This window comes from Cavia porcellus, unplaced genomic scaffold (genome assembly GCF_034190915.1).
Source record: "Cavia porcellus strain 051 isolate PalLab524CR breed Dunkin Hartley unplaced genomic scaffold, mCavPor4.1 scaffold_24, whole genome shotgun sequence".
In the NCBI taxonomy this organism is placed as follows: domain Eukaryota; kingdom Metazoa; phylum Chordata; class Mammalia; order Rodentia; family Caviidae; genus Cavia; species Cavia porcellus.
Window position 1 is genome coordinate 13924930 of NW_026947507.1, and position 72089 is coordinate 13997018.

The following is a 72089-nucleotide window of genomic DNA, read 5'->3' on the forward strand; positions in this document are numbered from 1 at the left end:
TATTTCATTTATGAGTATGGGCTCAAGTTGCATCTATTTACCTATAAAAGTCTCCAGTTTATCTTTCTGTATGGCCAAGTAGTACTCCATTGTATCTTTAAAAAAAATCTTTCTTTTATCCATTCCATGGTTGATAGGCATTTGGGTTGTTTCCAAGATATAGCTAGTACAAATTGTGCTGCTATAAACATCGGTGCATGCATAATGGTACGATGCTTTCAGTTCTTCTGGAAAGATACCCAGCAAGGGGAATAGCTGGGTCAAATGGGATCTCTAACCCTAGTTTTGAAAGGAATCTCCACACTGATTTCCACAGTGGTTGCACCAGTCTACACTCTCACCAACAATGGAGAAGAGTTCCTTTTTCCTCACACCCCCACCAGCATGTGTTCAGTTGATTTTTTTTTTTTTTTTTTTTTGTCTTTTTCTTTTTTTATCGGTCCCGGGGATCGAACTCATGACCACACACTTACAAGGCAGGTGCTTATGATGCTGAGCTAAATCCCCAGCCCCATTCAGTTGATTTTGTGATGACCATTCTTTCTGGGGTGAGATGGAATCTCAATGTTGTTTTAATTTGCATCTCTCTAATGACACTTAATATTAAGCATTTTTTCATGTATTTATTTGCCATTTGTATTTCTTTACCTGAGAAGTGTATATTTATTTGCCATTTGTATTTCTTTACCTGAAAAGTGTATATTTATCTCAGCTGCCTATTTTTGGATTGGGTCTTTGAATTGGGGAGATGTTCTGATTTTTTTTTCAATTTTTTCTATGTTCTAGATAGAAGTCCTTTGAGGGACAACTGGCAATAATTTTTTCCCACTCCATGGGTTGTCTTTCCACTCTGTTGGTGATAAAAAGGCTTTGTTGTGCAAAGCCTTAATTGTGCATGGTGATAGACATGTGTCTAGTTTTAGTCTTTGGCATGTGGAAAGCGTTTTTCCAGCACCATTTACTAAAGAGACTCTCTTTCTTCCGGTGAACGTATTTGGCTTCTTTGTCAAAGATAAGGTGGCTGGGTGTGTTTGGGGCTGCATTCATTCTTCTGTTCTACTGATCCTCAGGCCTTTTTTTTTTTTTTTTTTCCCAATACTGCGTTGATTTTTATCGCAGTAGCTTTGTAGTGTAGTTTCAGGTCTGGATTGTGATGCTGCCCTGACTTGCCTTTGTTGCTCAAAATTTGCTATTCTAGGTCTTCTGGTTCTAAATCAATTTTAAAATTATTTTCTATAGATGTGTAAAGTTTGCTAATGGCATTTTGATTGGGATTGCTTTAAATCTGTATAGCACTTTTGGGAGTATGTCCATTTTCACTATGTTGATTGTTCTTATCCATGATCAAGGAATATCTTTCCATTTTCTGATAATCCTCTTCAATCTCATTTTTCTGAGTACTGTGATTTTCAATATATAGATCATTTACTTTGCTAGACTGATTCCTAAGTATTTCATTTTTTTTGGATGCTATTGTGAAGGGAGTGCTTTGCCTAATTTCTCTCTCTGTGAGTTTGTTGCTTGTGTACAGGAATGCTGCTGATTTTTGAATGTTGATTTTGTATTCTGCTACACTGCTAAATTTGGATATTAAATCTACAAGTTTTTGGTGAAGTTTTGGAATCTTCTAAGTAGAGTATCATGTCATCTTCAAATAATGATACTTTAACTTCTCCCTTTTCTATCTTTATTCCTTTTATTTTTTTCTCTTGTCTAATTTCTCTGGCTACTGTTTCCAGAACTATATTGAATAGCAGGTCTGATAATATTTTCTTTCCATTTTTTTCTCATTGTCAGAAGTATTGAATGTACACTGTCTTATAAATTGCTCAGGCCAGTTTCTTCCTGATTTACTGAGATTCTTGCTTCTGGAAACCAGTAAAATAATCAAAATTTACAAAGGCCATGAAAACTAATCATAGTTGTGAGAAGACAATATATGCCCATATAAATATGTGGAAATATATACGCCATTCAAAGTGAAGGACTAAAAGAAGGAGAATGCTGATTATGGTAAATTTATTTGGCCAGAACATAACAAATATCACGGAAAAATTTAGATTTTCACTAAAAGGTCAAATATCAAGTGGTTACTTGGTATTTTCCCTTTAGGTAATGGTATTTATGATGAGATCTAAGCGATGAGCATTAATCTTTAAAGGCATTCTAGATAAAAGATACAGCAAATATAAAAGCCCCAGGAACTTTGTGTATTTGGGGAAAAGAAGAGGCCAAGGTAGCTGAGGATGCAGACAGAAGTGAGGATCATGCAAATCTACATTACTGGTGTCTTTTAACATCCTTAATATTCTTTGTCAGGAGGGGAACCTTTAGGTTTTACAGGCAAGAGATAATGAAGGGTTAGATCAAGGGCCCATATACTTTTTCTGTAAAAAATCATGATGAATAACAGGTTTGAGAGGCCAAGAGAGAAAAGAAAAAAGGAAATTCTTACATAAATTGGTAGGAGAGACATAATGTCTATAATGAAAGAGGGGCCAGTAATGACAATAGTTTTGTCCACTTAGGAAATGATCGTAGCCTTAGCTGAACTGTTGAACATCTGGAAATGACACTAATAGCAAGAAGAGGTCTGAGAAGAGAGAAGAGGGAAAAAAAATGTTTGTTGAAAAGCTGAAAAGCTAAACTGCTGGTGAAATTAGAAGCAGGCAGTTGTGCTTTTGATATATTATCATCATCCTATCTTCCAGTGACTGTAAACTCCTTATGTGTTTGGCATATTAGATGGCTGGTACATATTTGTTAAATGTTATCTTCTTTTTCCTCCTTTATAACTTTTAGTCCCTAAGAAATTAATGTTCTTATGCTACCGCTTAGTGCCCAAAATATCCCTTCTTTGAACATTTTGACCCTAAACTTTTTAGGTGTACTGTGTTACTATTGAACCTAAATTCTATTTGATTAGCTGTGTAATTCCCCTTCCTGAAAAAGAATATTAAGGATGTTAAAAGAAACCAGTAATATAGATTTAAAAACGAATTTTTCTTCTTTAAATTTTATTTTTTTAACCTTGTCCAGTTGCTCTAAAAGTCAAATTTTTGCTATTTAAAAGTGTAACGAGCGGGGCTGGGGATTTAGCTCAGCGGCATAAGCACCTGCCTTGCAAGCAGGCGGTCGTGAGTTCGATCCCCGGTACCGATAAAAATGAAAAAGACAAATAAAATAAAAATGTAAAGAGGTATGTTATATGATATATACTGTACCCATCTATAATAATGGCCCCAATTTAAAACAAAAAAATGACCTTCTTCCATTGGTGTGGTTTTAAATACAGGACTTTCCGCTGAAGACAAGTGCCCTATTTGAAACTAAAATTTTTAAATTTGCTTCTTTAAAATGTTACTTGTGCTTACTTTTGTTTTTATAGACACTAAATCCTTAGGTTAATTTTAAATACCCACAGATTTATTTTTAACTGAAAAGAGAATTTTTGTTCTTGATTCTTGCTAAATTAGAAAAAGTTTGCTCATAAAAGAAACTGAACTTTGCAGCAAAATTTTGCTTCTTCATATATGAGTTACAGATATTTTTCTTTCATAGAACTTCTAAACTTGGGGTTGGAGTTAATGAATCTCATCTTGAATGCAATACATTATCCAACGGTATTTGCAAAGTTGTTTTTCTTCTCTCAAAGTCAAGTGCTCAAGCTGAGAAGATTGAGTGAGAGAGACCTCAGTTATGTAGTGCATTGAAAAAGGGGGAAAAGTCTGTTCTATTGTGTTCTATAATTCATTCTGGTGGCTTTCAGTAACACTAGAGATTTACTGATATCTTTTCTTATTCTTAAGGCCAATTAGTGTTGAAAACATTTAAAATTTTCTTTTCCAATTTGACTTTTCCAAAAATTCAATTTCCTTTTAAATTCTAGAGTGTCATTAAGTAAAGTTAAAACATTTTCTCCAGGGTCTGTTTATTAATTAGCTTTTCTGTAGCTAACGCATAGCTTATGGAAGGAGAGGTTGAATTTGGCTCATGTATTCAGGTTATTCAGTCAATAATCAGCTGCCTTCAAGGCAAGAATATCATAACAAAGGGTGTGTCATAACAAAGCTGCTTAGAGTGAGAGCAGTGAAACAATAACAAAGAGGAAGGGACCAGGGATCAGATATAGTAAGCAAGGTCACACCTTCATGACTTACCCAGACACACCCAGAAGTGTGCTTTATCAACCCCTTCAGTGACTCCCAAGCTAGTCAAGTTGATAATTAAGCTTAACTATCACATCCTACCCCTTGTTAACTTGACACTCAAACATATCTCCTTGAATCGTACTTAATCTCCAAATAAACACAAAACAAGTTAATAATTCTACCTAATACAATGCTCTTGCATAGACTCAAAAAAATAATAATCCCTTCCCCAAAGTCAACAATTCCAGTTTTCTGTAAAAGTGCAAAATAAAGTCTCCTCTGAGTCAAGGTACACTTTTAACTGTGAACCTCTCTAAAATTCAAAAACAAGTTATACAATCCTAAGGTACAATGACACGGAGTAAACATTTCCATTCCAAAAGGGAGGAACAGAGGAATAGTAAAGAATTAGATCAAAGCAGGACTGAAACCCAGCAGGTCAAACATTAAGTCCCAATCTCAGAATCTGATGCAGGTGTTAGTGAGATATGGGTTCCAGAGGGCTTGGGTGGCCCTCTCCATACAGCCTTGCTAGTTGCAGCCCACATAACCTCTTTCTTGGGCTGGCCCTACTTGATGCCTGGAGTTTTCCTCTACCAACACTCTGCATTCCCACCATTTCTGACTTCTTGCAGGTATCCATTGCACCTTCAGCTTCATTCCCAAAGCTTCACACACCCACTCTCAGGGGCACGTTGCCGGCCTCCCAGCCTTCCTTTGAAATCAAAGTGAAACATCCATGACCCCACAACTTTTTCATTGTATAACCCTGGACAACCAGCATCACGTCAGCATGATCAGCCATCACCATGGCCTACTGTCAAAACAAGTAGTAGCTGGCCTGCATTGGACTTTGAAATCCTAGATGGTGGAGCCTGGTGAAATGAATCCCTGGGAATCATGCAATCCTCTTTGAGCAGTGGATCCTGGATCTCCATATTTTCAAATGAAAGATTTATACTTTTACATCCTTGAGCCTGGAATAGGTGAGGTCTTGCTGATTTCTAAAATGTCCTCAAGGCATCTTTCTTCTTGTCCCTGTTTAAAATACTCATATTCTTTTCAATGGCAATAATATCTTCAGCAACCATGTACCTCCTTTGGCCTTAACTTTATGTGTAGTTCCTTTTGGGCCAAAATTTCAGTTTTTCAAAGATTTCTACTTTGTGTTTTGCCCTAATTTTCACTATAAATCTGGTTAAAAACATGCCACAGCCTAAATGTTGGGGCTGCCTTGAAATTTCTTTCACCAGATCAGTGAGTGCACTGCTCTTAAATCACAGTTCTTCTACAAAGTCTTAGGTAATAAGGCAAAATGTAGACAATATTTTTTTTGCCAGGCTGTAACATGCCTGGTCTCCAGTCTAATTGTCAATGGAATCCTTGCTTCTAACTGAAACTTCCTGAGTGTGGCCATTGTTGTCCACATTCCTACTAGCATTCTGATCTTCTGAGATCTAATCAGAATCACCTAGCAAGCCCAACTTACAGCACTCCAAGTCTTCCCTAGCCAGCATTTCCTAACCCCTCCAAACTGCAAACCACTTCTAAAGGCTTTTTAGCCACATGAGCATATACAGTCACAGTAATAGCCCCTCATTCTTGATACTGATTTTCTGATTTTCTGTTTTTCCATTGCTGCACAAAATACTTGACACTCCCAACATAAAGGAGTAGAGGTTTATTTGATTCACAATTTCAGAGGTTTCCGTCCATGGTAAGCTGGATTCAATGCAGGGTTATCATGGCAAAAGGATGTTGTTTAGCTTATGCTGACTGAAAAATAAGAGAGCAGGGGAACCCTGCTAGAGAAGAAGTGGCCAGGGCATAGATGATATCCAAAGTCATGACATACCAGACATACCCAGAATTGTACTTTACTAATCTGATAGGCATATCTTACTTTAGTCAAACTGATAATTAATGGTCACAGTTTCATAAATATTTGTTCAATTATCTTATGAAGTTATTGCTAAATAAGTTAGTGTCTGCTGATATTTATTCTTTATCTGGAAAAATCCAGTACTCTCACCAGTCATCTTTCAGCTCAAACATCATAGTTGAGAACTCTTACTAGGATAAGCCACCTGATTTATCTGTATAGCTATATCTATATTTTATATATTTATTTATAATGTCCACTGACATCAAGCTAAATAAAAAAGCTGTTGTTTATCAGATTATTACACAAAACTCTTCAGCAGTGTAAGAAAAAAATAAAAATACTTCCCTCTGTCCCTTTACATTTATTGACTGAGGACCTGCAAATTAGAGTGACAAAGGACAGAGAAAAGGCATACCATTCTTATTTATTCCTCAGTTTTATGTAACATCAGAGCCTTCCATGACAAGAAGTGCAAAGCCAAAGAAACAAATAGATATAAAAGCTTATACACAAAGAGCAATAAATTATAGATATATGACATGACCCTCTTCCCCCACCTCCACCCCCAAAAAAGATTTTAAATTTCTAGGAGACTGCAACCTGTGGGGAGGTAAAAACGTGGGGTAGCTAAAGGAGGCAAGGGTTAAGAAGGAATGTTTTTGTAGATCCATCTTAGCTCCAATTCTGTTTTCTTCAAAGCCATAAAACTGTCCCAGGAGAAGGAATACATGGCAGTCCTCAATCTCAGAATTTTTTACTTGTCAGATAAAAACTCCAGGAAGGCTTCTTTCTGTAACTGCCAAATCTCAAGTGCTTCCAGCTCAAACAAGTAGCATATTTTGGGGTAGCATGTTCTGATCTCCTTCAACAGTATGTCACATATCACCACCATTTCAGCTTACTGTTAAAAGTGGTATCTTTTTAATTTATAATGCTGCACCATACCTAAACATTTTCTCTTTAGTTTTACCTGCTAGCTTCATGAGATTTTTCACCATGTAACTTTTCCAATTAGTTCAGCTAATAAACAAATGACTGTGAATTATTCCACTAAATGATTTAAAAAGAGCTTTCCTCTCTGAGTTTCCAATAGTCATTTAAAAGAGTCAGCACCTTTCCTATTAAAAGACTGTGATTTGTTCTGTTCACACTCTTCAGAAACAACACTATATTTTTTAGCTGTTTGCCACCTAACCCAGAATATGCCGGCTTTGATTATCAGTTGACTGAAAGGTACTTTATTACATTGACAGGTAACATTTTTGTGTGAGACTGGGATTTAACCCAGGATTTTTGCGATGAGCCACATCCCCAGACCATTTATTGACTAAGACAGGGTTTCATTCATTAAGTCACAAAATTACCCAGGTTGGGCTCAAATTTGGGATCCTCCTGCCTCAGCCTCCCATAGTGCTGAGATTACAGGTGTGTGTTACCATAGCTGGCTTGTTATTTTTTAATGCATCTGTAGATTGTATTAATAAACTAAATAACACAGAAGGGTGTAATTAGGTTGAATCAGAGTTGCCCACAGATGTAAGCCAGAATGTTGTTGCTCTTCCATCTCATATCTTTTTCATTAAATTTGCCATATTATAATCCCAGCACTTGGAAAGTTGAGGCAGAAGAATTTAAGATTCAAAACCAGCCTGGGCTAGAATCTTTGTCTTAAACAAATGCAGAAAGCAACAAAACAAAACAAAAACCCAAACAAAAACAAAATGCTATGTTGGACTATCCAACAAAAAACAAGCACTATTTAATATAAAACATAGGAAATACTAGACAAGAAAATTTTAAGTTAAAGGCACAATGATGCAATTGATTTCTCTGCATGATCCTCTTTTTACAGTGCTTACAGCAGCAAAGCTGGGGATGAGTAGGTGAGTCGCAGTGCTTTACAATTCCCTCCTTACAGTGAAAAGTTCATTTTCTTATTGGTAGAGCTGATTGGGGCCTCTCAGTCAGTACTGTGTACAAGATATGGGAAGTTGAGGTAATTCAGAATGGAAAGGATCTTTGACTCTCCTTACTATCTTCAATGGTCAGTTATCAAACTGTCATCAGATTTCCTTATACAATATTAAAAAAACTAAATATGAACTCAACTAAATGAACACTGTCTTACTATACCCTGCTATACAGGGCTGAAAACCTCTAATGAACTTCTCAGTAGGTTGTTAAGTCATCATGTTTGACATGCTAGGTTCAAAATGTTTTCAGTCATAGTCTCTTGTGGCCATTAGGAACCCCTGGTGACATCTTGCAGAATTCCAGGGTTCTTGGAAGCCCCACTTGGAAAATTTAGAGATTGTTTAGTTGGGTAGAAGCTATTTTATTGATGTGGTCATGAAAGGTCTCTGTGGGAAAGTGACTTCCAAATTGAGACCTGAAGGAAATGAACCATCATGACACCTATTTCCTCACTCCAGTTTCTTTTGAAATTTTTGTTCATTCTCTTTATTATTTTACTGTAGTAACAAAATTTTTTTTTGGTAACAAAATATTTCTGCGGGTTGAAACGAGTTCAGAATTGTTGTGGATACATATGTCTGTATTACTCAAATGTTAATGTTCCAGCTAAAGACAGAGGAAAGCTCCAGAATTTAAGCAAGGACCCAAGCAGTCACTGTACTTGTTCAATAGTTTTTTATTATTGTTTTTGTTCTTAATCCCAAGTTGGGGTAACAGGTAAGAGCCACCGTACCTGTTGGATCAGGTGCTTTTTTAACTTGTGAATGGCTGCTACTATTGCATCATAATCACATTGTGATGGTGAAGACAGGGGCTAGAAACTGCATACAGATGTGGGTCTACTCTAAAACTGATATAGATACATGCCTAGAACTTCTCATAGTTTATGAGAATCGATTATGTGTGATGAACAGCTACTTTGAAGAAAAACAGGCACTATGATATCCATTGCTGATTCCGTATCGTCATGCTGTGAAATCCAGTAATGCTTCTATTCTTTGTTCAGAGTGGTTTTAGTCTGTTTTGTATTATTTAATTTCAACATACATGAAGGTGTGGACAGCTACTTTGAAGAGAACAAGAGACGTTACGGCAGCCATTGTTAATTTTCCTCTTGTCTGTTTTTGAAAGCCTGTAATGCCTTCATTATTCTGATCAGTTTTATACTATTTTGTTTTGGATGAATTCATTGTGAAGATATAGACAACTATTTAGAAGAAAGCAAGAGACATTATGGTAGCCACTGCAGATCTCGTCTTGCTTTGAAATCTGTGTCACTTACATTGTTTTCTTCTGATCTGCTTTTTCTGTTCTACCTTTTTAAAAATAAAATAAATCGATAATAGCTTATACTATTAAAATGAGTGCAGAATTCATATTTTGCGATCCTTGGTAAGAACTAGCAGGGTTATTACTTATAAAGAAGAGTCATTTTGAGAATTTAAAAAACTATCAAAATAAAAAATATAGCTATCTACAGTTCTACATAGAGTAGTTAGTATACATGCAGAAGTATGTGATGGATATATTGATGAAATATAAGGATCTGTTTTGCCTTTGTGGTTTTTTGTTGTCAGAGCAATAAAAAGTTCTAGAAAATAAGCAAGACGGTTTTTTCTAGAAATACCTGCCACCTACTAAATCCCTTGAGAGAGAAATTGGACATCAAGAGAATGATTAGAAGCCATTTACATGGCTCTCAATCTGTGTCCAGGCAAGCCTTTGGCTTATTTGCACTTAAGGAAAATAAGACTTCAATAAGCTCGGTAAGAATAAGCTCAACCCCTCTCATAAGACAAAAGAAAATGTAAAAATCTGCAGAACCTTATCGCAAGTTAGGATTTTCTTCCATTCATGGTTATGGGTCCAAGAGAAAAAAGATGCTAGTTTCTCTGGTGTGTCGGGGTGTGCATGTGAGAAAAACAGGCATGATTGCAATTACAGAGCATCATAAAGGAATTTTAAATTACTCCCTGCCTCAACCTCCCCAAACAAGACCAAAGACGAACAAACTATAAAGAAATAAAATATTTTAAATTGCGCGCTCATTCTCTATGTAAAACTAAAATTATATCAAACATTTTTTAAGCTTTCAAGCTATCATAATCAAGAATCACTTGCTTGTGATTTAATCAGGAATAGTCTCCATGTCACAAGGACCAAGCTTGACCTGTGGCCCAGAACCAGAGGAAATCCAAATGGAATGTTTTCCTCAAAGAACTGGCCACACACATAAGTCCTTATTCTGCCAATAGTGGTGTGTGTAGGACTTTTGAGCACTCTCTTCTACTATTACAACATGAGTCACTATCATAGGGCACTTTACAAATAGAAATGTTTATCTATCTCCTTAAATAACAAGTTTAACCTCAGATTTTTTACATGCTAGGGCATATTTAAGTGCTATAGCTATAGAATATAATTAGCATTTTAGTAATTATTTGTACCCTTGGCTGTTTGTCCAGCTATATTTGATATATTTTGTTCAGTAATGAGAAACTGATATTTAACATTTATGAAGTTAGAGTCAGGCAATAAGTAAATTAGGTTAACCAAAGAGCACTTAATATACATACCTCCTACCCCATTATGGTAAAGTTGTTGGTTCTACTAATGTGTCCCAAAAGAAGTCCTGAAAAATCTCAACTGGTGGTCATTACAGCCAGCAGTTTACTTCTATTACCTGATCTTTAGTAACAAGTCCTTCTTATTTAAAGATAGCTACAATACAAATAGGCTCCCTTATTAGACTTTCAGGATGAAGCAGCAGAGAAACTACTTATGATCAAACATTTAAAATACTTACATGCATATTGAAACAACTTAATGAGCAGAATTGCAATTTCATTTTTAAGCTGTAACATTTTGCATTTTGTATCTTGTTCAGCAAAAAGGTAGTTAACATTTATGAAGTTAGAAAACCAATACTCTTCAGTTAGATGGTAATGATGATGGTGATAAATTCAGACCTTTACACTGTAGGCAGAATAGTGAATCCCCCAAGATGGCCCTGTCTTACACCCAGGATCTATGAATATGTTGCATTACATGGCAAAAGAGAACTGGGTTTGCAGTTAAAGTTGCTGAGATAATCTTCAAATAGACATAGGTGAAAACAATGTAATCAAAACGTCCTTATAACTGGGAAGAGAAGGAGACAAAGTGGAAGAGGGAAGCAGGGTCAGAAGATACGTGATAGCACAAACAAGGCCAGAGTGATGCAGTATGGTAACTTAACCCACCACCACTGGCTTGGCTGGAGGAAGAGGCCCTCGAGCCTGGGAAAGGCAGCCTCTAGAAGCTAGACGGCAAGGAAGCAAATTCTCCTTGAAAGCTTCCAGAGGAAACACAGATGCCAGCACTTTTGCCTGAAGCCCATTTAGACCGACATTAGACTTCTTGTCTACAGATTTGTATTCTATAAGGCATCAAATTTGTGGTAATTTGTCGTCAATATAAAACCAACATAGTGGCATTTTAGTTTTTCTACTGTAGGTCAGGAATCCATGAGGAAATGACTTTATTTGGTGGTACAGATTTCCTTACCATTAGAAGGGATTCCATTTTAAATTCTAAAAAATCCTAAAGTTTATAAAATTTATGGGTCTGTTTTATGAGAATTTAGTTGAGCTGGGTATGCTGCATGGCTGTAATCCCAGCACTCCAGGAGGCTGAGGTAGGAGGGTCATTGCAAGTTTGAGAACAGCCTGGGTTACAAAGTGAGCTCAAGGACAACCTGAACTGCAGAGAGAGATCCTATCTCAAAAAGACAAAAACAAACAAAAAAACAACTTAGTTGAGCTAGTTTTGTATTTTTTTGTATCTCTTTCCCCCTATTGCTTTATACTGATAAGAGTTCAGAAGGGATAATCAATTTCTCTATTTTCATAGAAACAGCTGCACACTGAAATTCATAGGCTCTCTGATTTCAGAAGTGTTACCTTTAATGGTTTCTGAAAGTATAACTCTTATTCTTGTTTATGTTAGCTCACATTAGGTAACATAAACCAAAAGAAAAAAGAAAAATAGGACAAAGAATGAATGAAATAGAAACTGAGCAAGAGTTGGGAAGTTTACACCACTGATGGGGCATTTTCTATCCATAGGAAAGAACATGAAACAGTTTTATTCCATACCTGCGCTGTGACATATTTATGTGTACTTCCTGAGTTTCCTCCAGGATATGTAAACAGGAAAGAAAAAATTTCCTAGCACAACTCAAGCAACCTCATTTTCTCCTGTGACCTGACTTTAGGCTATTATCTTGAAGTAATTCTTTCTGGAGAAAAATGTGATGGGCAAACTAATTCATGATTAAGTACCAACAGTGCTCCCAGCTTCAGCAAATAACTTTAGCATGTGCTACAAGAACAAATGTTAGAATTTTCCTACTATCCACTCATGCCGCCATTATTTCACCTTTTCAGAAAGATATATCTAAATTTAGTTAAAATCTCAGGGATGTCAAAAAGGGATATATCCACAACTTCAAGTGGCATTACTCACTGTATTAAATACCATCCATTATATTGCATGTGAGTGGCTCCCCCTGCTGGTGTGAATAGCTCTGAATTTAAGGTCTTCATGCCTTCATGATGTTTTACTCAAGCCGTCTTCACTTTCCTCTTTTGGACTTCCCTAATCATTTTTAGACTATGGTCAAGGGATAAAAGATACAGGCTCCTTAAAGGTAGCCAATATCCCCGCCTCAGCAGTAACACAGGTGAAATTCACCACATATAGTATAGGTCAGGATCTATATGGCGCAAATGCTTCTCTACCCTTTTCTGCTTCAGAATTTAGCAGGGCTTGCTGGCTGGATTTTTATTTCCTTACTCTCCCTCCTAGATTAGGGCTTTCCTAAAGTCATGTTATCTTTCTCTTCCCGATAGAAGCCATTACTGCAGAATGACTGCTTGAGAATGTAAACTACAGGGGAAAGTAGTACTTTCAAAATAGTATCATTTTGCCCCTATTTCTTAATTGCATTTAATATTACTTAGAAATAGATTAAAATACATACTTTTACCTATTTTTTAATACTTCAGGAGCATGTATCATAAATCGATCATTAAATATGATTCATTCTCAGTACACACTTATAAATTAGAAATACACAGAAATGTTAGTTTTTAATTTCATGAATCTTTTTTCCTTAGGTAGTATAGATTACTTAATATGTAAAGAATGACAGGATTAAAGTAAAAACTTTGTTTCAATCATTCATCACAAGTTGTATCACTGCTTCTGTAAATTGTCCCTTTGAATTGTACAGAGTATCTAGAAAATACTTTCCGATGCTTTTTTCAGATCATATTTCAGCAGTTTCTTTTTTGGTGCTAGGAAAAGAATGTGCATGCTACCTGGAATTTACTTTTAAAGAGTTTCCTACTTGAAAAGTTAAACATAGTATTTCTCAAATTTCCTTTAGTATGATGACAGTTTTCTGGGACATAGGAAATATCCTGGGACAGCATGTCTTATTGGTGTTCAGAACTCAAATTAGAACCAAACCAGTTTGGTCTTCTGTAAGAATACTGAACTTGAGTTCTTGCAAAAATACAGTTTTAACATAATTATAGGACAGTCACTAAATATTAAATATATATGGACTTTTATAATTGTACTTCACAAAAAAATTAAGAATAGTTGAATGTTCACTTCTGTAATGATTCTTTAAGCCTGAGTCTACACTAATTATCAAATCCTAATATGACATACTACTTAAGACCACCTGTTTCATTTTGTAGCAAATTGATGGATTCTACTTAGTATCTGTTGCAGGGGGAAACCAGCTATTTACAGTGGGTCTCACAGTTCCTACAATTCTCTTCTGGGCATAGCCCAATAAGATACCTTAGGAATTTAGAATGGAAGGTGGAATTCAGCTGAGGTGTGGCCACCCTCCTTTGACCAAAGTAGTTGTGCTCATCTATTTTACACACAAAATGTCCCTACTTTTCTTAGAAGAAATGTGACTAAAATGGTTTATATACTACTGACATAACCGAAATCTTCGCAAAGTGTTCAAGTCCTGGTACATTAAAAACAATGTAAGGTTATTACTCTCCCAATATACCTAATGTGCACATTTGTCTTTATAAGTTAGTCAGTGTAATGTATTCTTTAGCTTCCTGATGACCTCCAAGGAGTTTGATTCTAACTTGACCAAGTTTCAAAATCGGAGCATTTGTTTGCTTAAGTACTGGCATGTGAAATCTCTAGTTTTTATGAAATATAGAGTATGCTGCATTGTTGGAGACCACAAATTCACAATGGCTCATTTTGCGTACTCTAAGGGACAAAATGGAGGTTCGGGATAATCAGTACTACCCATTTGGGACTTCCCATGAACTCTTTAGGGATGGGCCATCCTCTTCCACCTGCTGAGACCCAAACTTAAGACCACTAAGTCTAAAAAATGCTCCAGAGCAAGATTCTTCTTAGCATAAGATCATCTCCGCCCTTGAGTCATCCCAAGATTATACTTGCCCGTTGAGTCATAGATGTCTAAATTTTCTGCCAACTTTGAATCTTCCACTGGCCTGACCTATCATTCTACACACACCCAATAAAAAGTGCCTAGAGAGCCACTCTCTTAGCCCACCAGGAGATATCAACTTCCCACTCACCCATCATGTATTACTAAATTTCTCTTTATCTTCTCATTGTACCCTTAACAGAGGCAATCAGAGGCTTGCATGGGTTCCTGATACTGCATCTAACCCTTGTGTTTAACATTTTTTCCAAGGTAGTCAATTTAGTTTGGTGCCTTGCTCACTAATCTTTCTTACTGGATAAACAGCAAAGTCAAAAATGTGAAATTTACAAGTATTTTTGGAAAAATTTTTAAGGAGGGAAACAAAATACATGGAAAAGGTTTTTTGCTTTTTTCTTTTTGACAGTGCTAGAGATAAAGGCCAGTCTTGCACACTACTCTATCACTAAGCTGCATCCCCAGCCAAGAGTGGAAAAATCTTAAAACTAGAAATAAGTAAAATGGGAGTGGTTCTAGCCCATAGCAATCAAATTGTATTTGGGACATCAATGATGTGAATTTTCCCAAGGGAGTTTTGGGGAAATATATGGTTTAATCATCCCTGTACCCACCTATGTATGTTCAAATGGTAGAAAGTGAAAATCTTTTATTCATCAACCACAAAAATTTTAAAAACTATGCAGAAATTGAAATAGATGCATCAATGTATAAAGGGGCTCAATGTAGAATTTAGCACGGTTTTTGAGGACAATGCCCAAAAATCTCCCTTGAACTACTGTAGTAACACAGTACTTGCAGGCCTGACCTGGTTCTCCATGCCTGCTTTTGTTACCTTCTAATTGCCATTAATTCAGAAATCAAATAGCCAGAGAAATCTGTAACAGGAAAAGCTACGTTTAAGAGGAAAAACAGTGGCTCTTTCACAATTTAAACTGGAGCAAGCTTTTGGTACTAACTTGATTTCAGATCTTGGAATTAACATATTTGGAAAATTATCCTAGCCAGTGGCAATCTCTAAGAATTAGAGCCAAAAATTCATGATGATACAATTTTTCCAAATCAACTTAACTTTACCATTAGAAAAAAATTCATTTTAGCATTAGAAAAAAAAAATGAGCTTTGGGACCTGTCTCACCTCAAAGAATCAGTGTTATCTTGAGAACCTATCCACTAAATTGATTAAAAATTATTCATTTGTCCTTTTATAAATTTCAAATGCTCCCATACTTGATGATTCACTAAAAAATATTCAGAAAATGCAAATACTATGAAGCATTAATAACAAATACAAGAATTTCTGCAGTGACTCCTTGTAAGGGGTTTAGGGAAGATGTTATGCAAGTGGTGGAAAGTGGATCTTGAAGTGGTTTTTCAGAAACCTCTGCCTACAGAGGTAAGAAAGATAAGCAATAGTATATAATTAAAAGCTTGGGCTCTGAAACCAAACATGGACTTGAATTCTGACTTATCTGTATTTCAATTTTTTATGTGATAAACTGCCAACTTGGTGGCACACACCTGTAACCCCCGAATTCAGGAGGCTGAGGCAAGAGAATCACAGTGAGTTCAAAGCCAGCCGGAATTGGCCAAAAGAACTCCATACACATACACATACATACATACACACACACACACACACACACACACACACACACACTAGTCAAATCAGAATGGTAACTTACTGAGGTGGTAAAGAAATGAGTATAGGGGGCTGAGGATTTAGCTCAGTGGCATAAGCACCTGCCTTGCAAGCAGGCAGTTGTGAGTTCGATCCCTGGTACCGATAAAAAGACCAAAAAAAAAAAGAAATGAGTATATAAGTAACTGAAAAAACTATGTTGTTCCTACACCATGCTTTCAACATTACAATCTCTCAATCTCCGTAACTCTGTGAGGCAGTTAATAGTTCCACTTTATAAAGAGGCAGAACCAAGATTCTTTGAGATCTCAAAGATCTCAAAGCCTGTTTTCTTCTGCACTATATATCTTGAGGAATTGTAAAATAGGCATGTCTGTTAAATAAGGGATCTTTAAATTCTGGTTAACTAAAATAACTTCAATAATTTTGTTTTAAAGCCAGGGATTTAGCTCAGTGGTTAAAGTGCTTGCCTGGTAAGCATGAGGTTGTGAGTTTGATCTTTGATACTAATAGTAACAATAACAATAATGTTTTTCAATGAGAGTATACAAATTTTTATGGAGTATGTTCTTATACCGGGTAGCTTCCTCCCTTTTAAAGTATTACAGTTTAAAATACTTCCATAACCTTTATATTAACTTAAAATAAGCTATTTTAGGAAATTACCAAATCACCTAATTAGAAGCATTTCAGAACTGCATTTATTCTAATATTGGGCTCACTTTTCTGGTATATGCTGCCCCATAAAATACACATTCCAAGTCTAACAAAAGTGAGTAAAGTGCTTTCACAATACATTCATGTTATTGCTTCCCACAATATATATAAAGGCTTCTTCATTACAGAACATGGATTTTACCTCTAGTATCCAATAAAATTATCAAAAATGAATCATTTTAAAACATTATGATAAAATAAAACATCCCTGATTATTTTAGTTTATGCACAAGAAGCTAAAGTATCATTGTCCACTATTCCAGAGTATAAAATAGGAATAAGGCCTACATAAATTGTGCTATTCATGTTCAATTTTCCTATTCCAACACAATTGGTCTATAAAACGTCATCTTTTCTCTGTACATAATCACCATTACTGCTCCATGTGTGGCATCTAGTAACAGCATCTAGACACCCAGATAACCAAACACCTCAGGTTAGAACAGATTGACAGAATCATTTAAAACACTGAAGCAAATCGTTACTACAAACAGATGTAATTCAGCTGAACTAAAATGTCTATTACTCTCAGTATTATTCTCTGAAATTTATAAACACAAAATCTACTGAGTTCTAAACTTGCAAACTTCAACTTCTTTCTGCATAACAAGTTGTGTATCACTATAAAAATTATCTCGCTGTAATTTACCATGACTAAGTAGTAAGAAGTTTATCTGCAAGACTTGGTCCTGACTTAGGGGAAGAGAAAAAAACACAACCTCTTGAAAAGGTAAAATAGCTTAAAGCATTTAATTTCTAAACAAATCAATCTGTTAGTAGTAGTCACAAAATATGCTTAATATAGAAACCCACATTTATGTATTTAATAAAAAGTGTAAATTTACCTCAAAACATAAATTAACCCGCTTAACAAATCAGCAGCGGTCAAAATTATGGTGAATTTTAAACAACGTCAGAATAAAATAACAGTAAGTACTTTATACTGCTTTTTATCTTAAAAAATGCTTACAACTTCTCATAAAAATAGTCTGAAGCAACTATTTTTTATTCTTTAACAGACATTTTCAACATTATGGGCAACATTCTTGAAACCTTAAGTTTGACAGACTTTTAGACATTCAAATACTGTGGTCCCCCTTTTCTTTGACGTGGTTAATCTGACTAGAAAAAAAAAAGAATGGTAGACAACTTAATACATTTTCACCAAATTGAAAATAGTAAAAAAATTTTAAAGACTCTACAGGGCTACACATCGTACCTAATGTATCATTAAAAATAGAAGACAGTATTTTCTTCAGCAAATAAAACAGCATACTGGTACGCTGTTAATGCATACCTTTTAATATGTACTGTCATTAAGTATTTACAACTTCTATTTTTGTGAAGAGAATTTAGAATGTAAATTTTCTGCAAAACTGGAAAAAAGCAATATAAAATTTGTGAAAGCCTGTATTTTATACAAAAGCCAGTTTTTCTCTTCAAATACTAGATATTGTATGCAATGATTATTTTAAACATATTATAGTAATTCTTGAGGATGTTTTAACGCTGGAGGTAAGTTTACAGGTCTTGATTCTTCATCAAGGAGTACTAGATCTTCTATCTCACTGCCTCTGTATTTTCTTTTACATATTTTTACCACCACCTTTTTCTTGAGAAACAACTTCAATGCTTCTCTTGATGCAACTGCTTTTGCATTTTCTTTGCTTTTGCCACAGCCAGTGCCTAAATACACAGACTTGCACCTCAATTCACAAACAATACTTTCTTGAGAGCTTTTATTTTGAGGCAGATCTGCTAGTTCTTTTAGTGGGACAAAAAATACATCCAGGGTGGCTTTTAGAGCCTCAATAGCTGCATTTAGGAGCTCTCCGTGATTCACATTGGGACTGAAGCCACCAACAGCTACCAACTTCCATGCCACCGTTTTATACAGTCTATTGAAGAAAGGTTGCTTCTGTTTCACATCTTCATTGGTTAACTTACAACAGGAGAATTTGACTGAACTCTCACTCGACTGTGAAGTACTTTTCAAAGGCAACTGCGAGGTGCTACTCTGTGAGCTAATCTTAGATGCAAGCTGGGACACACTTGCTAACGAAGTGCTTTTGGAAACCAGAGATCCACTGGCCTGGGAGCTGCTCTTGGAAGCTAACAGGGATGCAGCTACCTGGGAAGTGCTTTTGGAAGTTAGCAGTGATGTACTTGTCGAGCTGCTCTTAGAAGTTAGTAACGATGTGCCTGATGAACTGTTTTTGGATACTGATGATGAAACACCTGCTTCTGAACTAGTTTTGGAAGTTAGCCCACTTGAAGTTGTCTCTGAACTAGGTTTCGAAGACAATAATGGCAACTCTACCTCTGAGCTTCCTGAGGTGCCCAATAAGGGCACCTCGATCTCTGAGCTGCTCTGAGAAGCTGAGACAGATGAGCTTTCCAAAGCACTCTTTTTAGGTGATCCACTTTGTTGTCTGGAATCAGTTGGTTGAGTTACGTGACTATTCACACTAGACTTCAACAATGAAGAAACAAATGTTGCTGAACCATGTTTATCTGGAGCCTCAGATTCAGAAGCTTTTCCAGATCCTGGTGTTACCTGAGAGGAAATGCTGCTGCTGCTGCTTTGACTGGGAACTGATCGATCTCCTTCACTTGCAGAGTTATTCTGAATGGAGCTGCCAGAGCTTCGAGCGGAATTACCACTATCTGATTTGGTGGATGACCCTGAACTCCTTGAACTGTTTTCTTGTTGAGCTGGTGTTCGTTCTGCTTTGGCAGAAGTTTTTGCAAGATCCCGCTCAACTGCAGAATTGCTTTTTCCTTCTATAATTCGTTTTTTGGATGGCTCTTCTACCCCTTCTAAAAAGAAGGAAAACAGATACTTGACTAGGAATACTTCACACATTATCAGCTGACAAGACATTCATTAAAAGATAGATAAAAGGTGAAACTATTTCAGTAGTTTAAGCATAAAATGTCATTAACTTCTTAAAATAGTGTTAAGTAATATCAAACTAATATTAAAAAATCAACAGCATCAGACAACAGAAAACACTTCAAATTCTAAGATAATCAAAGGAAATTATCAAATTCAGAGCCTAAAACACACAGGCATGTAATTTAAACTTAATATTTCATTGATTAATAAATAGCACTATATAAATTTTGGTTTGTTAAATTAGTGTCAGCAATAACTCCTAATTATATCAAACTTATTTTCTATCTCCTATGTATGTTCACATCTATGATCTGCTAACCATTGCTACTCGATATCCCTCTTTTCTTCACCTTGGCAACCAGTTCGTCTCTTGTTGTATGGATTGGAGCATCTGTCACTTTGATGCCTTCAGCCATACTAAGAATTTTATCCATAACTTTTTGAGAGTACCTGAAAAAGAAAAAAACAGTCACTTGTGGGGTTTTTTCCCCCTCAATTATGAGTTGTGGTGTGAAAAACAGGCCATAGGAACCGCATTTCCTGGTTGCAATTAAGAACGTACACCAACCGCCAACAATTTCCTGGAGTCCCATAAATAAATACCCAGTCTAGGAGGCGCATCTTTGCATACTGACCTTTAAATATAGTGTCCATCCACAAAGCTTTTCCGGCCTAATGCCAATACTTCCACCAACAGCCTCCCAGACGAGAGAACCTACCGACTGCCTGTTTATTATGTCTGCTGCTCGCAGGGACGCCCTTCACACCCTAGAGGGCAGCCGGTCCCGCGTATTCCCGCGCTTCGCAACTTCCCCTGCCCACCGAAGTAGGTCCTGCGGGCGGCTCCACGACCCAGTGTAGGGTCGGATGACAAAACACAGAGGGCTGGATTAGGTCGCTTCCCCACTCACCGGCACCCTAGGAAGACATGGTTTGCCCAAGCCATGGAAAAAGAGATGAGCTGCTGCAACTGCCGACTCTTGGCGTCTGCAGCTCCGTCTAAGTTAGAGGAGTCAACGCCGCCAGCGGGCGCCAGGTCCCCAGCGTTGCGAAGCAGGAACTCGCGGCGGTGGCGCCAGTGTTTGTCAGTCTCGCCCTCGCAGCGCAGCGCCTCCACCCAGGCGGCCACCCGCGGGTTCTGGCTCAGGTACTCCGACACCTCCTGCGCCATGTTGGACCTGCAGAACGCTGAAGGAAACGTGCACCGGGCAAGAGGCGGGGTGTGCAGGGGCGAACGGCCCTGTCACTGCGGCCTGCACCGGCAGCCCTTCGGAAAACGCCCCTCCAGAGGCCCAAACACCAAACAACAGCGACGGGAGCAGCTGAACCGCCCACTTCCGCCTGCCGCCGGCTCCTTCCCTTTTATAACCTCGCCGTCGCTCCGCGCCCGCGCGTCCTTCCGGTGCGAGCCGGCTCTCCCAGGACGCCTTGCGGCGTGCGGGACGCCGCGACGCCACGCCGAGCCGGGAGGGTGGGGGAGGCGGGTGCTGCCCGCGTCCCGCCCCGTGGGGCGGGTCGCAACTCGGCTTCTTTCCGGAGAACTGAACGGTGGCCGAAGCTCGAGCGTCGCGCTTCGCATTGTGACGCTGCTGCAGCCCGGACTCGAGTCAGCGGGCTGGCCGCCTCTGGTCGGGAGCTGAGTCCGGGCAGACCTTGAGCCGCGTGGCCTGTGGGGCCCCGCCCTACGACGCCGGCTTTTGAACGGGCCAAAATAAACAAAAGCTCCCGTCCATTATGCTGGAAGATAGCTTCACGCACTGTTTCGCAAGTTAGCTAGCGAAACATTCCAAAGGTATCTCTGTGTCGTTTAGGAGTGTGGAAGTGCCTATTAGTAAATTTAAAACAATGTTGGGGTCAGTCTAGCTCGGTGTTGGCAGGACGAGGCGCAGTCTATAAAGACGTTGGTTTGGTTTCCGCCGTTTCTTATATTCCCTAGTTCAACCCAGACAGTTCCTGCTTCCTCTGCCTTGTGTTTTTGATTAGTAATGTAGCGGAACTGCACCGACAACATCCTACTCCGTAGTAATTTCCGTAATTTAACGTGTTAGCCCCGCCTGGACAAATAGCCAAGCGGAAGAGTGCAAGTGTCCTTGTTTACGTGTCCATGCCCCAAACCTCTCCCTCTTAAAAGCGATTTTTTCCCCTTGGGTTATTTTCCACTTTACTCTGCAGTTACAACATGCAGTATTATTGTAGCTTTATTGTTAACGTTTCCAGTTTTGGATATATGTATAATTAAGATTAAAATTAATTTTAACATTTATACACGATAAATTATGAAATTTTCTTTAAATGCACTTGTAAAAATCCTTAAATCAGAATAATCGAGTTAAAATCACTAGATAAATAACAAAAAATCCATGTAATTATAGATGCTGGAATAGTAAAAAAAAATTACGCTGTTATATAAAATGCTGCCCACTTTTGGGTTATGCCAAAAGAAACTATAAAAATAGAAGCACAAAGACATGTTGAAGCTTGTAATGTTGCTTTTAGTTTTGCTATTCTTTATAGTGAGTTGCTTAAAAAAATAGGGATGAAAGGACTGCTAAAATCAGCCATTATGAAGTTTATCCAAGTTTCTCCTTTCATGATATATTTGGCAAGGAATCATAACAACAAACAAATTATGATACATGCCTACATGAATTAATGAATTTTAAACCAAGAATTTTCATCTTACTGACTTGCAGCTTTCCTCTCGTGGGCTTCATTGCCTTGACATGGTGGTTTCCCTAAATTGCTTATTGTTTTATTTTTGTTTTTGTTTTTGTTTTTGTTTTTGTCTTTTTCATTTTTATCGGTACCAGGGATCGAACTCACTAAATTGCTTATGCTAGCCTTGAATTGATGATTCTTTTGCCTCAGCCTTCCCAGTAACTAGGATTATAGGTGTGCACCACCGCATCTGGCTAAAGCTTTTACAATAAAAGTATTGTAAAGTTTTACAATAAAAGTATTGTAGTCTGAAAACTAGAGTACTTATTTGCAAAAGCTAGATGCTTGACAGAAAAGTTGGCTGTTTTTCATTTTGATCTTAAAAAATTAACTATGCATGGTAACATAATGTCTCTAATGCTAACACAGGGGAGGTTGGTTGAGGTAGGAGTACTATACATTTCAACCTAGCCTGGATTACATATAAGGGAGATCCTGTCTCAACAAGCAAACAAAAAGTTGACTTTGTACGAGAATACAGACCATGAACCACAAAGTTGAGAGGAATATATTATAGAATATCATATATCATGTTTTCTGAGACAGTCTCACTATATTGCACATGGTGGATTTAGCTTAGCAGTAGATACTCACCCAGCATGTATGAGGGCATGCATGGGGACTCCCAACATTGGGAAAGGGAAAGCAAGATTGGGCATTGGGAATAGATCCAGAGAGGAGCTTCTAGATGGTAACTAGGAGAATCAGTAGTGATAGAGGGTAAGAAGAGGGAGGAGGGGAGTTGGCAGACAAATTGGTGGATAGATACTGAGATTTAAGAGCAGAATGATTTGGTTTTATCTGAATCTCTGGGAGAGTACAACCTGTATAGTTCCCTGAATCAGCAGAGGTTGGCCTTTAGAAGAGACAAAAGGTCACAAAGAAAAGGTTTTTTCGGCTCTGATAATCATCCATACTGGCTCCTTCTCACATCCACATACACACACGGACACACATCTCTCAGATGCTACAGAAGGTCCAGAATGTTGGATTCAAGTTGATGAGGTTGGTGTGGACAGCACAAGTCAGCAAAGTGGAGAGGAGGAGGCAGCTAGTTCTCTCTCCACAAATGTGAAATACAGGTGAGGCCAAGTCAACCGGTGAGCCCTCAAAAGTCCTGGAGGGATCAGTGAGTGTGGTTACCTGTGCTAGGAGATAGGGTGGTTCCAGGTCGAGTTGCCTGCAGGGAAGAAGGCACAGAGACAAGGCTAGGAGGATACTTCATAAGCTCCTCTCTCACCACTGCCCCACTAGAAAATTATCAGAAAAGGGAGAGAATCCTAACCACATGAGAACTAGCCACTCCAACCCCAAATTAAGTTTCAAATCACAAGTGACGGTTCTGTTCATTCCACAAGGTTAAGATTTATACTGTAATTAAAAGCACATTCATGGAAACTGCTGCAATATGTGTCTCTGAAGAAATTCAGTATAAATTCCAGCTGGCATTTTTGAAGATGGCTTTCTACAGATGACCTAAAAAGGAGAGCCCTGTTCCTGGAGGTGACGAAGCCTGTGGTATGGAAGTCGGCCTGGGGATACAGCACACAGGCTAGTGGGTGTCGCAGCTGAGGTTATGGCTTAGTTGGAGAAACCCTTCACAATGAAAGGAAACTTTACAAAAATGATACGTGAAGTCACAAGTCATCCCCATCACGTGATAAGATGTAGAGCCCTGGAAATCAAAGCATAAAGATGTTTTAAGAGAAAGATCCCTTGCATTATAAGCTGTGGAAAATCAAATAAGAGGAAGACTGGTATTAGATTTAGATTGGAACCATTGATGAGCTAAGCAAAATGTGTGTGTGTGTGTGTGTGTGTGTGTGTGTGTGTGTATCTGAGGTTCGAACTCAGGATTTTCACACTGAGCTACCAGTCCTATTTTTATTTTAAACAGGGCTTCAATAAATCACTAGGTTGCCCAGGCCAGGCTCTAATTTTTGATCATCTTGCCTCAGCTTCCCAGAATGCAGGGAATACAGGCCACCATTGGCACATTCAAAAGCACTTTTGATAGAGTAATGGACAAAGGCTTTGTACTGAAACAAGTTTAGCAGAAAGAATTAGAGACTTTGAACCATAGAGGGAGAATGGGGGAGAATCATGGGATCAAAGCAGCTTTTGAATTTGACATGGGTGTAGCTTGAACACGTGCAAATGCTGGTTGATAGACTGAAGATAGAGGAAAAGTTTGAGTATCCTGAAGAAGGGGGTAACTAACCATTTCAAAGAGGGGCAAGGACTGGGACACAACACGTTGAGACATTAATCTTAGGTAGGAAAACACTTCATTTTAAAAGATGAAAAGGTTTGTAAGTTTTGAGGTAAAAAATGCTTGAAATGGAGAGCAGAGGAAAAGTTGCCTAAGAGAACAAGTTTAAATTGTGGCTAGTTAAAATATATATATAATGTATACATGCCTAAAAATAATGTTTAAATAGAATAAAAAGGCATAATATGTGCTGTGTGTGGTGGTGTACGCTGTAACGGCATTCAGGAGGCTGAGGCAGGATGATCACTGTAAGGGCATTCTGAACTGCATAGAGAGACCCTGTTTCAAAAATAAATGTTAGTAAATGTTTGCTATTTTGGAGATTAAATTAGAAGGTGAAATTAATGTTTTTCATGGGAGATAGTTTCTAAAGTTATCATGTTCATGAGTAAGATATGATAGTTCTAGTTTACCTTTTCCTGTGGCATAGAAATTAACCCCAATTTCATATAATTATTTCATTTATTTTTATTTTTAATTGTCATATGGAAATTATACATGCTTACAAGGCGGACCTCAATTTTAGAAGGACTACTTGGGCATCTAGTGAGGTGAAGCAATTAGAAAACTTAAACTTTGTCCACAGGTTTAGTTTCTAGTTTGATTACTTTCAAATGCACGTGACAGAAAAAATTCTGATCCAAAGGTAGCTTTTGGTTAAACAAAAAGGAAATTTACTGGCTGTGTTGTTGACGATGGAGAGGGCAGTCTATGTGATTGAGGAAATCAAACAATATAGTCAGGAAGCCTGTTTTTCTCATGCTAAGAGACTTGCTTTTTCTAGATTAGCTTGGATCTCAGGTACACTTCTACATAATGGTTCTGTTAGCTCACAGCAGACATCCTTCCTAGTTCAGCAGTATCAGCAGAAAGAGCTGATCTTTCCCGTTAGTTTCTGGCAGCATCCTGAGGTTCTGTTGGGAATTCACCAGCTCTGTCAGGCCATATATCTATTCCTTAAATAAACACTGTAGCTCAAGAGTATAAAATTACACAGGTCTGAATCATGTCCACTCTGAGAAAAATAAAACAACTGGGAAAGGGCAAGATCTGTAAGAAAAGTAACAAGTTCAATAAATTAAAGAATTTACACTTGAGGAAAGGAAGCTAAAACCTATATAAACAGAAGATGATGAAATACTAGAAAAGATTTCTTTTTAAAGGATGATACTAAGCAGTTTTAGATGAAACAAGGCATTTCTTTTATAGGTGAATTCTGTTGTCAGGAAGATTTTCTTTCATGTTTTAACCAAAATGATTGCTTTTAAAAATATCAGTTCTTATATTTCTTTTTTATTTTTCTTTTCTGGTAACCGAGATGAAATAACCTCACACTTGCCAGGGCAGGCACTTACACCGCTAAGCTAAACCCCTGGCCCATTGTTTTTCTTTATATAAGTTTATACAGAGCCTTGCTGAAGATAATTCAGTGTTTTAATATTCATATTCCGCCTAACCAACAAGATGAGCTATTATATTTTTATTTCCCCATTCCCAAATGCTTTGTGAAACTCTACATTAATGCCTTGTCCTAGAATATGGGAGATTTAAATCTAGGAGAGAGATACATACAAGGATCAGTTAGTAATTTGGACAGTTCAGTTTGAGTCTACAGAAAATAATGAACTTAATTACAGCTCTTCAGAGACATGGTAAACTAGCCCTAGCAGAAAACTTTGGAAATTGAGTTTGTTTTATAGATGAGAAAACGAAGCCTTAGAGTGGTTAGGTGGTTACCCAAATGACTAGTTAATGGCAAAGGGTCATGGTTTAGACCTACAGTGTCTCCCCAAAGGCTCATGTGTTCAGGTGAGCGGCTTTGGAAGGTGACTGGATCATAGGGGTGCTATGTCATCAGTGGATGAGTATAGGATGGTAGTACTTGAGATGGTAGGCTGCTTCCATGTGAGGAGGGGTGGTACGATCTGAGTACAGGAATACCTTGAAAGTAATCCAGAGATTGGGAGAATACTCTTGTTAATGAGCAGAATGATGTAAGAGGTACAAAGAACTGTGGAAGGTCACAGCAGCCATAGCAAGGCTCCTTCTGATGGCAGCCGCAGCAGAAGCTGAGCTTCAAGCCCAAGCCTGTTCTAAGGAAGTGCAGAAGGAAAAGGACTGGGTTAAATCTGTTAAGGTGCTAGTGCTGGGGTGAACACTACCAGGAAGATGGAGATGGCAATAGGTCCAGGTCACCTGGCTGAGCTAAAACTGGAAACCAAACCCAAGTGGATATGGGAGCAAGCCAGGCTCCAAAGTTGGATGTCGTAAAAGGAGTAGCTCTTGGGCTATAAGAGGCCCACACAGGGTCCTGATGTTCAGCAGGGCAGGGCTTGACTCCTGTCTGGGGATATCAAGGGCAGAGGAATGAGCCTTCCTGGCAGCTGCAAAAAGTCAACAAGAGCCCCTGGGGCACGTCTTGACTGATTGATAAATTTGCTTCTGGATTCCATCATTTAAGTCAGTATTTTTGTCTGACTGTTGCCTAAAACGTATCTTGTGAACAGCTTTGGGACAGTTCTTAAACTGCAATTGCAGGGTTACCTTGCTCTTCTTTCTGATTTTTGCCTATATGAAGATAATTTTGCTATTCAAGCTTACTTGGAAGTCTAATACTGAGCAGTCCTAATTGGAATTCAAACATCTGTGGTTTAACTCTGAGACAAAAGGGGCTGCGGGAAGCATTTTGAAGTCAAAGCAGCTACAGGGCTTGTTACAGAAGGGAACTTGTAAGTAGGGCAGAGCAGGCAATGTAAAAGAAAAAGTTATGGGTGTGGAGATAGAATAGTACAGGTAAAGAAGGCTATGCTTATATTAGGGGTGGGCATCTATCCTCCTGGAATACACTGTTTGTACCAGTTAATACCAAGCAGGATAGGCTGTCTGGGGGCGGGGAGGGGTGATTGCAGACATCATGGCCATCAGCAAGGAATTAGAAAAGCTAGAAATTGTGCAGTCCTTTTACCTCTCCGGTATAGCCTCCACACCAGTTGCCTGGCTCATGGACATTGATGCTGCATAATAGTTAAATAAGATGCCTTCCACCCCCAATCTGTGCTACTGTGTCCAGCGTTGCTTTCTTGACTGAATGATCCATAGGAGCCCTGGGTTCTTGTCCCACTGTTTTTGGATCTGGCTAGTGTTTTCTTTAGTATTCCCTTAGCTGCTGAGTCCCAAGATCAGTTTGTATTCAATGGACATAATGGACCTCTCAATGTCCCCCAGGACTTCTTAAACAACCCCACTATTTGCCATGGGGTGGTGGCCCAGACCTTGACTTGTTACCCTGTCCACTGATTGAGAAACAGTTTCATTATACATATCATGCTCACCTCTGAGTGAGGAATTTCCCAGATTTAGGAAACTATCTGGAGGTATACAAGGACACCAGGTCGGGTAGGGATGGGAGATCTCCACAAGGTGTGAGGGCCTGGCCCCAGAGTAAAGTTTCTTGGAGTTTTAGGGTCAGGTAAGATACATACAATGCTTAAAAATGTTGAAACAGTTTCATAGCAGCCTGTGCCAACAAATGTACAGATGTATTTAGGACTCTTGGGCAACTGGCATAGTTTTATACACTACTCTTTCTCTTTCGCTTTCTTTCTCTGTCTTTCTCTCTCTCTTTCTGAGACAGGATATTCTTATGTAGCCCAGGCTGGGCTCAAACTCATAGCAATCCTGCCTCAGCCTCCTAAATGCTGGAATCACAGGCATGTACCACCACACCCAGACTCCTCCTCATATAATTTGGAAAAAAAAAAAAAGGAGTCCATATAAGATGGGAATGAGAAAGTTCAAGAGACTTTTTTTTTTTTTGAAAGTATACAACAGAACAAGTCAGAATAAAGCCAACTAAGATTGTACAGTGAAATTGGTACAGAACTTCACAGCAGGTTACCGGGATAACAGTAATAGGTATCACAGTATATTTTGTTATCTTTATAATAGTTTTTCTTTCAATCACGTATATCAAAATGAGATGAAATATAGAACACTATAGAACTTATCAAAACAGAATATTGAATAGAGCAGTACCATTAATTAGAAAAGAGCAAAACAGTAATAAAAATATTTGCCTTCAAAGAAATGGTAGAAGAAAATCCCCCTTATTTTCTATGGTCAATCTGCCAGGAGATGCTCAGATTTCTGGTTCCCATTTGCTAATGGGCGGGGTGGGCGGGGGTGGGGGTGGGGGAGGAGGATAGGGGAAGTGGGATATTTGACTCTAGGCCATGTAGCAGTAGGTTCACTATTGCTAAGCAGGGAGGCAGGATGGTCATTTGTTTTCACAGCGTCCTCAGTTCCAACATGGCGTGGATCTCAGGAGACACTGCTGGTTCCCCCCCTGGAAGGGCTGCAGTCTGCCACCCTGCCTCCGCTTACCAGCGAGGGGAAGTGCTTGCTTGGCTTCCCAGAGTCCTAAGTTCCAAAATGGCGTGGATAGTCCAAGAGACTTTTGAGCAAGCTAAGATACTTGTGGTACATGCCAAACAGTTATGTGCCCCAGCAACCCAATGCTGGTTTATTTGTATTTATGTATTTAGTTTTATTTGTTTGTTTTTGGTTTTTTAGACGGGGTCTCACTGTGTAATTAAGGCTAGCCATGAGCTCACTATGTAGTCCCAGGCTGACCTCAAATTTGTGGCAATCCTCCAGCCTTAGGCTCCCGAGTGATATGATTCTAGGCTTGTGCCATGACACCCAGTCAGTTTGTCTTAGGAGTTACCAAGAGTTCCAGGGCTCCTGAAACAGACAGCTCCAGGAGAATTCTGGTGCCAGTTACGAAAAATAGAAACCCAGTATACAGCACTGGAGCAGGAATTCCTGGCCATGGACAAAGACTAGACTCCATCACTATATTTGATTTGGTAAAGAGAAACTATTCAATAAATGGCTGGGTTAAAGGCCTTTTGGTCAAGCTTCTTTCTGGAGTAATAAAAGTCAAATTTTATAAAAGTAGCATTCATTCATCAGCATGAAGGCCATCGGCCTGTCCAGTGACAAATGCCATGCAGGTACACGGGGGTCAGTGTCTTTCCAAGTTATCGAACCATCCCCAGGAATTGAATCAATAGCTAAGACCAATAAGGTGCTGGAATGGACACTGTCCACTCCTGAAGATGCTTGTTACTCCAGTGACAGGACCCACAAAACAGGACCCACAAAACAGGAAGGGATGGCAGATGAACACAGATACCATGTGATTAGAGAGGGGGAATGGGCAAAACAGCCAGTGAACTGAGCTTAGAGCAGTATAGACAGTAGGGATTCTTGAAATGTGGCCCCTCTCTTTATGGACAGTTGGGTTCTCTTTCGAGGACTGACCCTGTGGATGGCACAATGGGAAAAAGAGCAATTGTTAAAAAGACATAAAAGGAGAATAAATGTAGACAGACACATATGAAATGATATAAAGTGAGTCAGAGCCACTAACAGTCTTCCTTGTGACTGTCCACTGCTTGGGTCTGCGATGTAGTCAAGAATCTGATGCCCTTGGGAAGGTGGAAGCCATTTGTCACCAGACTCCTAGAGAAGTGTGGGCATAAGGGCACCAACATGGGCTTGGGAATAGCAAAGGCTGCAAGTATTCCCACAAAGTGTTCTGGCCTTTTACATCCTGTATGTGTTCAAGACTGTTTCAGGCTATGGCCTTGGATGGATGTACCAGCTGGACAGGTGCATAGGTCAGTGTGTGTGGTATGAGATTATCATGTGAGTTACACTGGGACTGTCTCTGGAGGGAGGGATGCAAATATACATTCATCTGTGTGGATAATGCTGTAGGCCTCTTGCAAATGTTTCCCATAAATAGACCACTGGGGAAGCCACTGTTAGAAGTTTTACTCAGTTTAGAGTGGGATGGACCAGTGCCTGTGAAGAACTGACGGTGACAGGGGCTGTGTCCAGTGCAGTTCTTGAAGTTCTTATGGGGAAGGATGGTGAGAGGATGGAGAGATAAAGATAAAAGACAGAAAACTGAAGTCAACTGAAGGCCTCTCTCTGACTGGGAGGAAAGGAACTGCTCGACCACCCCACCACATTTATTTTACACTCCAGAGGTTGATGTCAGCTTGTTTAGGGGGCTCGCTTCAGGCTTTCCATGTTCTCAGGGCTGGCCTTGCTTTAGCTCCTCACATGTGGTCAATCTCTGGCTTTCGCCACACCCCACAGGGACATTCATTTCACAAACATTGACATGAAAATTGGGCTGAGGGTAGTCAAAAACAATGGCATATTCATTTGCCCTGCAACCTCACAGGGGTTTGTTGACTTGACTGGAAATAATGGGTAACAGTTAAAGGTTTCACTGAAGGCACCTTGCATGGGTAGAAACAGTTGCTTCCAGAAACCATGAGGTAGTTGAATGAAAAGCCCCAGTGCCAAGGGTGGGCTACTTCTCTACGAATTTTTGGTCAGGGAGGCCCACAATGCCCCCCCCCCATACCACACAGGTTACTGCCAGTGCAGTTGATTACACAGTAGAACTGGACAATAAATCCCTATTGTTAAAGATGCCACATCCGGGGCTGGGGGTTTAGCTCAGTGGCATAAGCACCTGCCTTGCAAGCAGGCGGTCGTGAGTTTGGTCCCGGTACCAGTAAAAAAAAAAAAAAAAAAAAAAAAGATGCCACACCCTTTGGCTGCAGAACACAGGAAACCAAACTGGGACTGAGCTGGAAGCTTCCTTCCTATTGGCTTGTACACATTACACTAGTGTTACCCCACCAGCAGGCCAGGCAGGATGTGCCTACGGACACAATAGTGACATGAATGGTCTCAGTGCACCCATCAATGTCTAATTGGAGCTTGAACCTACTCCAAGGGAGAGAACTCACAAGTGGTACTATAAGCCAGGCTTATAGTACCAAAACCACGGCTGCTGAAGTTGTAGGCTCCTACAGGAAAGCCTTTGCTGTTGTTTTTGTTAAATGGCTATGCTGTTCCAGTGAAACTACCATCTAAACATATGCATCTGTGCCTACAGATTACTATGTACCACTAGCCATGGCAGAAGGGACCCTCTTCTAACAATGGACAGTGACCATGGTGGAAACCCATAACACATCTGTTGGATATGTGGTGAATTTTCCTGCTCCAGTCAAGGGGGATGTACTTGTTCCTCCAAAATGGGAGGAACTTTATGGGGATCCTGGAACTGAGACAGGGTTTTCCTTTAAGCAGCATAGGTGAGGTAACTTATGAAAGAATCCAGTCCCCAGGCCTATTATTGATTAATGTTTGTACTCTTAATTAATGTTTATATCATTCTAGGAGTGAGCATCTGCTGCTATAGTCTGGATTAGTGTAACAAGCCAATGCTCACTTCTCAGTCAAAGAATATACGTTCCTTCCAAGGCACAGGGAACCTCAACAAGAAGAGCCAGAAGACTATAAGAGCTGGAGGGAGGGTGAAGTGTAGTGAGAATTCCTCTGAACCTTAAATAAAGAAACTTCATCTCGTACCTGCCATGTACCTGTCCAGGGCCTCCCATCCCCAGCAGATGCTGAAGCTATGTGCCAGGCTCCAGCACAAGGCCACCCATCATGGAAGCCAAGCGGTGCTTTCCAAGAGCAGCAGAGTGCCTGATAAGGCCGCGGTGAAAGTGGAGGACATGTAGCTTTTCCCCAGGATCCTTCTAGCTTTCAGTGGTGAAAGAGCTCTGTAAAACCAATAGCTTACCAGAGGGAGCGTGGGGGACTTCAGTAGTGGGGCAGCCTGCAAGTCATCCACCACTCTGTTAAACTCATTTGCTCCCACACTGGCCTTGTTCAAGTCAGTATGTGGATGATCAACCTTGCCTCAGTTTGGAGGAGAACGTTTCTTCTTTTATGTCTCTTCAGGAAATTCATGACACCATTAATTTTTTGTATATGTAGGCCACTTCTGCATCTACAAGGCCCTGTAGAAGGGCCTTGTCAGGTCAGAGGACTCCTCCCTCAGGCACGGAAAACATTCTATGGCTCACTGTACCAGGTCCACTTGAAGGTAGTCTAGGATATTTCTCCAGGCCAGCTGGGAGGAGAGGATGCTTGGGATGTGTGGCAGAATTCCTAGATTCCCCTGGCACTCCAGTGTGCATCACCTTGCCTAACAATCCTCCAGAGCTATTAGGGTTTTTTGTCATCCTTCTCCATCTCTGTGTGACCATTCCCCTCCCACTACAATCCAGCCTTGGAGATAAAGTTAGCAGGACATGGGGCCTTTTCTCAGGAAGCATCAGTAGTCTAATTCTCCTGGTTCCAACCCAGATCCTTCAAAGCCTCTTTTCCTTTGCAGAATTTTTTCTTATGAGGTAGCCTGGATCTTCATCTATTCTTCTAAGCCTATCGTTATGATCTGTCTGGACCTTGACCTAAAAAACTAGAAACTTTGCCTCTTGTCTTCTTCATTCCACTGGCATCTTGCTAAAAAGGCAGTGACCACAGAATGCTGTATGTCTCAAAGACTAGGTATGAAAGTTAGAGCTGCCTCTGGAATCCCCGCAGAAAAATGGGAGCATCATTAGCCATTCCTACAAAAGCCCCTTCAGATGTTAATGCTAGCGACTAATTTTAATTTTTAATAAGCAATTTCTTTAACCTCATAGAGCAAGAGAAGACATGTGAGGAAAAAAATGCAATCTAATAAAAAGAACATTGGAGTCAGTGGAGTTCATTCTTTCATTCTGGTAAAATGCCTATTAACTCCCTGCCAAGGGCCACACAGATGAGGCCAAATCTCCAAAATGTAATGGAGTGGGGGGAATGAAATAAAAGGGCAAAAGAGTGTTCAGTCCATAATCTAAATAGGAAAAATGTGTTGACGGGCTACCAAAGACAACACTTTAAAATCCCATCTTCTCTTCTCGCCTTCTATGTAACTGCTGGTTGAATAAGGATGAGTTTTTAAAAACCTCAATTAATTTTAAGGAAGGAAATAAAGTAAGTGTTTTTCTTCTCACCGGGGAAGGTAATTTTGATGTTAAACACCTCATTGGTAGTGGTAATACTATGCAGTTAATTTTAAAGATGGGAACAAAAGAAATGTTTTCATTCTCACCAGGGAAGGCAGTTTTAAACACCTCATTGAGGGTAGTACTGCCAGGCTCATTTGGGACTTGATAATAGCTCCTCTTGACAAGACAATACAGAAAACACAGGGAGAAACCCACCAACACTTAGAGGAGTTGTCACCCCACCTACTAGCAAAGGTACATTTTCTGTTTCCTGAGAGGAGTGCTGTTAGAGTGCAGTGCAATCCAATTATTTTTACAATGCCAAGTCCCAAGGAATTGAATTCAGGAGCCTGCTCCACTGATTCAGTGGGACTTAGTGTGATAAAATTGATTCCACTGGGCTTTGATACAAAAAGAGGAGAGTGGGAATTTCTGTTCACATTTATTTATTCTGCCAAGTTAGAGCATAAAAGGCTGAGAACATTTTTTTATCCCTGCTATGTAAAACTACAATTAGTAAATAGGAAGAGAAAAAGATAGTAGTTAAAAAAATGGTTGTGTTGCTTCTAGGGTCATGAGTTTGTTCATTATTGTGGAGGAAAAACAATCTGATGGCACTTTTCAGCAAGTGAATGGAATCAAATATTTATTTGAAAACTTCAGTTTATTGTCATGAGAAGAGATTTGGCTGTTGGGGCTGCCCCACTGCTTAAGACTGATGTTGTCATGGCCTCACTGAGACTAGGGTCATTGGCCTAGTATCACGTTTGGTTGTTTTGAAAGACAGAAATCATAAATGCAAAAGTTATTGGATTCAGAGAGAAGATGTGTAATATGTCTACGGAAGGGGAAACTACTTAGAAAGTAAAGGTAATTTAGTTCCAGGTATTTAATTCTAAATACTTTAATTCTCACAGATTCATGGAACTGTTAATAGACTGATTCTTAGGCATCATTTAGGCTGTCTCCTCATTTTGAGACAACTTGGGCCAGATTGGGAGATAGAAGCTCTGAGAGGCCATTTAGCAGTAAGCTAGCTAAACACTTGGTTTCCAAGGCAGCATTCTCTCTAGCTTTGCTTTCAAAAGTAGAAGAGGTTAGTGGCTAACTACTTGTGGTCCCTAAATCAGATACAAAGAAATGATCACTTCTAGTGTGTTAATCAGCTTCCTGTCACTGTAAAAATAGTTGAGGTAATCAATTTATGACTCACAGTTTTAGAAGTTCTACTCCATGACTTATTATTTTGGACCTGGGCTGAGGCAGCTCATTATGGCAGAGCAAAAGCGCTTACCTTATGGCTAGCAAGTGAAAGGGAAAAAAAAAGAAGACTAAGCTCCCATAATCCCCTTGTGGGAACAACCCCAACGACCTAAAGGCCTTGCCCTAGGCCCTTCTCTCAAAAGTTCTACCAACTTCCAACAGCACAACCAACCAAACGTCCAGTACAAGACTTTTGGGAGTCATTCAAAGTCTAAACCATAATTATAGTTGGTTTATAGTTATACCCATTTTGGAAACTCACAATGCCTGAAAAAGCAAAGAGTTAACAATATGCAAAACTGCACACTATCATGCAAAGGGAATTGATAACGCCATAGCAGGACATTCCTTCAGAGTGACAATGGCCACACAATGTATAATTTGTTTCCCTGACCAGTGTGCACAGAATACCACTGTCCAGAAGGGAGACCCACATGACCCCAGCAGGAGAATTAGGTATTAGCCCAGTGGCTGTATTATAGACTCTTTCCTTTGTGGCTTTTACATTTAGAGACTCACTTCCATTCTTACTCAGGCATTCTTGAGACTTTTAATACATGGGAAGTGGGCTTTGATTAGATTAAGGGAAATTTTTGTATGAGAAACATAATAAAGCAATAAGATGATTGGCTAAGTGCTCTGGTATTACAACTTTCAAAAAATAAAATTTGTCTAGAAATATAAAGCATATTATTTTATTTCATCCAAGATTATTATGAATGATACTACATTAGCTTTTACAGTATTAAGTCATTTTTTTCTGAGTGTAGAGATATCTCTCCCAAACTGCTGAGGATGAGCTTCAATAACTTCAAATGTTAATATAATTTTCTTATGAACTCTGTCACATTACTGTCTATAGAATCTGCTCTTGGACATTTTAGTTTCCCTCAAGGGTAGCAAAAGACTTTCATTTCTTCTTTGTGCTTTCTCACTCCAGGGAATCAGAGAGAAGTTTCTGATTGTTGTAGGCTTCAGTTCTTTATGAGCTCTCAATTTGTTTAATACTTCTCTGAAGTCACAGGAAAGTCTTCCTTGCAGAAAGTACCAAAAAAGAGTACTTCATAGGTGTGCCAAGGAAATCATGTCCATAGTAGCCATCAAAGCACAGATTTAGGGGTCATCTCATCCCTCTGGGTCTCTCTTACAATTTCTTGTTCAGATGGGAAGAGATATCAGTAGATGCCAAAAGAGAACTTTACATTCTGGTGGATTCCACTCAAGTCTGCTGACCAGACCTACAGCTGCCCCAGGGCAGTAAATGTGCAAGTTCACTCAGCTCTTGGCAACTGAGAAAGTTGCTCTTTCCTGTGCAGACACTACAGAGCTTCCCAGAAAGTCCCTTCTCCCCTCCCATCCACACCCAACCTATCCAACGTGTGCTGCCCCAGCAGAAAGGCTTCTAAACCTTAGAGGAGTCAGACATTCTCACTTCATTTTGCCTCAGAGCACAAGGCACAAGGAGCCTTTGTACAAAACCTGGCTTCCTTGGGGATTCTTCTTAGGAAATAAACTCCTCATATCTCATATCGTTAGATGTCTTTGAAGCAAGTATTTGGGAGCTATAAATATATATCTGTATCTCCTGAAATGAGTTCCCTCAAGCATCCTAGGTTTTGTCTCAATAATATCAATTAAAAACCCTTCCCAGATATCTCTAGACATAGTTGACCATTTTTCTGAAGACTGTTCATCACCCCTATGAATATTTGTTGTTGCTCACTGACATAGGAGCGGGCCACTCTGGTGGTCTCCATTCCTTGTCTGAGGTGGAGGACACTTTAGCTTAGAGGTAAGGTCCCAAAATGGCATGAGCCACTGCCCTTGCCCTCAAGAAGCTTATTACATAGCATGAAAGCAAGAACATGTGGTTTTAAATGCATACAAAAGACTCATAAGTATTTTTTTAAATGCTCCAGATTTAAGGGTTCAGAAATTAGAATACTAGGGTGTCTTAAAGAAGGAGTCAAGGTCTGAGTCTCTTGGGGGGATCAAATTCATGACCTTTCACTTGTCGGGCAGGCACTGGTGCCACTGAGCTAAATCCCTAAGCTCTAACATGGCACTTTTTTTTGTACTAGAGCTCAAACTCTTGACCTTGTGCTTACCAGGCAAGTGCTCACACCGCTGAGCTAAATCCCTAGCCAAGATCTGGATCTTGAGAGAAAGGTTAGTCTAGGATCAGAGCAAGGAGTGTACAGGAGCACAAGTTCTGAGAGAGGAGCATAGCATTAGAGACAGGAAGAGTGTAATGAGGGAAGCTACCAAAGTCTGGAGGTGTTTAACCACAGGCAAGTTTACTTAACCCCAAAGAGTCCTTTGCTCATTTGCAAAAAGTGATAATAGCTGTGACTGATAGGGATCTCGTGAGGATACCAGAGAACACCATATAGCTCTTCCTTCCTTGTCCGTTTCACCATCCTATTTGCCAGATTTCAATTCTTAGACATGGCCTCCTAGCATGAAGGCTACGTTACAGTTAAGTGTGAGCGTGCATTCAGTTCTAGGCAATAGTATGCACAGTATTCAGAAGCAGTAACTGATAGAACTGTGGGGGGAAGGAGGAGGAGGACGGGCGGTGGCTGAAAAGATAAGAAGTATGAAATATAAATGACCTTTATTTTGAGAATGCGGGGAGAGACACCCCCGACCCCCTGGGGCATGGCATCTCCACCCCGGGGCTGGCGATCTCTCCATGGAACACGTGGAGTGAGGCACATAAGTAGCCTCAGCTTGGGGTGGAACCCAAGGGGGCATTAGGGATGCACAGGTAGCCCATTGGTCTTAGTTTGGTACCAGAGGCAATTCCTAAGGGTGGGGAAGATAGGAGCTCCTTGGCTTTACCGGCTACATTATCCGGCCTGGGCCAAAACCCTTTCATATCCCATTTTATGATTATTATGAAAAGGGGCGAAGATTTCTCTCTTTAACTACTTCCTGCTGGCTGAGGACGCTGTACTGGGGTCTAGGGGAGTTGATGGGATGACAGTTGATGTCTAGGTAGAAGCTGGTGTCAGGTGTTTCAGCCAGGACAACTTCACTGGTAAATGCACGTATGTTAGACTGAAAAAAAAAAAAAAAAAACAAAGAGACAAGATATTATGAGGAGACATGGCACTGTCATATTTAAGGACCCAAGTGAGGTAGAGTGAAAGGTGCCTTTGATTTAGACATTTTATTCTATCGGGATGACATTGAGGTAGGAACATTTCCACGGCAAGGCAGAATTCTGAAAAATTAAACGTGGGATTAGGAGGAGTGAAGTTCAGTGCTGCCGCGGGCGGCTCCTCGCTACTTCTGCGGAGTCCAGCTTATCGCGGATCACTGTCCCTTTGTCCTTCAAAGGGCGGCCACTTTTGGTTCCTAAGCCTGGGTGGTTCTGGCTCTTTGTGTGTCCACTTTCTGCCTCCGGAGGGTGGGGAGTGTGGAGCGGAGAGTTGGGGGACAATGGAATCCGCTTCCTCGAGCCATGGAGGCGGTCACCGATTTGGGGTTTGGGTGGATAAGGAATCTGGGGCTCAGGCAGGGCAAGAATGATCTAAGGGGACATAGCCGAGGGTGCCAGGGCTGCAACCTGAGATTCCAGGATCATCGCATCTACTAGGCCGCTCCTCCGGCTCCCCGGTCTGGGATGCAGAGCTGGAGGCCTTGGTGGGGGCAGGAGGTGGGGGTGGAGGAGCCCTCAATCTGGAGTCCTGGGATCCCAGCTTGAGCAGTGCAGCCACAGAGCGGGTCTGTCCGGGCCGCTGGGGTGGAATTTGTCACCAGTAAAATGGGAACACCTGAGCAGTACTAACAGCTGCTCACAAACCTAATTGGGGTGTTGGGGGGAAGTCTTGCAGGGGCGGCTGGGAAGCTGTCCCTCCTCACCTACGTTGGTGGAAGTTTCAACTCGACCTTAGCTTTGAGAAGCAGGAACACCTCATCTCAGAGCCGACATCCTTACTGTAGGATCTTGAGGTCTCCTAGCCTCACTTCCTATCTCTGTAAAATGGGTCTCATGTATCAGGAATTAAAAGAGAGAATCCAGGCGGTGAGCGCAGCCCAGTCCTTGGCGCACCGTAAGTGACCTGTGTCTGTTAGTACTGGGTTAAGGTGGGCAGAGGAGGACAGCTGAGACCAGAATGGGTGCGGGAGGCGGCGTGGGGGTCAGATACATAAGCAGAAGCGCCTGCTCGATCCTGGTGTAGGAGGGCTGGCCCAGAGTGCTGGCTTGAGCCTGGAAGCAAAGGTTACATAGTGATCACAGCAGCTCCTCTTTCCTGGGTGCTCCCTGCGTCGTTCCCGTTGTGTCTCTGACTGTCTGGGGTGGACGCTGCCTATCTGTTTCACAGCAGTGCTGACTGAAGTTCTGCAGAATGGGGGCTTGCTGGAGGTCTTGGACCCAATAAAGGCAGAGGCTGAACTTGAACTTTGAGGTGTGAAGCATTTGAGCTCAGCTCCCCTGCTTCCCTCAGCACTGGTCAGCATGGCTGGTACTGCTTTCTGTAGTCTGTCCTAGTGAGGAATTGTGAGACAATAAACTCCATGGAAACCCATTTCGTAAACTCAGGTCCTCACTGTCAAGCCCCACAGAAAAGCCTCAGTTTTCCTAAGGAAAACCACAAAACAAAAGAAAAGATCTCAGGTTGGGATGGCTAAGGGGGTGCAGTGCACTGTAGGAATTTGCCAAAGTGAAATTTGTTACTCTGTATAACGAACATGCATTAATAAGAAATGATGAGAATAAGAATTACAGTCTGCTCAGTGAACCATTTTTGAAACTGCAGTGACTTTCAGGGTCATACTCAGTGTGCATAGCATACCCATCTCTCAGATTCCACGGTCACCCGATTTGCTGTCCTGCTTCCCCTTCGTCCAGGCAATGTCCCATATTTTTTTCTCAAGAAGGATTCGTCATGATTTAACTTAAAAAAAGGAAAAACCTTGTCAAATCCATTGGAGTCATCCTTCTGCAAACTGTGTTTTGGTTTTTGCTGGAGGTATTTAAAGTTAAATGCCAGCTATCATATCATTGTGTGGTCTGGAATTTAAAATGATTCCACTTACCCATCCATGCTGGCTGGACCTCTGTGCCAGTAGATACCTGTTTCACTGCAAGTCAGAAAAGACTGAAGGGTAGTGTGGGCTTAAAAAGAAAAAAAGGAGGAGTGAAGTTATGAGAGGTGCTTAGTCCCCCATCTGGAAGCATAAAAGTTAAAAGGTAGGTAGGTAGTTAAGGCTTGTCTCTGGTGTATATGACGTTGGAGTCTGTAGGCAATACTGTTAAAGAGTCCTGCTATAAAATTGATCATTAATAGAATGTAAGAAATTAGGAACCAAAGTGGATAACAAAACATGACAACCTGTGAGTCGTGGCCGTGAGGTCTTGGTAAGGCAGAGGTGAATACGAAAAGGATGTTTAGATCTAGGGCCTGAGTGATGTGAAACCAGGATGGCAGTGAACAAAGTGAGAAGACAAAATGTATCTGTCAGCCTGTATAAAAGCATTTTAAGATTTAGGACTGGGACCTGCACATAATAGGTCCTGTTTGTAAGTGGCATAGGTTGACCTTTAATACTCCATCAGACACTGAGAATTTATTAGATAGCTTGAAAACTCAGTAAGAACTCTGTATATATGGCCTCTATGTCCACAAATACAGAGAATGTCTTACCTTGAGAGTTTTAATGTGACTTGGACTCTGAGACAGACACCCACAAAGCAGTTGTTGTTGGCCCTTAGCCCTCTCAGTCTTCGGCAGCAATTTTTGATCAGTGACGAATCTGGCAGTGTCCTGTGAGGGCTAGAAGTTAGGATGGCCCACCCACTCTCTGGTGGCCAGGACAGCCCAGCAGCCCTGGAGTAAGGTCTCAAAGAATGCCAGGATGGGGCATTTTCTTGCCCAATGTTTTCTGTTACATTTGAGCGTGGTCCATGGGGAGGGGGCAGGTAGCTCTACCTTGTGTAGATTTGTCTGTCTAAGAACTGCAAGCGTTATTTAAAACATGAAAAACCATATCAAGGTCTCTGTGGAGCTTGAAGGTCAAGTTTTGCCTTGTTGCTTGAGATCTGGACTACAGTAAAAGGTATCTGTAGAATTAAGTAAGTATGTAGGAGCTTAATATTGGCATTTTAGATTAGAAAGCAGGCTTTATCTGGATGTTATACCGCTTTTTATAGGGTGCCACGTGGAATTAACAAAAAAGGCTTTAATGGAAACATTTTGCAGTAAAGGTTTATCAATCTTATGAATAAATTTATTAACTTAGTGTATACTCTCGAGTTATTATAACCTAGTTGTTAAACAGGAGATTGGCGACAACACAGTATAATAGAAGCAATAAATTTAGAACAGAGAACATTACTGGTGGTTGACAACATTAGAATATGTAACAAAACCCTTGTCTTGGAACAGAGCTAGTGGTTTCCAGCAAAAAGGAATTGATAAATATCTCTTAATTTTAGTAGTTAAAACAGGAGATTAGTGTAGGCTTTAATTGATAAACAAGGCTGGTAAAATTACCAGGTGGCCACTAACCTTGAATAAATGGTAGAAAATTAGAAGAAAAATAGCCTCTCCTGAGTGGAACTGAATTGTAAAAAAATATGTTTGAGTGGAGCCGAGAGATGTTGTAAGCGCGCAGTGTCTAAGGCAGTTTGGAACTCTGAGGCAGACAGAACTTGCCTGTAGAGTGAGCATAGTTGTGTTTGGGGTGGGGCTGAGATTACCTGGCACGCAGCACGCAGGTGGAACATGAAGAGTGAGCGGGGTGAGTGTCGTGACACAGCGCGCAGGGGCAGGCTGAGATGGAACACGCAGAGTAGGCAGGGCGAGTGCTGGGACACAGCGCACAGGGGCGGGCCCAGAAATGGTGATGATGGCGCTGGGACGGCGCAGGGAAATATGCATTTTAACTGTGACGGCACACAGGGGTGGGGCTTGAAGGCCTGCAGTGGCAGCGATGGCGGCAGTGGTGGCAGCCCTGGCAGGGGGTGGGGGGGGTGGCAGCAGCGGCCACGGCAGCGGCGGCGGCGGTGGTGGTGGGGCTGAGAGGCGCGACATAGCCTGTGGCCAAGTGTGGCTCTGCTCCCAGAGGTGTGCGGCCAGCAGCCAGTGGTGAACGGCCACTTGCGGGAGCCACCCGCGGGAGCCGCTCGCGGGACACGCGGCCCAGGATGTAGTGCCAAAAGCATGTGAGAGCCTAAAGCTGTTTGAAAAGCAGTCTCGTGCGTGGGGTGGCGTGGTGGGGAACGGGTTGGATGTGGAGCTGAGTCCCCACATGGAGCTGAAACTGTTTGTGGAGCGCACAGAAACGCTGACCCCATGTGGACCTGGAGCGCCACATGAGAGTGGAGATACTGCACAGAATTGGAGCGCAGTGTGAGAGTCAAAAGCTGTTTAAAATCTAAAGCAGTTTTATGTGAATCTCTTAACATTGTCTGGTCTCATTTTTTTTTTTTAATCTTGGCGGTGGGGGATGGGTTGGCGCTCATGGGAAACAAAGGGACACTGGCAGTGCGGTTGGGGGAGGGTTAGCCGGGAGGAAAGGAGGCACTGAGAAAACTCCAAAAGGCTGCAAGGGAAGCCGCTGTTATCTCTTTAAGTGCAGGGAGGGGGAGGGATCCTGGAGGGGACAAAGGGACAGGGAAGCTGGCGGAAGGGACACATTCCCAAAACAAAGATAGGAGAGCTTTGTAAGCTTGTCCGCAGTGTGATAAGCCATAAATAGGTAGGTTTCTGGGGGGGGGGGGACAGGAATGGTCCCCGAGATAAAATCTAGTGTGGGGTCTAGCCCATGGGGCTACAATTGGATGAGACAATGGACCATGGTCTGTCAGGATTAGAGTCGTCACACTGCACCCTAGACTGACGGGTTGGCTATATGGCTTCAAACTCTTAATAATTGGCCGTCACCAATATTAAGAGTGGACTTTGTGTGGGCCGAGTAACCGCTCTGCTGTGAGAACTTAAAAAGCTCTAGAAAAACGTAAGGGCCTCTCAGTGTGGGCTATCCAGGGTGGACATCGGCTTGCCCAGAAAGGCCTTGGTTTGGGCTGTCTAAAAGACGTGAAAGGGTCACAAACCCACGCAAGGGGCGGGGAGAGAAAATCCACCTGAGCCTGGCCCAGTGGCTGTCTCTGGGGAGTTGCTCACCTGTAAATTGGTGGGTGTTGTTTGCGAACCAGCAGCCAAGCTTACAGTTCCTGAGTGTAGAAGTGAGGAATTAATGCAGGATGCAGTCCGGTTGGTCCTGAACAGCAGGGATCTCAAAACTGGGAACCAGCCCCAGGAGTCTCTCCCCTGCTGTTCCTGGCCAGGGAACCATCTGATAGAACTGTGGGGGGAAGGAGGAAGAGGACCAGAGGCAGCTGAAAAGATAAGAAGTATGAAATATAAATGACCTTTATTTTGGGAATGCGGGGAGAGACACCCCCGACCAACTGGGGCGTGGCATCTCCACCCTGGGGCTGGCGATCTCTTCTTGGAACACGTGGAGTGAGGCACATAAGTAGCCTCAGCTTGGGGTGGAACCCAAGGGGGCGTTAGGGATGCACAGGTAGCCCATTGGTCTTAGTTTGGCACCAGAGGCAATTCCTAAGGGTGGGGGAGATAGGAGCTCCTTGGCCTTACCGGCTACAGTATCCAGCCTGGGCCAAAACCCTTTCAGTAACTTCTAGGAAATGTCCTCAAAGGAAGGAGCCATACTCCCAGGCTCTGCTTTCTTCCCTCCAGAATGCAGACTGCTGGCTGGAATTTGGTAAAATCAAAGTCCTTGGGAATGGCAGCTATGAATGTCAGAGCCAGCAAGGTGAAGAAGCCTGGGCCCCCACCTCCAGGAAAGGCTGGACTAGTCTGGCCTGACCACCTTTTGATTTCCTGAATTCAAAATAGGTAAGTATCCATCTGAGTGAGTCACAATTATTTGAGATTTTCTTTTATTTCCTAAACTCCATCTTAACTAATTCAAATGCATAAAGATTTATTTAAAGGAACAATTATTGAAGCAATGTTTGAAATAATAGTGGCAATCTGAATGTCTGTTGATAAAGCAGTGGTTGAATACATTATGGTCCATTTGTTTATGCAGTAAATAAATAATCTTTGAGCATCTATATCTGGCATTTTTTGAGGTACAGCAGTAGACCAGAGATAAAACTGTCCCTTCATGGAATTCATAGTGGGCCTGGAACACCCAAATTATGGAACACTATGAACAAAAGCTGTGGTATATTACCATTGTCCTTAGTATATTAGTTTATAATGCTAGAGAAATGCTATATTAACAGTATTTTCTTATTTTCTGTGTGTATGGGGGCATGCTGGGATATTTTATGAATTGCTGATATTCTGAATACGGCCCGCTGATTCTGAGGATACTGGCCCTCCCAGGGTTAGCTAATTCCTAGACTAGCAAATGATTTCCTGGGAGTTTACCATAGGCAAACAAACTCATTGAGAGCTCAGACCCACCACTTACCTCCTTTATTGTGCTCTCACAGGTTTAAACACAGGGTCCCTTCCCTAATCACCTCAGGGTTAGATACCAAGCAATTAGCGCAGTCTCTAGATCTCACATTTGAACCAGTCAGTCCCCCAGCCAAGTTCTCTCTTCCCGCTCCATCTATTCCTTCCATGGAAAATTGCAGCACAGTCTTTCCTCTGGCTTCTTCCACCTCCTTGATGGTCCCCAAATCTTCCCTGTGTGGCCCACATGCCTCTTTCTTTTGGAACTACAAGTAGCAAACTCATTTCAAAGGCAGTTATCTCTCAGTCTGTTGGCTGCAACACACCCAAGTAACAATAAAACCCACACTTAAGAACAGAGTGATCTCGTTTTACAAAAATGGATAAATGTATATGTTTCAAAACATAAATGAAAATTACAGACAGATTAAAGATCGTTACCATGATTACATCGAGAAGTGGACCAGCAACAGGGAGAAGAGGCGAAGGCTTCATTGTCCTTTAGGCATCTCAGGACTAATTAGATCTTTACAAGGTACATGTATTACTTTTGTGAGAAAATAAAGCAAACAACTATATGCTTTTGTGTCTTACTTTATTCTTCCACTCTTGGTACTCGATCACTCCTGAGTTGTGCACACCTCTGCTTCTTGGGGTTCTGGCGGCTTTTCCCACTTTGCTCCATGCCCTTTCCACCTTCTGTGAATATGCTGAAACTGCTAGCCTCTGAATGCTCCCATCTCCTGGGCACAGTGGGATTAATGCTTTTTTTTTTTTTTACCAGCAGTAATTTTGATAGGATCACCAGGAGGAGGATATGGAACTGTAGAAGTCTGGAAAGCTCTTTGATAGAATTGTGGGGGCGGGCAGCTGAAAAGATAAGAAGTATGAAATATAAATGACCTTTATTTTAAGAATGCAGGGAGAGACCCCCTAATCCCCTGGGGTGCGGCATCTCCCCCTGGGTCGGCGATCTCTCCGTGGGACATGTGGAGTGGAGACATACCTGTAGCTTAGGTTTGGGGTGGAGCCTGAGGGGGGCATTAGGGATGCACAGGTATCTCATTGGCACTAGTTTGGTGCCAGGGACAAATTCCTAGGGGTGGGGAAGATAGGGCCGCAGGTAAATTCCTAGGGGTGGGGAAGATAGGAGCCCCTTGGTTTTGCCCGAGGCTTTACTGGCTACAGTGTCCTGTCTGGGCTGAAACTCTTTCACTCTTCAGAAAGTGAGTTGCTGAGTAAGTACTGACAATCAAGTATCTTGTCATGTTTCTGAATGTGATCAGATATATAATGCTTAGTATGTTAGTGACCTTTCCAATCCTGTGACAGAATACCTGAGATAATTAACTTAATAAAGGAAAAGGCTTATTTTGGCTCACTGTTCCATACTAATCAGCCCATCCATGGCTGTCTGGCTCTGTTGCTTTGGGCCTGTGGTAACACAGTGCAACATGGTGTGGAGCACTTGGTCAAAGAGATCTGTTCACAACATGGGAGCTGAGAAACACAAATAGAGACAGGTAAGGGGCCAGGGTGCAATATTCACACTAAGGAAATGCCCCCTGATAACCTAACTTCCTCCAAGTAGGCCCCACTTCTTAAAGGTTCTACCATCTCGCAACAGGGAAATGGACTGGAGATCAAGCCTTTAACACACAAGCCTTTAGAAAATACTTCAGATTCAAGCTATAGTAGGTAGCCCATGGTTAAATGGGGTAGAGAAGATCATGCCTATCCCTTGACAAAGACTCTCATAGCGAGATGTTCCAAACCTTGTCTTCAAGTAAAGACATTGGATGTTTACTTGTAGAGGCTACAGGAAAATTCAGCTGACTCTGCAACCAACCTGCCTGGAAAACAGCTGGCATAGCAGGTAAGGAGTAGGTAGGGAAAGTGAAGGGGATTCCAGTGCAAATAATATCAGTATCATAATAATCCAGTAGCAGATGGTGGAGGGCAGAGCAGGAGTCCTCCAGCTGGATGGTTTCAGGGAGTCTAGTCTGGTGTCAGCCTGCAGAGAAGTTGCCCAAGTTCAGAGGCAGGTGACCACTCTTAGGCAGAAGTATATCCTTTGTTTGTTGCATATTTATGGATCACGTTCCCTAGGCCTAACAGGCAAGGCTGAAGCAAGTGATAGCTGGAAGGAGCAGGGGACAGTGCCCCACATTTGAGGCTCAGAGAGCACACACAGGATTCTACCAACAAACAATTAAGTGATGCCACTGTTAGTTACCATTCGTGTGGTCTTCACCCAATTACTTTATTTATTTTGTCTTTTTCCTTTTTATCGGTACCTGGGATCGAACTCATGACTACCTGCTTGCAAGGCAGGCGCTTATGCCGCTGACCTAAATCCCCAGCCCCCACACCCAGTTACTTTACTTCTGAGTCTCCTTATTCTTATTTTAAAGATAAAATAGTAAAGGCCAGCTTCTGGGGTTGTTCAGGCATAACATGAATTATAACACTGTCACGCGCAAGCAGTCAGTCATCTCACTGAGGGCTGCTTAGCTGGCCACTCGAGCTGGCCCCTCGAGCCTGAGTGGCTGGGGGAGGTGATGCTGTCTTATTGAGAGCATGACTGGCTTCAGAGATGGGCTCTGAGACCTGGGGGGATTTGAGCAGCTCAGGATGTGCCAGACTCAACTGGGCCTGAAGGCAAACTACAGATTTGATTTAGAATATTGCAAAGAAGGTGAGAAAAGTATTTGAAGGCTGCCCCTGTGTGTGAAGTGAGAGGAAGCAGTGATCCCTGTGGCTCCCAGGCCCTTTCACTTAGGCAGATTCAGCTCAGCACTGAGAAAAAGCTGAGGGCTGCCTTTTGCAGCTGAAGAGTTGATAAGCAATAGTGGTGGGGGGAGGATTTATCTGGGCCCTCTGATCTCAGGATTTCAAAGAATGTTAGACAAATACCTGGTAGTGGATAAGATTTTCCTCTATTTCCTTGATGGTTAGTCAGAGGTACAGTCAATAGTAACAGATCCGAGGATGCAATGCAGGGCAAGTGCTTCCGAGGTGAAAAGGGATTCACAGATGCACTAATGCAATGATCTCGAGTGTGAGTGCATAAAATTGTGTGAGAAAATCTTTTAAATCACACCTCAATTACAGCCTGCTTCAGAAATCTGGTAGAAGTCCAGGATTTCAGTTTTAACTGTGCTGTCAAGTGGTATGTTTGTCACACTTTGAGAACCGCTGGTGTAGTGGAGTTAGAAAGCTGTACCTTCTGTTTGAGGCAAGGCCTTTCAAGTGATCATGAAGAACAACCCAAGGGGCAAATCTATACAATTTATGCTTCACAATTCCAGGGAGAATGACATCATGGAACACAAATGCAAGGATCTCATGCTAACTCTTTATTAAAGAAATGAGCGTTCACGGCACTCTTGGAAGGCTGAGGCAGGAAGATAGCAAGTTCAGGCCCAGCTTGGGGAAGTTAGCAACTTAGACCCTTTTTCAAAAGAAAAAGGGCTAGGAATATAGCTCAATGTGAAGGCCTGGGTTCAAGCCCCAGTTTCAATCAATCAGTCAATCAATAAGTAGCTAGCAAGAGCGACTTCTAAGGGTGAAGCTAGCCCCTGGGGAAAGACAGTAAGTGACCTTGCAGCCGCTCTTTCTAGGCATCCTTCAGCCCAGGTAGAAAAGCAATAACAGGGGCTTTATTCCAGCTTCCAGTGGCACAAGGCGCTCCCTGGCTTTGCCTGCAGAATTCCAGTTTCTGCCTCTTCACATGGCTTTTCCTACTCTCTGTGTCTCAAATTTCTTTCTGCCTTTCTCTTACTAGGACATTTATCCTTAGATTTAGGGTTCACCATGATAATCCAGGAAGACTTTATCTCTAGATCCTTAACTTAATTATATCTTCAAAGACCCTTTTTTCAATGAAAGCCAAATTCACAGGTTTCAGGGAGACTCGTCTCTTTTTTTAAAAAATCTTTTATTTGTAATCAATTGATTTTTGGGGGGTATAGTAGGGATCGAACTCACAATCGCAGGCTTACCAGGCAGGCACTGGTGCTGCTGAGCTAAATCCCCAGCCTGAGACTCGTCTCTTTGGAGGAGCTATTCAGACCATTACATTTACCGCCTATCACCATGACTGTTAGTTACTTGTGGCATCACTTAATGTCAGTTTCCTTCACAATATTGTACACTGAAGGTAGGAACCAGGAATATAATTTCTGTGGTACCCAGTACCTGGAATGTACTAGTAACCCCTACTTGTTTAATGAATGAATTAATTTCATTTCCTTGAATTGCTTGATAATCCAATGTACTATTATTCTGTTAAATGTAAATATTATTCCGTAGTTTAGTAAAATGCATTATCATGATTAGTGATTGCTGGATTTACTTACTCTTAAAATTGTATAGTTACCTCTTTCAGTGCTGGGGGATTTAACTAAGTGTCTTGCACCTGCTAGATGAGTGTTGTATCATTGAGCTACACCCCAGGTCTTTTTAAAATTTTATTTTAAAATAAAGTTTTGCTAATTTGCCCAGGCTGGCCTCAAACTTGCTATCCAAGTAATTGGGAAAGAGAGAGAGGGAAAGAGAAAGAGAGAGAGAGAGAGAGAGACAGAGACAGAGACAGAGACAGACAGACAGAGACAGAGAAAGAAAGAGAGAGACAGAGAGAAAGAGACAGACAGACAGACAAAAAGAGGCAAAGATACAGACAGAAACAGAGACAGAAAGAAAGAGAGAGACAGAGAGAAAGAGACAGACAGACAAACAGGCAGAGACAGAGACAGAGACAGAGACAGTCAGAAACAAGTCTTTGCTCAGTCCATTTACTTTTCAAAATTTCCTTCCAAGTGCAGCATAAAGTCTTGTACTTAAGGCTTGTTTTCAAGCTCCACTGCCACTCCAGATATCTACCAGCCTTTCTCTTGGGCAATGTTGATTGAAATTCATTACATGAAGATATTGTGTGAAAATATTCATGTACTTACATGAATATATTGTGTGTAGATATTGTGTGAAAAAAAACCCAGCCATGTCATAGTATTGAGGCTTCATTCGGAAAATGACATGTTTTTGGATTTCGATGAGACCCTCATTTTCAGTTCAGTCTCCTCCCTGTGCCACTTTTGGGTGGATGTAAGGAGGGGACTGAAATCCAGAGATACAGGTTTGCTCTGGGTCACGCTAGTGCTCTCTTCCTTCTGCTGAGGGTAAAGGATGGCATTTCCCCTCCTCAGGAGCTCTGTCTCCTCAAAGCACACTAAGCCTCTTCCTTCTGAAGGTGGTTGATGAAAGGCTCTTCTGCCTCCCACTCCCCAGACCTGAGTCAAAGAGGCTGTGTGGAGTGCACTGCAACGAGAAGGATACATACGAGACCTTGCCTGGGGATGGCTATGGCTTCAATGTGTGTGTTCCTTCCAAAATTTGCACTGAAACTAAATCCCCAGTGTGACTGTTAAGAGTTGTGTTGGGCTATAAGTGAGAGCAATACAGAGCGTTACCTGTTCAAGCCCTCGAGAGTTGGACTGCACCTATAAGAGGGTTTGGGGGCTAAGCTTGCTGCTCCTCACTTTTGCCTCTTCATGTAAGGGTTCCGGAGAAAGGTCTATGAGGGGCAGGCCTTCATCAGACACTGGCTCTGCTGTGGCTTGGCCTTCCCATCCTCCGGAATTCTGAGAAATACATTTCTTTTGTCTATAAATTTCCTTGTCCACAATATTTTGTTGCGGCAGCAGAAACTAAGACAGACCTACCTGCACCATTTTTCACTTGTGCACAATGTACTTTGGCTAGAATGTATTTAAAATTTATGCTTCTGTGTAGCAGATAGTCATCTTGTGTGGATATGTACACGGTAAGACGTACGTCAAATGTTGGTGCCGGGGTTGTACTGACTTCAAGGAATGAACTGGGAAGCTTTCTTTCTATTTCTGTGTGCTAAGCAGACGGAAAGCACGGACCGTTAGCAGCAATCACTTGAGCTGGTCTCAGTGAGCATATGCACTAACAACCCATTAAAGGAGGAACGAGAGGTACAGCTTAAAGGAGGCTTTAAGACTGGCACAGACCATTCTGCCTCCAGATGTTTGCTGTGGGAAACAGATTGTGTCTCTACCTTCCCATCTGGCTTAGACGTAAACTCCACTGTCCTCACAGACAGCTTGTCAGAATTCTGCTGCGTCTTCTGGTATATATCCATGCCGGCTCTCCCCAGCAGTACACCTGGAGGTGGAGGAGAAAACAGGGGCAAACGGAGACCAGGCCTTACCTTTAAGCTCTGCCAAGACTCGGGGTGGGAGGTGGGCACGGAGGCTGATTCAGCGGCAGTGGCATCTGTGTGTATGAGGGTTTGACTGTATTCTGCAAGTACAGAGTTCATTGTTGGCTTTAAAAATAATGTTCACGACTGGCCTTTAAAAAGAAAAGAAGGTTATAGGAGGCAAAGAGATTAGACTCTGAATCTACTTTTCTTTATCTTTGCAGAAAAGGAGGTTTCATTCCAAAGGTTTTATCACCAGCAGGTTGACAGGCTAACTGCAGTCACTAGCTTCATTCAGGAGGGGACTGAAAAGTAATAAAAACCTCTTTCTTTTTTATAGTTCCACCTGTGCCTGCCAGATGAGCTAGATATCCTGAGCTGTTGGGGTGATGTGAATAAATGGAGGAAAGAATACGAACACCAGATGACCTGTTATAGGCATTTTTTCAGCTAGAGCTTGACAATTATATATATCTAGATGATAATACCTAATATGAAAAATGTCTATATTAGAAAGAGAGGGAAGTGTCATTTCATTTAATAAACTCTGCTCATTTCAATGTATGGACATTTTCACTAAATTGCATTTTTTTCTTCTAAATCTTATCTCAGGGTTTATGAATTAAATGTCATTCTGAAATGGTTTTAAATGACCAGATGAAGATTTATTATCAGCATGTAATATGGTTGGAATAATACTGACATAGAAATAATTGCTTTTCCATAGGTGGCCCTGCAGTTTCATGATTAGACCTACAAATTCAGTGTCAGCAAGCTGTCCCCAGATCCTTCTATGGACCTCAGTGAAGAATGACCTGGTTCTCAAGATTCTGCCTGCTTAAAGCTCTGAGATTAACAGGGAGCACCAGGGTTTCTGATGAAGATCTGGCCATTACATTTCTAATGTTAAAGCATCCATTTGGTATAGAAGCATTGTTTCAAGCAAATGAGACTACAGAGTAAAGTTAATATGCTTAATTTTTTCATATTGTATCCGTGAAGAAACAGGGTAACCAAGTTTTGTGAATTAAAGCAAATACTTTTCTCAGCAGATGTACATGTAAGCAAGCAAAACATTCTCAAGGCAAGCAGGGTCCTGGAAAATTTAGATTCTGGTTAAAGCATCTCCTGAAAATAGTCCAGGATAACATGTACACAGGGGCAAGCACACAGCCTTCAAAGACTGGTTAATGTGAATATGCTGTGTTAGGAGGCAGTGGAGATTTACAAAGTTATGTCAGCTTGAGAAATTTTAATTGGAATTCTGACCCAGGTGAAAGGGATAAATGGTACAAGAGAAATTGTTCTTTTCAAAATTTTGTTCTTTTGAAAATGTCTGGCTCTGTGACTGCTTCATAACTTTGTAACTACTTTCTTGACCCCTGTGACCACAGAGCATAATCAAACATATAAAATGCCTGATTGTAACATTGTACCAAATTTCATGAATTGATGATCATTGATCTACCCTTGTAAGTGATAATCTAACCCTGCTAGCTAGTCAAAAGAACTGCCAGACTGTTCTGCCTTACCTTTGTATCTCCTGCTTGTGCCCCATATAAAAACTCTAGACCACCAGAGATTAGGGCTTGATATTCTGGGAATGATCTCCATCAGTGCCTATAAACATAAGTAAATCTGCCTCCAAGACCTGCATGTTGTTTCAGTGTTTCTGCTTGCCATTGCATCTAGTGTGTTGGCCAGGAAGGTGTCCATGCTGACATCTTCAATCACTAATCATAGCCCTTGTGGACAGAGCAAGGACTTCTCTAGGTCCTGATGGAAAGGTGTGCCCTCACGATGTCTTGAATCCCCTCAGAGACCTGGAGGAAGATTCCTGGCTACCTGCTTGAAAGGTTCACATAGGACCCCAAAGGAAAGAAGACTCTGTCTGTCTGTTTGCCTGCCTGCCTGATTCTTGTAAGACCCTTGGGGGCACCCCAGTTAGTCAGTTTGTCAGTCCTGCTCAGTTTGAACAAAAGAATTTGATCACCTCTTTTTAGTTAAGGCCACCCTCAAGAGAATAGGGCTGGCATGGTTAACTTCTGGTGTCTGCTCAATCAATGTGGGGATGGATTGGATATCATAAGCAATAGGCTGCTCCATCTGTGCACCAAAACTAGGAAGCACTGATTGAGGTGGCTGATTGGGCCCTTACCTGTGGTCCCATGGCAATCAACACACAGCATAACAGAGACCTGACTCCCTCCTTAGCTAAGGAGCACAGCCAGGCAGGAATATGAGTGGTGTCTCCTGAGATGCACCTACTCTGTCTGGTGTGCCATTGTTTAAGGGTGAGCAACATATACCAACTAATTTGTTAAAACTAATAGCTCCGAACTGCAAGAAAAGGAGCTTTTATGGAGTGAAAAATAAAATGAAACTGCTCCTTGCATCTAAAAGAAAAGTCACAGTGGAAAAAGAGACCTGAGAATTCCCGAGAATTCCAGTGTGGCATCCTTATTGGTTGCTGCAGTTGTTTCTAGCACCTGTAGCTTCACTCCCTGATCCAGACTCATTCATTTCCAGCCAATTGAATGAATTCCAGTTCATTGCCTGCATCTGGCCACAACCCCACTGAGACATGCCTACTGTAGTCAGATAGCATCATCTAACACCCACTTGAGATGACCGTCAGCAATTCCTTCTGAGTTCCATGTTTTGACTGAGGAAAAGTTGGACTGTCAGCCCTGACAAATGAGTTGCACCCTGTTGGGCCTGAATAGAGAGGACAGACTGAGTTCTATGAAACTGGGCCCCTGAGAGCCTGAGGTCACTGCAAAAGTTACGGGCAAACCCCTGCTTTCCTCTGATTGTGAGTTATTCTCATAAACCCTGTCATTTGGACTCAGTTGTCATAAGGGGTTAAAAATTCTCCAGTGTTGGCTCTGCACATGTGTCCTGCATGATAAGAAAACCATCCTAATCATCAAAACAAACCCACAAGGCCATCTGAGGAGCTCTCAGATTCAGCCCAAGCCAGGAAAACTTTATCCTGCTCTATCCAAGAACCCCAAGTCCAAACTGCCTCCTCTTTACATTCATTAACCCCAAGCTGCTCATCCAGTCTTGATACCACCACTGTCTGTCTCCTGCACCACGGCCTCTGGCTCTCTCAGACTGATTCACTTGGACCCAATTGCCATAAAAGGTTAAGAACTCCTCCACCTGGGCTCCGCACTTATGTACGTACCCACCAACAGACTGTCAGCAACTCTGACTAATACTGAAGATGCTGCTGCATTTTAAATGGGGCCCACCCTGGCAAAGTTAAAAGCCCCCACCACTGTGGCTGATCCTGATGCTTGGGGGAGCGCAGTCCCCTCACGAGCACATCCAAAGTGGGACTGTGTTGTGACAGAAGGCCGTGAAGCCTTAGATCAGCACCACACTGCTCTTCTGGCAGACCTCAGAGAGGCAGACAAGAAACCAACAAATATGTCTAAAGTTACTGAAGTTACCCATTGCAGCCCTCACTGAAAAGAAAATTCTGCCAAAGCAGATTGTGTGAGATTAATGGACACTTTGTCAAACATGAATTCCTGTACATGCTTGAGTGCCCTTTACCACTTCTGGGATGTGACCAACCTCCCTCAAGTCCACTGTTGCAGACTTGATATTGACTCTGACTGTTCCCCGGGAGGAAGGATAGCAACTATTAACAGCCTGAAATGCCTGATGATCATAGCCCTGAAATTTTGAAAGACTTGTTTCCAGAAGCATGGACAAAGGACTCACCCCTAGGACTTGCTATCAATCATGCCAATATGGCGATTGAGCTCTGTCCCACGGCAACACCCTCCTGCATCAAACAGTACGCCGCTCCTGCCTGTAAAGCCAGTTCAAAATCCCTGAGCTGCCGATGCCACTGAGATTGCTTGCTATATATGTGGCCTTAGTCTTCTGCCACCCACAACCTGCTGATATACCTCCCTGGTCCTAAAAATGCCATGTTTTTGCTTTTGATTAGCTCTTGTCAGTCAGCTCCTCTTCACAACTGACCTGGACTCAACCTCCCAGAGGTTCACTTGTGTCCTTTTGAAAAACCACTTCTGATTAATGACACTTTCAAGCTGCCTGCTAAAAAGGCAAAAAAGCTCTGCTACAATATCTGGCAGAAAATGGTTACAAGAAACTCCACATATTTCATGGAGCTGTTGGCTTCTACAAAATCTGGACCCATGAATTCACAAAAACAATATTGCTGACTCAGACTGTCAGCCCCTGGGAACACTAAGTTGTCTATCTGTGCAAACATTTGGCCACTGGCCTTTTGATCACAACAGCTGACAAACTCACCTTAGACCAAGACCTAACTGTCCAGGTGACACATGCTCTACTAGGATGAACTGTTCTAAAAAAAATAGACTACCTGACAGATGCTGAGTACCCCCTGTTGATGGAAGGAAGTAGCTCTGTTAGGAGTGAAATCCAACAGGCTAGACATGCTCTAGTTCCTTGACCAAACTATTTTGGCTAAAACTCTCCTGCAGGGATGATCTGCCCAGCAAACTGCTCTTTGGAAACTTGCCACCAATGATGCAAACTAATCTACTCCAGAGGCTTAAGCCCCCTCCAGAGATCAACTGACTGAAGCATCAATCCCAGCCACAAACGTACCCTCATCATATGTACTGCAAGTTCAAGTCACTGTGCTGGCACCTGTACCCCTGCAGCCAGCTCAGACTTCAGCATCTGGTCACTGGTCCCAACCTCCCACTCACTACCCATACTGAAAAGACGATAAAACTTTGTTGGGTCCTACTATTAAAAAAAAAAATCATCCCTAGATATTGCCTACCTTGTGACAAAGGGCCTGCTTTTGTAGCAGAGATAACTCAAAAACTAGATTAAATAAGGACTACATACAACTGATAACCAGTCAAAAGACTATTGATAATCCATATTGACTACCTCTGCATGGTTCAGAAATCCATCCTTGGAGCCACTGAAAAATTTATCTGGACAGCTCCTCCGAGGCTCACTTGAAAGGGACACCAGGTTACTCAAAGCCTTGCTCCTATCATTCAGATGCTACAGATACACACAAGGCTGAAGTTTGGAGGACAATGTTCACAGGATTCCAAGTGTGATGATTTATCCCAGTCTCTCCCACGTGTACTTGGTATTGTGCAATGCATCTTGGTTCTTGCTCCCTGTTCTCTTACTGACTAGCCTTTGCCTTGGCCTTGTGGTCAGTTGCACCAGAGGGATGAAAGATAACCACTAAGGCTCTTTTCCTTACTCTTTATATGGTTTTGTTGGTTGGATTCATTATTCTAAACTTTCTTCCTCATCTGAGAAGCCTAGAACCATCAGTTATAATTAGAAAATGTTTGTTGTTACCTATGTGTTGACATTTCATGTTGGGGTCTGGATTCTGGCTTCATTTAATTTAACCATGGGAATTCGCCTGGTAAAAACTGACACAGAAGGTAATTTAGTCCAAAACCTGGAATAAAGAAGGCCCTGTAATTGGTGAATTTGATCAGTTTTAGATAAAAAGAACAGCCTCGGCATTGAAAAGATTTTTCTGAGTAACGACAAGAGGGGGAAATGAAAGGGAAAAACTATGCAAAAGATATTGTTCTTTTTAAATCTTTGTTCTTTTGAAACTGCCTAGCTCTGTAATTGCTTCATGGCTTTGCATTACTTGCTTGACCCCTGTAACCACAGAGTATAACCAAACATGAAATGTCTGATTGTAACATTGTACCAAGTTTCATAAATCTACCCTGTAGATCATTAATCTACCCTTGGAACCTATGCTCTCACCCTGCTAGCTAGCCACAAGAACTGCCAAGCTGTTCTGTCTTGCCTTTGTACCTCCTTTGTATCTCCTGCTTGTGCACCATATAAAAGCCCTAAACCACCAGAGACTGGGGCCTGATATTCTGAGAATGATCTGATTAGTGTCCATAAATGTTTCTGCCTCCAAATCCTAGAGTCATTGCACAGGTCTTGGGAATATAGGAGAGAACAAAATAGACAAAAACCTCTTTTCTCAGAAACTTTGTTCTAATAAGCGATACAGATAGCAAATAAGACAAGTAAAATATATAGAGTATAGCTAGTGATCTAGGCTAAGGAAAGGTGGAAAGTGGAAAGAGAAGTGACTCGAGGGAGGGTGTGGTGACCTTTGAATGAAGCCCTGTAGGGAACGGCGCAGGCAGCCGTAGGCGGTCTCTGAGGGACAGAGACCACTCAGGTCAGCACTTGTCTGGGCCCCTGGAAGATGTGAGCCAAGAGAAGACGGGTCAGAGCAGTAATGAGGGTTCACGTGGAATGGGGCTTGCCAGTCTTGTGTGGATGTTTAATTTCAGCAGAAGAAAACTCTACCGGAGGGATTGGAGAGGAGGAATGTGATCTAATCACATTTGAATAGAGTCACTTGGGGTGTTGGGCTGGGAATAGAATAAAGGCAGAAAAGGTGGCTGCCAGTGAGGGCGGGGTTGAGGGTGCCTGGAGAGGAGTGGTTGCAGGGAACACAGTGGGCAGTGGTTGGAGACACATTCTGAAGATTAAACTGACAGAATTTGCTGAACGTTGGATCTGAGAGTGACACAGAAAGAGAAGTTGAGGATGACTGTCAAATACATCCATTAGACTTCTCTGCCAGACCAACTTGAAGGATCAAGTTATTTGCTATGATGGGGAAGGATAGGACATTATGTGAGGGGGGGTGTTTGTGTTTTTTTAATGGAGAGGAGAATGGGAGAGTTGATAAAATGAATATCTGGAGTTAGGCATGTATTAATTTCTTTTTCCATTGGTACAACATAAATGAGGTCTGGTATTTTCTTTTTTATCAGTACCGGGGATCAAATTCACGACCGCCTGCTTGCAAGTCAGGTGCTTATGCCACTGAGCTAAATCCCCAGCCCCAAGGTTGGGTATTTTCTAAAGGGAATAAGTTTACTTAGCTCATAGTTCTGGAGGTTCAAAAGGATGATGCTGACATCTGGTTGGCTTAGTTGAAGGCCTTATGATAGATGGCATCTCGGTGACAATGTACAGCAGAGGAACAGATTGCACAGTGAGACAGGAAGTGAGGAAGAGTACGAAGGGACCAGTGGGACCCCAGTCAGTCCCAGAGAGACCACTTAATCCCCTGTGAGGGAGTGGCCTCAGTGACACAATGACCTCGCACCAGGCATCACCTCTTACAGATGCTACCACTTCTTCGCATGGCCACCTGGGAGCCAACTTTCCAACCCACAAGTCCTTGGTGAACAAACTATACCCAAACTTCAGCAGGGCATCTTAAGCAGCCAAACGCTGGGCAGCCAAGTGAACGCATGTGGGCCAGTGGTTACTGTCACCTGGAGCTCCAGGGCAGGGCTAGGGTGGAGGAGTAAAGTTCAGAGTCATCGGATACAGAGGTTATTTGAAGGAATCAGACTGAGGACATTGCTGAGGGAGAGATACACAGACTACTTTCAGATGAGGAAGGGAAGAACTGAAAAAGGAGCTTGCAGAGGGCAGGAACAAAAGTAAGCAGACGTGGACCCTGGAAGCTAAGGGAAGAATGTCTTTCAAAGAGGAGAGAAACAATGGGGTCTCCTGCTGATAGGAAATCAAGGAAAATAAGGCCTGAGCACTGAGCACTAGGCTTAACAACATGGAAGCCAGGTGAATGCACAACCAAACCAAAGACAAAGGTGTGGAGGAAGGGCACAGGCCGCCTGCGAAGCTGCTGTCCTGGATGTGTTGGCCACAGTGTCGCTCATGCTCATGGTCCTGCTCATGACCACAGCTTTCCCCAGGAGACCTGGGCTGCTTCCTGAGCATGGTGGTTCATGATTGGCCTCGGAGAGCCCCGACAGGAAGCTCTGCCAGTGCCCCTGGGTCACTCCCTGGGCACCATCAGTGGACTCTTAGAGCCTGCACGCAGGGAGGCCGTGGAGAAGATGAATAGGCTGAAGCTTCAAGTGGGCAGAAAGCTTGAGTGTGAAGCAGTTTCTGACACAGAAGCACCTGCAGAATCCAGAGTGCAGTGGCTGCCGTGTAGCCACATGATGCCCCCAAGGAAAAAGCAGAGGTGGAGAAAATGGCAGAGTCACATGCGTGGTGGAGAACCGGCATCAAGATCCACTAAGACCGTGCGCTTTCCAGAACAGCCGCCCCAACCCTCACGATAACTCCAGCTCTCAGGCCTCGGAGTCTCCTTTCCCATCACAGTGTCTACACGCAAAGCCCCGTGACTTATGTTAATTCGAGCGCCACAAGCAAAGCCCAACAGCGCAGTGGCCAGGTTCACTGGCTCAGAACATGATCTGGGAACAACTCTGTCAGAAGGCCTTGAGTTAAAGCAAAATAACATGACCACCGTGGTCAATGCCACAGGAAAATTTGGGATCACGAAGCAGGAGGCACGGTTTATTCACACTGTGCTAACAAAACACACTTCTAGACAGTTTTCAAGTAGGAAAGGGCCTGTTTCTCACTGAGGTTTTCCTTTTTTGCCCTGACTGACCATGAGCATGAGGAAGGTCAGCTTTTCACAGCAATAATACCAAACATCTCTTGCTGTTATAGAGAAACCAAGGTAACTGTTGTCCTCAAACTGTGAGACCCTGGGATCTCTGAGATTTAGCAGCCAGGTGACAAGCATTTGTTAAAGACATCCCAGCATCACCAGAGGTTCTTGTTTCTGTTGAGGTCAGTGGTTAAAAAAAAAATCACACTGAATGTACAAAATCCAGAATTTGCTGTGGTCCTGAGCAGTGAGGCTGACTATCAGTGGGATCGGATCCCTCAAGAGATCAGGAACTCTTCCGAACTAATCAACCTTAGAAAGGCTTTCTAGAAACTCTGCTTTAGGGCAACAAGAAAATGGTTTCTTCATCCTGCCCCTAAACTGCTGACATTAAGAAAGTATTTTAATACATTTTAAAATTTTAAAATAGCTTATCTCAATCAAATACATTCTGCGCTGTGTAGACTGTTTCAGTCTTCTTACAGTGTTATTTTATTCAACATCTACTTTGTGCCAGGTCGCATATCAGTACTGGGGATGCCACACTGATCAGTAACAATGCTGCTGGGGGCAGGATGTGGATCACAGTGACTCAGCCCTTCACAGAACAGTTAGAGCTGCTGGCATGCTCTGCAGTAAAACCACCCAGGAATTACTCTGGCTTACAGTCTATTAACTTTTACCACTTCCTTAATGCAAAGAGAATTTTATTACCAATTTACCCAGCAAGTTAAATTAATATTTATAAGAGTCATCAGGGCTGAGAAACACAATGAAATTTCTAGATGTGCTTTGTCAGTGCTGGGTTTTTTCCCCCTGTTATCTCATGATCTGTCAGTAGTGGCCCAAAATAGTTTCCTCTTCTTCTTCTTCTTCTTCTTCTTCTTCTTCTTCTTCTTCTTCTTCTTCTTCTTCTTCTTCTTCTTCTTCTTCTTCTTCTTCTTCTTTTTCTTCTTCTTCTTCTTCTTCTTCTTCTTCTTCTTCTTCTTCTTCTTCTTCTTCTTCTTCTCCTTCTCCTTCTCCTTCTTCTCCTCCTTCTCCTCCTCTTCCTCCTCCTCCTCCTACTTCTCCTACTCCTCCTCCTCCTCTCCCCCCTCCTCGAATGGATACGAACCATGATTCTTATAAAGCATTTTCCTTTGAAAAGTGGAAATTCAGAATATCCTTTAAAAGCTCCAGGAAGAGCTTAATGTTACTTATATTCTTTTTGTTGCTCCTAATCCCGAGATGCCACCTAATCATTAGAGCCTAATTGGCCAGCTTGGAAAAGCTCTTCTGTGGAGCCCTGGGCTGACCCTCTAAAGGGAAGCGAATTCACTTCCAGCTGCAAGACAGCCCCATCCTGGGTCCTTTACTGAGACCAGTTGGCCCACCCTTATACCATTAGCACACCTCTGGGGCCTCTTCTTCAAGCCCTTGCACACGGCTGCAAGGCATCCTAGCAGGAATCCCTAGCCAAGGCATCTTCCTCTGCAGCTGGGGGTCCTCTGCAAAGCTGACAGTGCCCATGCGTGCCCATGTGGCCCTTGTCGGGCTGTCAAGTCCCTGCAGGGGAGGTAGCAGATGTCTAAACTGCCTGGGCTTCGGAGACACTGGCATCTCAGGGATCAGGCTCCCAAGACCTGAACAGGGGCCAGTTCTGTGTCTTTTTCACTGCGTGACTGGGACACAAAGCTGCACACATTACTGGGCCTCTATTTCCTCATTGTGAAAATGTAAAGGGTTCCCAGCGGGGGTGTGCTGGCTCTGCGCCTCCCTTCTCCCCCTGCTGGTGGCGACCAGTAGGGAAGCACGGGGGGGGGGGGGGGGGCTGGTGCGTGCTGCAGGCGCCGCAGGAAGCTGCTGGGGGTGAGAGGCAGGCAGAGGAGGAGGAAGATCATGGAAGAGGCAGGAGAGGAAGGGACGGAGAAGAGACCAGAGGAGAGGGCGAAGGTGGGAAGGGAAGAGTAGAAAAGAGAGGAAGAGAAGAGGGGAAGAGGGGGAGTGAGAAAAGGGAGACCGAGAAAGGGAAACCCTGCACCCGCTGGTCAGCTGTGCGGGAGGAGGACTCAGTCCACAGGCCCCGCCACAGCAGGAGGGAGGGTCGGCAGAGTGCCGATGACCCAGCCTGCATGTGGCAGGGGTGGGCTGAGGGCAGAAAGCTGAACCCACTAAAGGGGCTGGTGGCGGATGAAACAAAGGAGATGCCCAAGTGGCCCGTCCAAACCAACAACACAGTGCTACTGACCGCAGTTTATGTGCCTAAGGCCAGCCTCCAGCGGGATGGCGGCGCCTGCTCCTGGTGGGCGATTCACAGGGTGGGTTAGTGTCGTTAGTTCGCCCTTCCCTGACTTCTGTTCTTGCTGTTTACTCCACTTTGCTAGCCCATGTTTGGGGCTCTCTTGGCTCATGGAGAGCATTGTGGGAGAGCTTTCTTGAGGGGCACAGGACAGCCCCTTTGGAGGGGAAGAGGTGAGCACCTCTGAGGGACTTAGTGAGGACCTCCGAGGCTGGCAAGAGGGTGGGGTGTGTGGATTCTGCCAAGCAGTGAAGCACGTGCTGCTCCATCATGGCCACCAAGAGGGACGCAAAAGCAGAGCTGAGAGGCGAGCCCCGGCTGGCCTGGCCCCACATCCTGGGGATGACAGTCTTCAGGACCAGGCCGGCTGGGGCACAGTGCAGTCCGTGGCAGGGTCCCTGGTAGACAGAGGCCAAAGGCCAACATCGGCTTTTAGACACCACAGATAGCTCAGTGGTTCTTGTGGGACGCAGAGACCAGGAGGAAGCCCCACATGACTGGGATTGAATTTCTCACTGCACAGGCGAGGTGATTTAATATGATTGTGAAAAATTCAGAATGGTAATATTGCACGACTTACAGCAAAATTCATCACCACTAAATATGTATTTCCTCATTAAAATCGCACCACAGTCCTAGGAAGCAGGTGTAATTGCCATCCCTATTTTGCAGGTATGTTGAGCCTCGGAAGGAAGTAATTTTGGGCACTGAGTACTCTGAAGTAGCAGAGAACTTTAAACTCAGCCCCCTGCTTGGAACCACCCTGCCTCAAAGGTCCGCCTCTCCTGCAGTGCCCTCTTTGCATCCTAACTGTTCATGGAGTTTTCCTTCTGGAATCTGGCTAAGAGTTCTAAGGAGGAACTGAATTAACCATGCAGCATCGTGGAGCTGCACTTGGCCACCACAGCTGGACCATGGGTTCTTTCGTGGGGTGAGAGGCCTGCAGGACCCCAGAGCCTTGGCTGCCTGCCCAACACCCCTCCTCACCCAGGCCGTCTTGGATCCTGGGAGCTCCCTGGCATCTCCTTCCAGGCCCAGGGAAGCCGCTTCCCCTCCACAAAGGGACAGTGAAGGTGCCATTCATCACAAGCCCCCAGGCCCACCTGCTCTTGGCCAGGTAGGGGAAGAAAATTCAGGCTTAGTGTTACTTAAAAAACAAAACAAAAACCACAAACTTTAAAAGGCCGGGGATGAGGGGAGAGAAAAGAAACACCCACAAGAGAGACCTTTGTAACAGTGTGGGAACCTGAACAAAAAAACTTTTGATAAACTCCCTGGGAGAGAGCTTAAATATTTCTCCTCTCCCAGCAGCCTTCCAGTTGAGATGGCAGCAGCTCAAGCCTGAAACAAGATGACCTCTTCCCCTGGCCTCCATAAGCCGTAATCCAGGAGGAAGGAAGTGGGGTCTGGTTTCCACAGTTGCTTTAAAAAAACCCAGGGCTTTGTTTCTCAGGATTGCTCCTCCAGTAGTATGACACACGGTGGTTTGCTTTGGCAGGGAAAGAACCTTCTGAAGGCAAAGGCTTGTTTCGCAGGTGTTCGTCCTCTGGCTGTGTGTTGTTCTGCCATGAGGCCACTGGGCGGCGCTGCAGGAGCCGCAATTGCAGTAAAGCCCTGGCTTCCAGCTTCCGCCTGGTCAGTCCCACAGCTAACGCGAAGGAAGCTAAATCTGGGGGAGAGAGAGTGGGCCAGCCCCCTCCCAAAGTCTCTTTTACGGTGGACAGTCCGTTTTTTTTTATCTCTTCCATAAAGAAGGAGTAAAAGCAAATTTTGGAAAACATGTTTGTATTTGAGAAATGCTATTTACATTGGGGTGTAAAAGACCCTCTGAGTTAAGCGTGGGTAGGTGTAGTGTCACCTGGCTGTGTCCCTCGCCGCTTGCGGCCCCTCAGAAGCCCAGTACAGAAAAACTCCACAGTGTAATTCTCGTCTCCTTCCTCCCTGGGCCCCTTCTCCTGCAGCATCTCCACAGCTGTGCCCGGGATTCTGAGATCCGCTCCCACCCAGCCCTCCCCAAGGACCTGGCCTTAAACTTGCTTGGAAATCTCCGCGTTCAAAATCAAACTAACGGAGAATGCACCCCTGCCTAGTCCTCCGCCTCCTCCTCCAGCTCTCACCTGTCTTCTTTCTTTTCCAGCAAACTTTGGGATGGACTTGTCTGTGGGTGCAGGCCCTCTCCTCTCCCTGATAATTCATTCACCCCAATTTAGTTTTTGTCCCTCTAGCTCCCCCAAAACTCACTGCCCCAGTCTCAATCTGCAAAGTGCTTTTGTCTCTTTTCTTACATAGTTTGCCGCACACACACATAATGGATACTGACCACCCCATCTCCTTGAATCCCCTCTATTCTTGGGTCCTGGATTCTCACATCTGTTGGGTTCCCTCCCTGCCTCATCCACTCCTTGGTCCCTTGATGGGATCCATTTCTCACACAATCCTGTACTGGGCTTGAGAAGGGTCCCCAAAGACCCCAGCACAGCAGGACTTTGAGCTGAGTGAGAGACAAGGTTACTAGAGATCGCCACCCCCACTGATTCATACTAAGTTAGAGCGACTGTGGTCCATCCATATCCCAAGGACTGAGTGGGCTCCAAAATGAAAGGATTCAAGCAGGGGGAGTGGAGGAGGCATCAGGGAGAGTGTGTGAAAGGTGGCTCGAGCCCAGTCTTTCAGATCTCTTCCTGAGTAGCAGACTGGCCATTTCCTGGGCAGGGCTAGGAGTGGTCACCAGCCAGCCCTGGGTCTCCTCAGGGGCTGCCTACCTGCTGCCGCATAACAAGCCATCTGAAGTTTAGCTGAAGCAACAGGCATTATCTGCAATTTGGATAGTGCTCATGGGGTGGGGAGGGCTCATAGCTCTGCATGGCTTCTGCAGGCTCAGCTCCACTGTGGGTTGGCAGATCTGCTCCTGAGATTTTTTTGTTTTGTTTTAAAGAGTATAAAATTAAACAGAACAAAACAGAATAAAACAGATCATAAGAAAACAATTTAAGAAACACAGATTTCAAAACAAGACCCCTGGGGATCTTCAGTATCATATTGTCTGTTTTCTTCCAAATAGTTGTCCATATCTTCACACACAGTGAATTCATATGAACAAAATAGAACTAAACTGATCAAAACAGGATGATGAAGGCATTTTAGGTCTTCAGGACCAGACAATAGGGAAGTCAACAATGGCTGCCATAGTATCTCTTGTTCTCTTCGAAATAGCATCCATGTCTTTATGTATGTTGAAATTAAACAAAAGAAAATAGACTAATATCACTCTGGACAGAGAATAATAGTATGGCTAGATTTTATATCTAAAAGGTACAGAATTAGCACTGGGGATCTTAGTGTCTCTGTATTCAGAGTATCTGTTCATTACATTGTGCGTTATATAATCTATTCTTTTTTTTTTTTTTTTGTCTTTTTATCGGTACCAGGGATCGAACTCACGACTGCCTGCTTGCAAGGCAGGCGCTTATGCCGCTGAGCTAAATCCCCAGCCCCTCTATTCTTGTAAACTGTTTAGAAGTTCCACACATGCATGAATCTCTACATGTTTATCTATCCTTTCTGTATTAGAGGAAAAAACAAATCAAAACAAGACAACAAAGCAAATTCCTAGAAAAACATGAAACAAAAAAGACATATAAAACCACAATACTAGGTGATCTACAGTACGTACTATGATGTCTCTTGTTATTTTCAATAGAATTGTCTATATCATCAGGCCTAATATAATTGAACATAGCACTACACTACATAGCAATATTAATAAAAACAAAACATTGGAGACATTATAGGACTTCAAAAGCAGTTAATAATCAAACCAGAATGTGTGTTCTACTGCAACTTGTCCTCTTCAGAATAATTGCCTCTGCTCTTGGACTTGATACTATCAAGCATACCAAATTCGAATAAAATCAGTCAAGACAAAACAGCAATCTAACAAACCAGAATTAAATAAGATCAGTCATAGTAAGACAGTGTAAGTAATACAGGGCTAAGTTAATAGGAAATTAAGGATAGTTACCGTAGTGTATCCTGCTTTTTTTGGGATAGCTGTCTGTGCCCTCAAATCTAGTGTGAGTAGACAGACTGGAACAGAATAAAATCAGACTAAACCGTCCGCTCCTGAGATGTGTTCCATGTGGCTTGAAAGTTGGAGTTAGCTGGGGCTGAGGGCCAGGGGCCTTGGTTCCTGTTTCTGTGGACTTCTCTGTGATTTGCTTGAGCTTTCTTGTGGCCTAATGGTTGAGCGTCTAGAGAGACACTCTCCAGATGGAAGCTGCCAACTCCTTAAGGCCCAAGGTGGAAACTGGTGCTGTCCTGTACTCACTGTGTGCCATTCAAGTTCAAGAGGAAGTGGAGACCCCACTGCTTGCAAGGGCGGAGTGTCAAAGGTCTTGGGCTATGTTTCCAACCACCCCTATGACATTGCCTTTACCCATTCATTCTCTGCTTCGTCCTCATCCTCTGTGTTTTGCTTTGACCCCCTCCTCCTCCTCCTCCTTCTCAGTTGGGAGTGTGTGAGGACAGTCACAAGAGTGGAGCCCAGAAGGTCCTGTCCTTTCTCTCTCCTCCCCACCCTTAGGACTACTTCCTTCTGGACCTTGATGAGCTTGCAGAGGAAAGAAAACTGTCAGCAACTTGATTCACTGTCCCTTCCAAGAGGGTGGAAAGACTGAACAATGCCCTCATTTTGAGGACTTGCGAGCAGACTGACAGTTCCATATGGGGGTTAGGGAATGCAATGACCAGAAATGCTGGGGCTCAGGAGTCAAGGCAGGGGTCTGAGCGCCGTGGGCCCACTGTGGCCTATCTATAAGCTGAAAGCATAATTCCTGCCTCTTCTGTTAGTCTTCTAGGTGGGTTATCATTATCGGAATGACTTTAAGCTTATTTTTCTAGCTCATTCAATTCCTCTCAAAGTAATAGACATTCGAGGTCCTGAGGCCCTGGCAGGACAGGCATTTCCCTTCGAGGCTGGTGATAAGGAAGGAGGACGCTGTGCCGGCAGCACTGGACATCTGTGCAGCCAGTCTTCGCCTGGAGCACTAATTTACCTTCTGCACGCTGCCAAGCAACCATCCGGGGTAACGACTCTGTCTCTTTCCAGACCCAGACCAATTCTGAGCCCATGACCTTGGGTGACACTGCACCTCCCACAGCTCTTCTGTAAAGGGAGAACGGGAGCGAGGCAGTGGACTGACTCTTTCCAATTATGAAGGTGACAAAGGACATAAATATACCAAGGACTGAGACCTGCAGAGGGAGAGTGGCTCAGTGCCAACAACCACAGTGGCCTTTTTATCCCAATTAGGTTCATTTTCTTGATGCAATCTTTCTTTTGCAAACACTGAATTAATTCCCTCTACACACGCACACGTACACCCTTTTGCCCTCATCAGACTGGGGCTCAGTACAGCCTTCACCCAGGGAGGATTTATAAAGTTCAGTGAATAAGGTGAATGTTAGTTTAAAAGCGTTTCCACTCAGAGGGAAGGAAGGGTCCACTGTGTCACTGGGCATTGACTCAGGGTCCAGGAGCGATTCCCTTGGTGATTCTGTCTCCTTCAGCAGCTTGTCACGCGACCTTGTGAGCACTCTGTGAGGGCTGTGATTCAGCTTCCTCGAAGGACCTCAGCTGGGAAGACTTGGGAAATTCAGGGGGATTTTTAGTGGATCCCAGTGGACAGTGAAGATGTAGATGAACAAGGAGGACATTGGGGAGTCTGCAGGATAAACTGCTGGAGACAGATGAGAGCCGACACAGTGGGAGGAGGTGAGGTGATGGGTGGCCATGACCTCGGGGTCTGACTGGGCTGGCTTCAACTTTATTCCCCATTTTAAACACCTCTGGCAAGAGTCTCTTGAAAGACTCTGTGTCCGTATCAAAAAGAGCAGGTCTCAAATGACCGTAGCATCTTATTGACCAATTATTCATATCAAGACCAGCTGTCAGCCTGGGGTGGTGGTGCACACCTGTCACCCTTTGGGAGACTGAGGCAGGAGGAAGACAAATTTGAGCCTAACCTGGGCAGCTAAGAGACTTAGCAAGACCCTCTCTCAAAATTAAAAAGAGGATCTATAGGCCTGGGTTCAGTCTCCAGTACTGGAAAAAAAAAGAAAAAAGAAGAAGCAGGAGGAGGAGGAGGTGGAAAAGGAAAACGAGAAGGAAGGAGAAGAGAAGGAGAAGAAGGAGGAAGAGGAGGAGAAGAAGGAGAAGGAACGAAATTATCCAGCTGCCGGAATTGAGGGTTGTTTGTCTGCAGGAACACGGGGTGGAGAGTCAGGTGGTGGGGTGAGAGGGCTCTCTAAAGGCGCTCTCTCTGTCCTTGGCATCCCCGTTAAGGGAAGAACCGGAAGACAAAGAGTACGGAAAACAATAGATAACACACACATCCACAAAAGTCTACTTAAAAGGCATTCGATGTGTTTTTGTTTGTTTTTGAGCTAGGGCCTCCAGGCTGCTCTTGACTCAGTATGTAACCCAGGCTGGTCTCAATCTCAGGATCCTCCGCTTCAGCCCCTGAATGCTAGGATTGCAAGGTGTGCACTACCACATCTGGCTCTGACATGATTCTTATGCTATACTAGATTGGTGCAAATCTCTAAGAAAGCAACTTATATTCAAAGACTGTTGATTTTTGAACCAGTTGTGTCCCAGGAGTGAATTTATCTTTAAGTAACTTCTAAATAAAGCTGGGGCTGAGCAGAAGGACCATCTGCAAGGAGGGCATGGGATGGCAGGGGGTGGGGAGGTGGGCGGGCACCGCGGAGGTGGGGAGGATGGAGCAGGGTGTCACCCCCCCCCATGGGTGGAGGGGCATCTCTAGGGGGAGGGTACAGAGCCCAAACGTGGTGGGCAGAGGCACCAGGCTCCTGGATACACAGAGGGGTGTTGCCAACCGAGGAACTGCACAAGGATGGAAGAGTCACTTCTCACTATTGAAGAGAGCAGTAATAAATACAAAAATCAAGACAACCAGAGTGAAGCCTGAGGTGAGGAACTGAAAATGGAGCTACTGGTGTGGAACTCCTGGTTGCAGACTTTACAAGTGGAAAATGCCCTCCCTGTGGTGGCTTAATTTACATTTTTAAAAAGATGAATGAGGTCAAGCATCTTTTTCACTGACCATCCTCCACCTCAGTTCTTTCTTGGTCATGCCCATTTACATGTTTTGTCATTTGGAATTTTGGGATTCTAGTAAACTTAGCTGATCCTTTCTAGAAAGGATCATGATTGTTTTCCCAGGTCTTTGGTTTTATGTTATTTTATACTCAGATTTTAAAAAAAAAAAATTTTTTTTTTTTTGGTCTTTTTCCTTTTTATCGGTACCAGGGATCGAACTCACGACTGCCTGCTTACAAGGCAGGCGCTTATGCCGCTGAGCTAAATCCCCAGCCCTATACTCAGATTTTTAAATGTTTTATATATTCAAGTCTTTTGAGTTTTTTTCTGATGTTTTCTGGGGTTTGCATCATGCAGGGAAAGTTTTCTTTGTTACTCACGCGATGTGTCCATCTTTATGTCACACTCTCGCAGCTCTGTGGCCACCATGGCACAGGGTATTTGCAGTAGCTGGCAGTAGAGGCTTGGGCTGCTGAACTGCACTGCACCACCTCCCTAGAGTCCTTGTTGTCACTAGAACCTTGTGACCTTTGAATCTTTTTGGACCTATCTCAGATGAAATACCCCAGGGCCTAGTCAGCTCTTCTGGTCAGCCTTGCTGTTGGGACAGGCTCCATGTACTTTTTAAATAAAGAAGATGGACAGGTACGCACACCATACACAAACACACATGCGCACAAACATACACACATGTACACTCAAATGTTTAATTAGCAAATCAAGGATTAAGGGAACAGACTTTTTGGTTCTGTTTCACAAAGAGCAGACTAATGAGTGTCCAAGGTAGGGGACAGAGAGGCAGGTCCAACCAGTCTTTGAAGCTGCCCGGTGCCAGGGCACAAGCCTTGGGTGGTGTGCTCTGGGCTTCATCCCTGGCTGAGGGGTGAGGACTCGAGCCGGAATCTCCAGTGGCCAACTAATGTCTGTCCTGGTTCCACTGCCAGGGCCAGTGGCTGGCAACATGGGCTTGGGGCTCTATGCCAGGTGGTCTCCCGAATCACCCATTTCTTATCCCCCCCACTTCCCATTGCTGCCAAGTTCCCGCCTGTGCAGACCCCAGGGACTGGTCTCCTCCAGAGCCTGCACTCTGGTTCCCTTCTCTCCTTTGCCACCCTGCATGTCCCTCTGCTTGCAAGTGTTTGTCTTCACTAGGCACCCAGTGTGCTGGGCTCTCAGCATCTCTTCATTTCAGACACCTCAACAAGTGGGGCTAGAAATTATTCATGTCTTTGTTGGGGGTGAAGGGTATTTAGCACTGTCTTTAGTAGACATTTGCGTTGGTCAGCTTTCCCATTTGTGACCATCACTTATGATTTGTCACCTTCACTGGCTTAAGAAATGCCTACCAGATCAGTACAGTGCAGTTCTGGGTGTGTCTGTGAGGGTTTCCAGAGTTAAGTGTCCTGTAGGCCAGTAAACAGAGGGGAGCAGACCCAAACCAACTGTGGGTGCCACCAAACAATAGTCTGTAGCCTGGACAGAATAAAAGGGAAAGAAGGAGGAAGCTGGCACACATTTGAAAAGCTCCATTCAGCTTGAGCAAATGAAAGTCCTGCTGTGGCCCTGCCTGTGGACCTCAGACTCCAGTCTCTCCAGCCTTCCAGCGCAGACTCATACTAACCACTCTAGGGAGCGTCCAGGGCTTTGGTCATGGATTGGTGCTGTTTCTTTAATCCCTCTTGTTCTTCAGCTGCTAACTTCTTGGACTGAGCAGCTACTGGATCCTTTGGCTGTCTGGTCCACAGACAACCATTGTGGACTTTCCACCTATGATCCTGTAGGCTTAGTTAATAAAATCTCCTTCCATAATTTTATATATTATATAATCTAGAGATCACCAACCGATATACTATTGCTGGGACAAATTACCTGACACCCAGAAGTTAGAGGAAAAGAGGCTCATGGTTTCAGAGGTTTAGGCCATGGTTCTGGTGCCAACGCAGAAACATCATGGCATGGCGGAAGGGGTGGGGAAAGGAAATTGTTCAACCCTAGGTATCCAGGAAGAGAGGTCAGGGGAAGAGAGAGTGGGAAGGCCCAGGGGCCAGATGGGAGTTATGATCAATAAACACAGGAATGTTTGAATAAATAATTTATTACAGCTAAAGACACATGGCCATTGATCCTTCTGAAAGCGCTCCCCCTTCATACACTTAGCCTGTTGCTCTTTCCACTTTCTGAAACAGATCTGAAAGTTTTGTGAGGGGCCTTTTGTGGCTGTCTCGATATAAAATGTTTTCGCCAATTTCTGTCAAATAAAAGCATTAGGGTGAGACCCTATCCTCTTTATTCATTGCATCTGACACCGTGCAACTTCTGGTTCTTCCTTAAAGTCAAACTGACCATCAAAGGTAAGTGTTTTGAATAAATTCAGGACAGTGAGGCAGGCAGAACAGTGCAACTGCAGGCTCACCGAAGAGGACGTCCAAAGCTGCTCTACAAGGTGGCGGGAATGCTGGGTAGATGTATGCAGAATGGGGTTGTTTTCAAGGGGATTAACGGCATTGTGTCTTTTACTGTAGTACACTGAAGAATGTCAACATTCACCGTAGCTTTTGATTGCATCCTTGACAATCCCCAAGTTCACGGGTGCCCCATGGCCCACTTCTTTCAGCTAGGCCCACCCCCAGGCTTCCCAGTGATCTGTGAACTCCTCAGCACGTCACCTCATTGCACCCACAGTCCCGTCACCTTTCCAGGAGTCTCTAAATCCAGTCAAGCTGACAACCGAGAGCAATCACAGAGCTGTGCATGTCCTTGGTGATGCATGACGGGACCTTCTTATCTAGTCTTTCTGATTGACTCTTCTTTCAAAACGCAGTTCTAGGGACCTCATCCGTAGCAGAGTGGCAGAGCACTTACCTAGCACAGCCAAATCCCTGGCTTCCACTCCAAGAACCACAAAACAAAACAAGACAAAGACCCCTTAAAAACCTTCCTTGTGGGCTGGGGATTTAGCTCAGTGGTGTAAGTGCTTGCCTGGCAAGTGCAAGGTTGTGAGTTTGACCCCTGGTACCACAAGACAAGCAAACAAATAAACAAGCAAACAAACAAATCTGCCTGTGTCCTCAAACATGGCTTGTCTGTATTGCTTCTCTGAATTCCTCTGAAGCTTGTATATACTATTACTATCACATTATTATACTTAACTGATAATTGCTGAGTTACTTGTCCTGTTTTCCAGACTGTAAGATTCCACATCTTATTTATTTTCTTAATAACATATCTTACTATTTTGTAGATTTTTGCATCTCCAGGACAAATATAGTTCCACGGTACTGGGACTCTTTTTTTCTTTATCTGTAGAGTTTTCTTTTCAGTTCTTATCCCTAATACTTCCCCCCATATCCCACTTGTTCTGCTCCCAAATATGTGCTCCAGGGAAATGAGATTACTGAGAGGCTCTCACAGGAATTGCTTATACAAGGGGTTCCCTAGCTATGTTTGCTCATTTGTCTGTTTCAAGGACACAGATGCTAATCATAGTTATGCTAGGGATCTTACCCTGGTATTGAACATGACTAGAAGGTCAAATCAAGAAGGAGTAGAGGGGAAGAAGTTCAGAAGCCCATTCCACA

General features: G+C 42.8%; 1 protein-coding gene across 3 annotated transcripts; it reads right to left on the bottom strand.

Annotated features, from left to right (window-relative positions):
* Positions 1-17587: 17587 nt before the first annotated feature.
* Cdkn2aip (CDKN2A interacting protein) lies at positions 17588-21131 on the bottom strand. Of its 3 annotated transcripts, none has more exons than XM_003469112.5 (3): positions 20676-21131; positions 20084-20214; positions 17588-19685 (listed from the first exon to the last, which is right to left on the bottom strand). In XM_003469112.5, the coding sequence occupies exons 1-3, from the start codon at positions 20933-20935 to the stop codon at positions 18346-18348; spliced, it is 1731 nt and encodes a 576-aa protein (XP_003469160.1). In that variant the 5' UTR covers positions 20936-21131; the 3' UTR covers positions 17588-18345. The 3 variants fall into 3 exon arrangements, with proteins under 3 accessions (XP_003469160.1, XP_063090760.1, XP_023420594.1); XM_063234690.1 differs by lacking the exon at positions 20676-21131 and adding an exon at positions 20400-20669; XM_023564826.2 differs by having other exon boundaries at positions 19389-19685; positions 20115-20214.
* Positions 21132-72089: the final 50958 nt, after the last annotated feature.

Bases quoted from the DNA above. Each gene is read 5' to 3' on its own strand.
- Cdkn2aip (XM_003469112.5), bottom strand. From the start codon at position 20,935: ATGGCGCAGGAGGTGTCGGAGTACCTGAGCCAGAACCCGCGGGTGGCC. The intron at 20,215-20,675 runs GTGAGTGGGGAA...TTTCTTTTTCAG, and splicing joins CATGTCTTCCTAGGGTGCCG to GTACTCTCAAAAAGTTATGG. The intron at 19,686-20,083 runs GTTAGCAGATCA...CCTTCTTTTTAG, and splicing joins AGGGATATCGAGTAGCAATG to AAGGGGTAGAAGAGCCATCC.